Source organism: Juglans microcarpa x Juglans regia, chromosome 4S (assembly GCF_004785595.1).
Source record: "Juglans microcarpa x Juglans regia isolate MS1-56 chromosome 4S, Jm3101_v1.0, whole genome shotgun sequence".
Classification (NCBI taxonomy): Eukaryota; Viridiplantae; Streptophyta; class Magnoliopsida; order Fagales; family Juglandaceae; genus Juglans; species Juglans microcarpa x Juglans regia.
Window position 1 is genome coordinate 22423398 of NC_054601.1, and position 72089 is coordinate 22495486.

Here is a 72089-nt window from a genome sequence, read left to right on the forward strand (position 1 = left end):
ATGATCTCTATTTTAAAAATACGAGTCTTGCATCATCAGGCCACGTGCCCTTGGCAATAACCACCTCACTCTTAACTTGCAAATAGCTATTAGCCTCCTATAATCAAGAATATCTTAAGGAGCCTCAAGGATGTCTCTAAATTAAAAGTCATTAGTATTCACATTGATGCCGATTTTAATGTGCATAATCTTGTCAAATGGGCCGCATCCACGATTCATTACCATCTTTTGGACCCCAATTTCACATTTGAACCCCATATTGAGTGTCATGGATTCATTTCTTGAAATCAGAAATTGTTCTTTGGAAGATAATAGTTTTGTGTACTCTCTTTGAAAAAAAAATTACAGTTCATTATTAAAAAAATTATTTTTTTGAGAAATGATATTTATAGTCGCAGAATGTGTAAGCATCGCACAATCTCTTTGAAAAAAATTAGTAAAAATGAAACTCACATGAAAAAAAAATTTAATTTTTAAATAGTGAAAGCGATTGTGCAGCATTTGTGCACTCTACGACTGCATGTAGCATTACTCTATTTTTTTATATGAATCATATTTATCTACTTTTAATTGAACAGCCTAAGATTGCAAATATCATTTAAAAAGTGTTGGTAAAGCAATCCACCAGAGGAATACCGTTGCTTTTAGTGTTGGTAAAGCATTTGAAAAGTGTTGCAAATATCATTTGTGAACGCAAGAGAAACCCACAATATGAAAGTATGCGTTGCTCTTAGTTACGTTGAGGTGGCGGTTAAACACCTTCACTATCGCGTCCCCTACACTATCGAATAGGTGATCATAAAATTACGTCAATTATAGGCTGCTTCTTTTTTTTTTTTTTAATAGACGAGGTCACATGTCCAAGAGTGACTCCTTCCTAGTTTTATTAAAAAATCCTCACTTGTAACAGAGAAATACCGTGGAAACAAAACAAATAACACCTGAGAATTTACAAAAAAATAACCATAAGAACAAAACTCGCGTGGAGGGAAGGAATGAGATCTACTTTTCAAAGGAACGATAGGAGTCAAATGGTCACAAAAATAGAAGTCAGTGGAATGAGTGCCCACATGGCTGTTTTGTACTGAATTCATACTAAACTAGTATAAATTCTTTCCTGTTTACTGTACTGTGCAAGCCATTTTGCCCATAGGAATGTCGACTTGTGAGAATGCACGTGCCTCACACGACAGTGGAAATTGAGAGCGGTACGCAATATAAGTGGATGCATCTATTGTGGGAGATCTATGGATGATGGCAAATGTGACCCAATCACTCTAGATAATGCTTGCATTCTCGATATTACTGCAGTAGTTGATACAAAGTTACATGATACTTATTCTCTATATATTGTCGTTGCTGCTGCTGCTTCGGGAAAAGTTGATGACCCAAAGGCCTTCTACCTCCATGCAGGATTGCTCCATATCCAACGAAGCTAGGACAAAAAAATAAGAATTGAGGAGAAAAATGAAAGAATAGAAATAAAGAAAGGAGAGAGAAGAGACGGCAAGGGAGAGGGAAAGCTCCACAGATTTCACGAGAGGAAAATGGGTTGTTTTTCGAGGGGAGAACGTTTTCAAGAGTTTTATTCGAGTTAATTCATCAGTCACAAGGCGATTTGTCATTCCTCGCTTTTCCCCAACTCCCCTAGAGAGAAGACAACAAATGTGTATCGCCAAAAACGAAGAAAAACTTGCTTGCATCATGAGATTATTGTCTACATTGATCCTAAAACGGAACACAAATGTACTGTGTAATATCCTATATCCTTTGAGATGATGGCAAAGTCAATGACGCTCCTTGGCTGGGGAACTCATCCATTGAAATTATATGGTTTTGAGAGTACAGCCTCTGAGATGTTGGTGAAATATATAACCTCTCAGTCGTTGGAGGCATGCCCGGGTTTCTCTGAACTATTGGAGACATGTACAGTCTTTCAGGCGTGGGGGGAACAGCATCAGTCCGCTGAGAAGCCGGAGCCATGTTTTCATTCCTTTGAGATGTTACAGGCATGTATATCCTCTCTGAAGTCGGATGCAAAGCAATATCCGTCCTCCGAGATGTAGAACCCATATGGTCATTCAGGTGAGATGTGGTGGGCATGTATAGCCTCTCAGAAGTTGAAAACATGTTGGTGTTAGTCCTTTGGAAGGTTTGACCCATGCCATCATTCAAGCGAGAAGTTGCCAGCATGAATACCCTGTCAGAAGTTGGATGCACAGTAGTGTCAATCCGATGAGATGTTGGAGCCACACTGTCGTTCCTGCACGAAGTTGGACCCATATTGTCAAGCGCGTGAGATGAAGGACCATATACCCTTTCAGAAGTTAAGGCCATTGCAGCATCAGCTCTTTGAGATGCTGCATTCCTCTGGGATGTAGGCACATGAATCCCGTCTGATGTTGATGGAATAGTTTCACTCCTTTGAGAGGCTGGGGGTTGAGTTTCATTCCACTGAGACTGAGGTATATATATCCTTTCAGATGACTTGGGTGTCGATATTGACACTCCTTCACTTGGTAAATCCCTCTCTGTCGATGGAGGCATAGCTACAGACATTTTACGGTTTGATAAACCCCTGTCGGATGTTGGAGGTAAGACCATGGACACTTCCTGGCTTCGTAAATCTCTATCCGCTGTTGGAGACACAGATGACAGTTGAGGGTTTGGTAAATCCGCCTCAGATGTTGGAGGAATTGGCAATACTTCACAGGTTGGAGAATCACTCTCAGATGCTAGAGGCATTGCTGGTGACATTCTTTGGCTAGGTGAGTCTCTCTCAGAAGTGGCAGGAAATGCTGAAGATACTCCTCGGCTTGTTGTATCAGTCTCAGATGATGGAGGCGCAGCTAGAGACACTCTTAGGCTAGGTAAATCATTCCACTGTTGTGCCACTGTTTTGATCTGGGTGTAAAATTGCACACCCGCCTTCCCTGCAAAGTCAAGAATCAAAAGAAACTGAGAAACTGAAACTAGCATGTAACTCAATTGAGAGAGAGAGAGAAAGAGAGAGAGAGAGAGAGGACCAAATAAATTATACCACAAAAGTTTAGATCCCCGGCAAAAGATGCCTTCGATCCATTGAATGCAGAAAATGGCAATGGAACTGGAACAGGAACATTGACCCCAACCTGAGTCGTATTTAAATTCTTGTAAGAAAATGACATGCAAGTTAGAATAATAGATACATATCTGAAAGAAGAATGAGACCCCATGGCACCGCCTTGGCTGCTCACAAGGTATCCCCCTATCCCACCGCAGGTTCCACTAAACACGTTTTAATCATAAACTTAAATGCAACATTTGCAAATAATGGCCTCCTCAACTCTAAATAACGTGTGAGCCAATCACGTTTTTTATTCAGGTTTTGTACAACTAGCCGATAGACAGGCCCCCTGCATTCTAGCCAGGATTGGCTTAAACTGAGCAATAAGGCGGACTGAGATCCAATGGCCAGAAAGGGGTACCAAAATTTCTTGGTACCCATATGCCATACAGAACGGTTGACTTACCAGCACAGCCTCAACTTCATTCTGGAACTTCCTAGCAGCAACACCAGATGTCGTGAAAATGGAAGCTCCATTTCCATGCCTATAAAATAGGAATATAAAATAAGTAATGGTGAAATATCTCCAAAAAATTGTGAATTGTCAATGGGTACTTCGGATAGCATTTCAACACAATAGAAGAAAATGTCTCAGCATAGACCCTGGACTCTTATATACTCCAAACTCAAATTGCTATTTTTCTGACATGTTTAGATAGTTTATACAATTAGTTGCAGACCTGCACAATGGGCAGAAATAGTTGAAGGTATGCAGGAGCCACAAGGAAGACGAAATTAGCAAGTGTTCAACCATTAGAACATTTATAGATTCAGGATGGGAAAGATACATGAGAAGTCAGCAATTGAGGAGATGGAAAAGAAACGAACGGTCAGTAAGTTATGTAAAGATCAGGAGACAAATATCCAACATCATGGCCCACTGACATGGATGAAAAAGTGACGTGGATTAACAAAAGAAAAAATGCTAATTACACTCGAATGCTTCCATAATAAGATATTATACTAGATTCCTATATTTCGACAAGCAATTCATCCTAGAGTTTCAATAACATGACCAATTCACTCCCACTACTTGCCAAACTTGGTGTATATACACTGAAAAGAAAAAGCTTTGTGTACCTCATATATAATCCCATAGTCAATTTAAAACATGACACCTTGAAACACACATCATATAAAATTCACCTTGGAGCTAAGCGAGGAGTAACAGTACCTGTTTTTGTTCACAATGGTTATGGCCTCTTCTAGGCTGTCAGCCTGTGTCACCAAATAAACGAAATGTTGTCAAACAATCTCCAGCTCACACCACAGACAAAAACGAAAGAAACCTAATTATGCATACCTGCATACAAATAAGGACTGGTCCAAAAATTTCTTCCTGCTCAACACAAGATACAGTGCTGTCAAGAATATGCCAATGTCTTTGGTTCTAATCTTCTTCCACTGAGATCATAATTATCCAAATACATTCACTTTTGGAAACAAAAGTGGAACTGCAAGCATGAAGAAAAATACCTTGTAGCACTCCATATTGGTTGTAACATCACATAAGATGGTAGGGCCAACAAAATTTCCTTTCTCATATCCTCGTACCTACAAAGTTAAATTGGAAGATTTCACTGAACGTTTTTCAAAAGCAAGCTCTCGCAATATTTAAAAAATAAATTAACACAACTCCTCAGCAAATGACAAGCAAATGAATTCTCTGAAAACATCATGCATCAAAGAGAATACCAAACAGAAAGAACTTTCCAAGCCAGGGTCCCATGATCTCACTTAGTTCAGACCAATAAATCAATGTTTTCAGTCTTATATTGTTTAAAATTTTCAGCTGTGTTGAATGGAAAAGAACTGTGGTTCCCTGTTATGACAAAGAATGTCAAGGTTCATGTGATTTGGGTTGTGAAGATGTTGGGTGAGCGTCTGCTTGAGCCCTGTGTCAAGAATACAACCATGTTTATTTGTGCAATGGAAACAATTACTGGAAGCCCCAATTGTGAACAGTTCATATCAAATCTGGCTAACATACCCCAGCTCGTAAAACAAGGATTTTGCTTTCAAGCAATCTCTATAGAGTTTTCCTCTAACCGGGTCTTGCAAGAAAACAGGATTTTAAATTAATCCTAAAAAATGTGCTATTAGGATAGGATGGATCCAACCAGTCTCCCCACAAGAATCACACGTATAAGTTTCCTCTAAAAAATCTCTAAAAAAAGTGGACGTGCAATACCTTAAAAAGAATGGTCAAGATTGGAACTTCTCATAACCATTTATATGGTCCAAATCAACCAAGGTCACATCTAATGTACGACTCAGTTTACTTGTACGCAATTCCATCCACTAAAAAATCCCTGGCAAACTCTTGGACAACCCATATTGCCTTGCAATGCCCCTTAGACACGTGGCATTACTAAGCTGACTTATAATCCTCTGGGTCATTGCTATGATGTGGGATCACAAAGACATTTTGATTCTCATCCAAACCACTGTTTAACAGAGATAATAATGGTATTGTAAAGCATCCAAAAAGAAGATCCAATTAAACTCAAAACATCAATTAATTTTCATTAAAAAAAAGCAATGCAATCAAAATGGTTCACATGTCAAATGTCGGTCTTCAAATGTGAATTTTATAACTAAGGCTCCTTGGAGGGAAGCTGTTTTTGCTTGGACAGCAACTTTAGGTAAGACAATAACACTGGATAGTCTATGAAAGAGGCATTTGTAGTCTTGGAGTGTTGTATGTGTAAGCAGAGCGGAGACAGGTTTGACCATCTCATACTTCAGTTGGGGAAATATAGGTTTAGATTTCTAGTACCTTTGGGAATGTGTGGGTTATGCCCCAATGGGTCATGGAGTTGTTGCCTTTTCGGCTTTTTGGTAGAGCCCGTGAGAAGAAGATGAGACAGTTAAAAGCCTCAATATTTAAGATTTTTGTTGTTTATTATTCCTCATTAGTTGGATGCATTTTTTATGTACATGTGTACTAGGGTTCTACCTCTCAGTGCTTTCAATTACATGACATTATTGATAAAAAAATGAACACTATACACATAGCTGCATGACTATAAATTGTGAGCATTGAAGGAGCCTACAATTTGGACAACTAGAAAATCCATCATTTCCCTACATTGGAATGAAACTCCATTATGACCAAGAGCTGCCAACAACCAGTAAATTTGCAGAATCATCCTTCTTTAATCATGGTTGTGTAAAGAATGCAACTGCTGAAACCCATAAGACTTTAACCACAACCAAATCTCACAGTAAACGTTCAAGAATTTTTGCAATAGACTGAAATTGAGAAAAGTAGCATTATTGACACCAATAGGCCACATTTCTTTCTAACTCCAATAAAGAAAATTTGATGCAAGAGGATTCGCGCAACTGCAGTAAAGCTAAATTTGAAAAGGAGGTATTAAACAAGGTTTGGTATAGCAACAGTTAGCTTGTCTTGGAGAGCATAAAGAAATCCTACCACAACATGTCTCCCATCAAGCAGCACTCTAGCACCACTTTCGACACCAGATTGTACTAATCTGCATACGCAATCCTTTGCCTGCAAAATTTAACACACATCAAGAATGAAAAAGTAAAAGAAAAAATTGAGTATCTTACATAACTTAAAATGAACACAGTATGCACTAGCAACCAGCTAGGCAACAATAAGTGGCAACAATAAGTGCATTACTTTGATAAAAACCAAACTCAGAATGTAATAAATACATCTATATTGTAGATGGATGAGGAAACTTTTTGGGGGCTATGCTTGCACCTCTTTAGTAATAAGTGGACCAAGGTCCGCACTCGGATCTGCTCCTACATTTACTTTAAGTTCTTTGGCACGCTCCACAAGTTGTTCTTCCCTGTACAGACCCACAGACATCATTTTTGTAAGACAAAGATTTGCCAAACCCTATTAAGTGGACTGGAGAATTGGAAGAGACCCTTGGAAACTATTATAATTTCATAAATGAAAAAGACTGACTAATTTAGAACTATGACCACTTGAGTCTGAAGTCTGAAAATTGATGATGATTCTTTATGAAAGCAAGCACCCAATCGAAGCTTAAAACTTGGAAATGCCAAACCATAAAGAAAAGTTGAGGCAATTGAATCATAATACCATGGCCTTGAACCTCCGATAAAAACAGCTGTGCTGAGTGCCATGCCCCGCTGTCCTGCAGCACCGAAGCCAGCAGCCACAAGAGCATTCAACGTAGCATCCACGCTAGCATCAGGCATAATGATTGCGTGATTTTTGCCTCCTATATTGGACTAAAGAGTTAACACAACAATCAGTGACGTAGCCAAATGGTGGGTTTACAGTTTTCAACTGGGTCTAACCAAAGTTGAAAGAACCTGAGAGAGAGAGAGAGAGAGAGATGAAAAGGGGGTGTTCACCTGAACATGTTTTCCTCTAGCAGCTGCCCTGGCATATATGTGCATTCCAGCCTGAACAACAGGTGAACAAGCGAATAAATTTTTTTTTATCTGTAGGTGAACAAGCGAATAGATAATATATATGCATAAATATATCTCCACATGCTCTATATATGCGTGAATTTTAAAAACATGAGAGTCAACTAATCCTGCACTTGCTTTATGTGACAACATTTGAGGGTGTTTGCACAAACATATAATGGTTAAGACTGAAATGATGGGAAAAAACTGAAAAACACTACCAGGTATGATATCTCAGTAGAATAGTCTCTGGGGAAATGTAAGATCTTTTTTTTTTTTTATATAAGAAGTTTCATTGCTATGAATGAAAATAGGCATAGCCCATGTACATAGGGAGTATACAAAAGAAAACGCCTAAATACATTCTAAAAATGCTAAATTAGAGATAAGAAATCATGCACACTATTTCCATTTAAGGACAATGACTGAAAACCATAGGAGTAAAGTATGTAGAAAAAAAATTCTGAAGCTCCGTGCATTCCTTTTCATCCAAATACACCACATAATGCACAACAGGATCATCTTTTATGCTGGGACCACCTGGGAACAACCTTGGAGACCCTTCCAGCAAGCAAGCAGGTCAGCCACCTTTGCCGGCATAACCCAAGCAACATCCACTCAACTAAATATACCATTCCACAGCTCTCTTGTCACCTCACAATGCAGTAATAGATGGTCCACTGATTCTCCTGTTTTTTGCACAAATAACACCAATCCATCACAATGAGGCCCCCCCCTCTTCCTTAAGTTATCCGTGGTTAGAATATTCCCAAGGGCAGCAGTCCACACAAAGAAAGCCACTTTGGAAGGTGCGCGAGACCTCCAAATGCTTTTTTCACGAGAAAGATACATTACCTTGTGATGCCAATATTTTATAATATGTCTTGGCTGTGATCTTCTTGCTGCCACTGCACCTCCATTGTATCCTATCACCCTGTGCCATTAATCTTCTTGATGAGTATATCAAGCTGAAAAATTCTGAAACGGTAGACAATTCCCAATCATGGTTATCCCGAGTGAATAGAATATTCCACTGATGAGAGCCTTGGGCAAACACAAGCAGATCCACCACCGAAGCCTCCCTATTAGCCGCAATACTATAGAGAGTTGGGAAGGCCCTCTCCAGAGAGCGCTCTCGACACCAAACATCCTGCCAAAACCTAATTCTAGTGCCCTGTCCAACCACAAATCGGATATTGTTTTCGAAACATTGCCATCCCCACCTAATATATCTCCACAAACCCACACCATACCCCCCCCCCCCCCCCCCCCTCCCATTAGTGCACCAACCACCCCAAGCACCTCCATGTCTAGAGTCAACAACTTCCTTCCACAATGAAGAACAACTTCCTTCCACAATGAAGATACAAACGTTAATCCTGATCTCAATTTTACATCCTCTTTTATATAAGCAGACAAGCATTGCTCTTTATGTATAGAATATACACTAGAACCAATCAGGGTGTACAAACATCACTCATCAACTTCAAAGCAGAATTACAAGAAGACAATAGGATGGTATACTTACAACATGAACTTTCGCCAAAACTAATGCAATAAAATCCCCAAAGTTAATATATGCCCATTTCATATCCACAAAAACCAAACAGAGCAACAAACATCACTCATCAACTTCAAAGCAGATTACACAGGAGTCAATAGGACTGCATATGGAAAATTTTGCCAAAATAAATCCAATAAGATCCCCAAAATTTAACATGCGCATGTGTGGGTGTATAAAATGTCTACTCAAAATATCTTCAAGCATTGCATAAGCATGTGTATGTATTGGTAAAACTGTAGTACCCTTGAGGACAAACTTACTGCATTTGAACCAAAGAACGATACTGCTTTTATATCATCGTCGTCACATATTTGATTAACAATGTCCTGCTCCAGTTAAAAAAATAATAAAACGTCAGGGATAAATTAATGACCTAACTGGACCTTTAAATTGTAATTGAGTATACATCTTGACATAGAAAAGAAAAAGGGTACAGAGGAAAATGTAGAGAATATAAAAGTTTTTAAACTTGTCACATAATGTTATAATGTTATTTTGATTGGCACCGGGTGTCCAAGAACAGCATCCCAACTAATCCCTGGGGTGCACAGACTGTCAGCAAGGAGTTTTCCACAAGTGCAACTTAGGTAATTCAAGGGAAAAACCCCCCAGTCCGATGGCCCTTAGAGATTGTTTGCACCCAAGGAGATTTGAACCTTAGACCTGGGGAGAGCATAAACCAAAGCCCAAGGCCTTTACCATTTGAGCCAACCCCTAGGGGTTGTATATAATGTTACAATTGCATCAATATTCCAATACTTCTGAGGCACAAAAAAGACAAATCATGTGGAAAGAGAAATATCATGCCAAATTAATATAGAGATGATAGACAAATTCAAAAGAAAACACTAAATAAACAAATCACTCACATAAGACAACCTTATGTGGTTTCGCACAAAGGTTAATGTCAATGTGTAGAGAAAATAATGGAAAATTTCACAAATAAAAGGTGCAGTATCTGTGCAGTAAGATACATTCAAATTCTGGCCCTGAATACAACTAACTGAACCAGCTCTTGGAAGAAACTCCCTCATTCCTCTAAGCGGCTTCTTCTAACCATATAACTTCCCCCACAAGAGAAGAACACCATAGGCTGAAGGCACTAGTCGGGCTGAAAACCACAATTTTCCAAACCCCACTAACTTAAATCCCCAATTGCACTGAAGTCATTACCCTTAATTCTCTACTTATCACACCTCACAGAATTTGAGACAACTTATAATAAGGGGCATTTCAGAGATCAAGTCTGCAGGAACTAATAAACTGGTAGATGGGTTCAGGTGATCTCGTTGCTTTGAACAATTGAAGATGGGTGAGAAAGTCCCACAACAAACATGCACTTGATGGAAATGCATTTTACAAGATTTGTTTCTCATTATGAGGGTGAAGTGTTCACTGGCCACAATAGCCTCTACTACTAAATCATCCCCAAATTGGGAAGTGTCTTTAGTGAATTTATTCAATCAGACCAAGGGGAAGATAAGATTCTTTGGAACCCTTACAAGAGAGGAGAGCGTTCAATGTTTGCTCTTTTTATAATATTTCCATTTCTCGTGATAATAACCTATTTCCTTGGAGGAGCATTTGATGACTAATGTCCCGTTGAGAGCTGCTGTTTTGGCTTAAACAACAACTCTAGGAAAGATTCTTACTGTGGATAATTTAAGGAAAACCAATCGTTGTGATTGATTGGTGTTGCATGTGTAAGAGAAGTGGTGAGTCTGCTAATCATCATACTCCATTGCAAGAATGTTGGTGCATTTTGGAGTGACTTCTTCAATCCAGTTGGTTTGGCTGTGGAGCATGCCAAGAAGAATTGAGGACCTTTTTTTATTATTTCTGGAGAAGATTAGGCAGTAGCCCGCAAATTGCTGTTGCGTGAAAAATGGTTCCTACTTGCCTCATTCGGTGTATTTAGAAGGAAATGAATGACAGAATCTTTGATGAAAGCACAGACGAACAACTGACCCTGGGGGCGGGGGGAGCAAAAGAAAGGGGCTCAAAACTTTATTTATGTATACTAATTTCTTTGGAAAGTCTTAGAATTTCATATGATTTTAGAGTATCTTTTTCTCCTTCTAGATAGGTATCACTCTTGTATATATCCCGAGTGCTTGGTTCCTAATGAAGATTTATTAAAAAAATGCATATAACATGAATATAAAGCAGTTTTTTGTGTGAATGATAATGAAAAAGGGGTGAAGGATGAGGTCATGGGTTCAATGTCCTAGGGTGCAAGAGTCATGCCAATCAAAAAATTCATATAGAAGAGGTTTAAAGAGAAAAAGCTTACATGAGTGCCGTGAACAACATTCAAGACACCATCAGGCAAACCAGCCTCGATGGCTAGTGCAGCAAGCATCATTGCAGCCCCTGTAACGAAAATAATATTACAATAACAGTAAGAAGCGTTTTGAGAATGTACGGTGCTTTGAAGATAGAGATCGCACAATGGCGGAGCTTCAGAATTTTTTCATTCACACTTTACTCCTATGGTTTTCAGCCATTGTCCTTAATGGAAATAGTGTACATCAGTTCTCGTCTCTAATTTAGCGTTTTGAGAATGTATGTAGGTGTTTTCTATTGTATACTCCCTGTGTACATGGGTTATGCCTATTCTCATTCATATTACTTTTTACTGATTAAAAAAAAAAAAAGAAAGGATGCAGTAAAGTGCATCAGTAACAAAATAATATGGGAAACAGGAGGATGGCATTTAAGAATAGCACAAGACCAAATAACTATATAATACAAAACACTGGTCCCAACCAACATTATGACTGGAAATGTACTCTGCATAAATCATCAATACACAAAATATAAAAGTTAACTAAGTTTCAATTTCTGCTTTTTTTTCCTCACCACACTTGTTAAGAATCTTAGAATTGCCAAACTCCATTGCATCACTTACCAGTTAATCCAAGGTACAAGCAGTTGTACTGCCTACAGACATATGTCTATACACGCATGCATACCTAGTGAATAGCTCAATCATTCGCTGAAATAGAATACTAATTTACTCATCATACATAAATAACCAGCAGCTCAGCCAACTTTACAGTCTTTCTTAATACCATGTAACTTAGCAAATATTGACCTGAGAACAAAACTTATACCTAACCAATTAATAATATTGTATTGGACCATACAAAGTGACGCAACATGAACAAAATTCATTGTTAATGATGTTCCACAACAGCTGCAATTCAGAAACAACTGTTTAAAACTTTGAATCAACCTGAGATATAACCCCATTTTGTAATTCCTATCGGTCTAAGTGTGAGCCTTGTTACGAACCCAAACTTTTTAGACAGGCGGTAAAACAATGAACTGAATCCTAAAGAACATTGCTTACAATATAGCCCACACAACTTATCAAAAAAAATATATAGCACACACAAGTGCTTTCACAGATAACAGCGACTATTAATCCTATTAGGAATAGACATAATCAAGTTCATGTATAAACTGAATTAACTTCATCAAATAAAGGGTGGTTTCTCCAAAAATTTTAATTAACATAGAGAATCAAAGTAAGAGAAGACAAACAGAAAAATAAAATTGTTGACAATCACCTGGGTTTTTTTCACATGGTTTAAGGACAAAGGTATTGCCACAAGTGACTGCAATTGGGAACATCTGCAAACTCACTCAACACCTTTGAACATGAGTTTCTTTCCATTTTCTTTTCCCAGAACACAAACAAGAGTTATATGAAACCAGAGTAATCTTTCAGTATATTTATGTACATGCTAGTGATCTCTATTTAAGATACAAGAGAAATATCAAAGAAGGAAAGAATTTCCTAAAATAAGAGCAGGAAATCTGCCTAACTAATTGATAGAAAACCAGAAACATCCTAAAGAATATCTACCACAAATTAATTCACATTTATCTCAATATCTACCACTAATTACTCCATCTCCAGATTTATCGGGATTTCCACACTCCCCCTCAAGTTGGATTATAAATGTTGATCATATCCAACTTGCAGAGGAAATCATCAAAACTGTCTAGATAGCCCTTTGGTGAAGATGTCCGCTGTTTGCTCTTTTGTAGGAACATAAGTCATACAGATGGTTCCTTCTTCAACCTTTTCCTTGATAAAATGTCTATCCACTTCTACATGCTTGAACTGGATTGAGAGAGATGCTAATGGCTGCTTTGTTATCACAGTGGAGTTTGATAGGGAATTTTACTATGCCGTGTAGTTCTTCCAAGAGTTTCCATAACCACAGTCCTTCACACATCCCTTGTGCAACTGCTCTAAACTCAGCTTCAGCACTACTTCTGGCCACTACATTCTGTTTTTTGCTTCTCCAAGTTACCAAATTTCCCCATACAAAGGTGCAATACCCTGTGGTGGACCTTTTATCCTCTGCTGAACCTGCCCAATCAGCATCTATGAAGACTTCTACTTCCTTACTTTCACATTTTTTGAAGAATAGTCCTTTGCCCAGAGAACCCTTGAGATATCTGAGGATCTTGTGCACAGCTTCCAGGTGAGTTTCCTTTGGTGAATGCATGTGTTGGCTCACCACACTCACTGCGAATACAATGTCAGGTCAAGTATGTGATAGATTAGTTTGCCAACTAATCTCTCATATCTTTCTTTTTCAACATGTCTTCCAAATTCTCCTATTCTTTTTCCTACTTCGATGGGAGTGTCACTTGGTTTACAACCAAGCATGCCAGTTTCGGTTAGGAGATCAAGAACATACTTGCTCTAAGAGACAATCCCTTCTTTGATACAGTAACTTCCATTCCCAAGAAGTACCCCATTTGTCCCAGCTCTTTTACTTCAACCTCTCCATCTCCACTAGATTATCTCCAGTTAAAGTTATATCATCAACATATACAATCAGAATTGTTTTCTTTCCATCTATGGACTACTGGAAAAACATAGTATGATCTGATTGTCCCTACCGATATCCTTGACCCTTTGTCACCTTTGCAAATCTATCGAACCATGCACTTGGAGACTGCTTGAGTCCATACAGGGATTTCTTGAGTTTACATACTTTGTTTTCTTCACCCTTCTTACAAAAACCTGGTGGTACTATCATGAAAACTTCTTCTAATTCACCATTTAGAAATGCATTTTTAATGTCAAGTTGTTGATGTGGCCAATCCAAGTTAGCTACCAAAGATGAGTACCCGAATTGTATTTAACTTTGCCACAAGTGCAAACGTCTCGGAGTAGTCAATGCCATAGGTTTGTGTAAAGCCCTTTGCAACAAGATAGGCTTTGTACCGTTCTACTATCCCATCATCTCTATATTTCACAGTGAAAACCCATTTGCAAACCACTGGTTTCTTCCCTCTTGGCAAATTCATCACATCCCAAGTTTCATTTTTTTTTTCAAGGCCCGCATTTCTTCCATAACTGCCTCTCTCCATTTAGGAATCTCCAAGGCTTCCTGAATATTCTTTGGACTTTTTATACTATCAAGGTTAGAAGTAAAGGCACAACACCTTGTAGACAAAGTATTGTAAGACATGAATTTTGAAATAGGATAGAGAGTACATGACCGAGTTTGTGTCCTGAGAGCAATAGGTAAATCAATACCAGTAGGCTCAGATTTATTAGAGGAGAACTCATGACAATTTTGAGCTATTACTGGTCGGGATTGGAAAGAGACTCATGGTTGCTTGGATCTATCATCGGTTCCAACTCTCTTGGTGCCTCAAGTGTGAGATTCTCCTTGTACCTTAATTTTGGCTTCCTTGAATAAACAAGTATCTCCTTGTCATTTTGTTTTTTTGCATCTCCCCCTAAGTTTAAGTTTTATTCTGTAACTGGCAGCTTAGAAAGGAGTGGTTTAACAACATGTGGGACAGGCATGTTTGGGACAGATTCAGCAATAGAGAGATTGAAGTCCAGAAAATCCCAAGGCCGAGCTTCACTCAAATTCTCCCCCTGAAGAGAGGGCTTTTGGAAGTAAGGAGTGGTCTCAAAGAAAGTAACATCAAGGCTACCAAACATTTTTTTTGTGGCTGGATCATAGCATTTGTAGCCTTTTTGGGTAGGAGAATAGCCAATAAAAATGCACTTAAGAGCTCTAGGGTCTAGTTTATTCCGATGGTGATCATGAACATGGACAAAAGCAGTACAATCAAACACTTTGAGAGATACACTTGACTTGAGACGAGAGGTAGGGAAAAATTCTTGAAATTTTTTTTAGAGGTGTTGCAAAAGAAAAGGTGTTTCCAAGCCTCAAAATGCCTTTGTATGTGGCTGGCAAATTTTGGATTCAGTTTTGGTAGCGAACGAGTGCTTGGACAGCCGGTTGAGGGATAGTATTTCGGGAGTCTTATGCAAGTTGGATATGGAAAAGGCCTATGATCATGTGTGCTGGGATTTTCTGATTTATATGCTGAGGAGGTGTGGCTTTAGTGATAGGTGGTGTAGTCGGGTGAAACATTGTGTATCTACAGCTCAATTTTCTGTTTTAGTTAATGGCCAACCCTGTGGATTTTTTCAGAGTTCGAGGAGCTTGAGACAATGGGATCCGTTATCTCATTTTCTCTTTGTTTTCGCGATGGAGGCACTGAGTCGCATGTTGGAGGCGGCGGTAAGGGGAGGTTTTATTGCTGGTTTTTCAGTGGGTAATCCTAAAACAGGTGCGTTCTCCATTTCCCACTTGTTGTATGCGGATGACATCTTAATTTTTTGTGATGCTAACAGTGGACAGCTTCAAGCTTTAAGGGCTGTTCTTTTGTACTTTGAAGCCATTTCGGGGCTCAAGGTAAATTTGGGAAAGTCAAAATTGGTCCCATATGGGAGGTGGATAATATCAACCATCTAGCAGAGTTGTTGGGGTGCAAAGTGGCCTCTCTTCCTATGAAATACCTCGGATTACCTTTGGGAGCCTCTTTCAAAGCAAAAAATATTTGGGATGGTGTGGTAGAAAATGTAGAAAAAAAGATTGGCGGGTTGGAAGTGGCTCTATCTATCAAATGGGGGGAGACTAACTCTCATCAAAAGTACTCTCTCAAATCTTCCTATATACTTTCTCTCATTATTCCCTTTACCGGTGGGTGTGGCCAATCGGATCGAAAAACTATTTAGGGCCTTCTTGTGGGGTGGCATGGGAGAAGAGCAAAAATTCCACTTAGTGAGCTGGCAAAAAATGTGCTGCCCGAAGGAGATGGGAGGCTTGGGGGTGCGTAATTTATTCTTTTTTAAAGCTCTCCTTGGGAAGTGGCTATGGAGATTCCAATCGGAAGGGAAATCGCTATGGAGATTGGTTATTGATCGGAAGTATGGTTGTGATTGGGGGGGTTGGTGTTCCAAGGAGGGTAGGAGTACTTATGGGGTGAGCCTCTAGAAATTTATTAGAAAATTGTGGAAGGTGTTCGTAAAACACACTGATTTTGAGGTGGGAGAGGGTACAAGAATCAGCTTTTGTTTTGATGTCTGATGTGGTGAGAGAGCCTTATTTTTTGTTTTTCTTGGAGTATTCAGATTGGCGGCAAATCAGCAAGCCACTGTTTCGGATGTAATGAGTCGAGCTAACGGTAATGTACATTTTTTGATAGAGACTTAAACAAAAATAACGGTAATGTACATTGGAATATGATCTTATCCAGAAACGCATAGGATTGGGAGGTGGATGAAACAGCAGGTTTTTACAGCTTTCTTTATTCCAAGAAGATAGGAGAAAATGGGCGAGATAGAATGTTTTTTTTTTATAATTAAATGGGCGAGATAGAATGTTGTAGAAACACTCGAGGAGCAGAAAATTTTCAGTTAAATCTTTCTATAAAGTGTTGGCAGCACACCAGCCCAATGGCTTTCCTTGGAAGGGTATTTGGAGAGTCCCCGTACCCCCTAAAGTTGCCTTTTCTACTTGTACCACAATTTTAGGAAAGATTTTGATGGCTGATAATTTAAGGAAACGTGGTGTGATTGTGATGGAGTGGTGCTACATGTGTAAAAGCAATGGCGAATCGATTGAGCATATTTTTTTTGCATTGTGAGATGGCAAGGGAATTATGGGCAGGTATTTTCAGTCGACTGGGTTGTCTTGGATCATGCCCAAGAGTGTGGTGGATCTTCTAGCATTTTGGAATAGGAAGCATCATTGCTCCCAACTAGCAGCGACATGGAGGATGGTTCCTTTGTGTCTTTTGTGGTGCATTTGGATGGAGCGCAATGAAAGGTGCTTCAACAACAATGAGAGAACTATGGGGGAATTATGGAATTTTTTTGTATTTTCTTTAGTTCAATGGTTTGCTGTTATTGTATAAGAGGGAGGGAATGCCCATGAGTTCTCGCTTTCTTTTCAACTTTCTAGAATGTAATTAGGTGTCTCTTTTGTATACTTCTTGTATACATGGGCTGTGCCTAGTTTCATTCAATCAATAAAGTTTCTTACTTATCAAAAAAAGCAATTTGACATTGTTCGCTCACATTAGCCTCCTCAAAGTAGTAGAGCCCCTCACACTCCTTAGCACTACCAATCGTCTTCACCGATGATAGGTCCTGAAAGACACAATAAGAGGAAAGAAATTTAGCCGAGCAATTGGAATTTCTTGTCAACTGGCTAATGGATAAACAGATTGCATGATAAATTAGAGGACATGAAGAACAGATTCTAGTGTTATAGAGTCAGAGATTTGGAAACTCCCTTTGCCTACAACAGATAAGAGTGAGTCATCTGCAATTTTAACTTTCAGATTTCCAGCACAAGGTGAGTATAAGGAGAAAAGTTGATAAGAATCAGTCATATGATCAGAAGCACCAGAATCAATAATCCAAGGAGTTTTGTGCCGAAAGGTGGTACTTAAGGCTTTCAAAGAATTACCTTTGTGTGCCAAAGAACCAAAAGGGACACTCGTGGAGGACTAACCCGATGCATGAAGGGTAGAAATTATTTTATAGAGTTGCTCCAACTGTTCAACATTAAATGCACTGCTTGGAGTGGGATTTTTACTCTTTTCCCCTTGAGGTTGCTCGGCTTGATGATCAACAGCAGCTTGGCAACCACGGTTTCGGTTGTTATGCCTTGGTTTCCAATCAAATGGTTTCCTGTGTATCCCCCAACATGTGAGTTTTGTGTGTCCAAGTTTTCGGCAATGCTCACATCAAGGACGTCCCTTCTTTTGTCTTGAACCTGATCCAACAAGAGAGCCCCGAGACACCAAGGCAGACATCTCAAGTCCAGTACGTCCAACAAAGACAATCTCCTTCAGCATCAGCATCACCTTACACCTATTTTCTTCTCACCTCACCTCCGAGAAGACTTCGCATGTTGAAGGCAGGGGACGTCGGCTAAGAATTCTTCCGTGAACATCATCCAAGTCTCGGTTAAGACCTACAAGAAATTCAAAAACTCTTTCATTTTCAAGTCGCTTTTTGTATCGCACACTATCGGCAGAGGGTTGTCATCTCCATGTAATAATCTGTGACCTCCCTCTCCCCTTGCTTCATCTGTCATAGCTGAGTCTTAATCTCAAATATTTGGGAGGAGTTTTCAACATCAAAATATGTTTCACGGATAGCGTCCCAGACATCTTTTGCTGAAGGCAAGAATCGATAGGTCTTGCCGATGGAGGGCTTCGTGGAATTTACAAGCCGAGCAGTCACCATTGAATTTTCTGACTTCCATTTTTTTAGGGAGGAAGCGTCAGTTGAGACTAGCTTTTTGGTCTCACTGGTAAGGTATCCCAATTTTCCTTTGTCGTTGATTACGAGCTTAATTGATTGCTCCCATTCACGAAAATTCTTCCCATTCAGCTTCTCCACCATGAGTTGAAAGGATGAATTATCAAGTCCAGTTGAACCCATGGTGGAGATAGCTTCTGTTTCACTATCGTGAGTTTCATAGGTCATTGACCCTTTGCCGTTGATGGCAGTTTCCGTCATTGATAGCTAGGTTTAGAAAAAACCTAGCTCTGATACCATGAAATCAGAGTAATCTTTTAGTATATTTCTGTACATGCTAGTGATCTCTATTTAAGATACAAGAGAAATATCAAAGAAGGAAAACATTTACTAAAATAAGAGCAGGAAATCTGCCTAACTAATTGACAAAAACCAGATACTTCCTAAATAAAATCTACCATAAATTACTTCACATTTATCTCGATATCTACCACTAATTACTCCATCTCCATATTTATCCGGATTTCCACATTATATAACAAAAATCACTCAATCTAGAGTCCTATTTCCAAGTTCCGAGTTTTGCTGAAGTTAATTCAACTTCTATTCTCTCTCTTTTAGAACATACCATAAAATAAACAGTTCTAGTATTCAAAGAAGGGAGGGGCATGAATTAGTCACAGATATTTAATTATATCTCTAACCTACTTCAACCCCTTCCATTTCAATAGCAACATAGAGAAAAAGGTGGATATCAATGTTGTTCATTAATTAAACCAAAAAAGGACCAAATAAAAGAGCCCCGGATGAGTAGCAGGCATACCCACAAGGGAATCATTGCAGGGAAGTTAAAGGGACAGATCCCTGCACAAACACCAAGTGGTTCTCTAATGCAGTATGTATCAATACCATTAGATGCATTTGGAACAAACTCCCCCATTTGTAGAGTTGCCATCCCGCAAGCATGTTCAACCACCTCTACAAGCAAAAGAGAAAGGGAATGAGGTCATGAGCTCATCATGAGCATATGATCCGAGCTTAAATCATTGTTGCTAAATGAGGAAAGAAACTGCAAGACTTGTATGCAGTGACAAACCTAGGCCACGGAGCACATCACCTCGTGCACCCTTCAACGTCTTACCCTGTTCTATTGTAATATTCATAGCAAGCTTATCCTGAGAATAAGACATATCGTGTCAACCAAATTAAAATACACAAGTTCAAAAGTGTAAACAAACAAATCAACTTGCAATAAACTCACAATATCTCTATGGATGAGCTCCTGAAACTTGAACATTATCCGTTGGCGAGTGGCATTGGGCGTGTTTTTCCACGAAGGAAAAGCTTGCTCTGCTGCAGCAACAGCAGCTTTGAACTCTTCATTGGTAGTTAAAGGAACTTGAGAAACAACCTCTTGTGTTGCCTAATTAAGACACCTACGGTATTAAAACACCGCTCATGGAACCAACTATATCAATAAGAAAATAAAGGTTCGACTACAGAATTTTATGGGCTTACAGGATTTAAAACGTCAATCAGTGCACTCCCCTGTGAATCCACAAATTTTCCTCCAATAAAATTAGGAACCTTCAACTACATTTAAATTTCAGATGAGTTGAATTCTTCAATACATTCAATGGAAAGCAGAAAGAAACTGAGAGGAAATACAACTAGGAACCAGACACATACCTATAAAAAACTAGAAACCAGATACAGAAAAGGAAACCTATCCACATCACCATTTTCTTTTCACTTTGGAACTTACCGGCTTGTTGTTGTTTTGCTTTGAACCTCCGGCTGGAGCAGCATTTGAGTCCACAATCATAGATCTATTGGGTCTCCATGACTTAAAACATCTCTCTGCAAAACACTTTTTATCAACTAAATTTTATAAAACTACTGAATTGACAAAATTATTGGGGTGGACGAAAGGAGATATCCTCGGGATATTTTTCACTTCCTGTCTAGTCAAATATTTCACCCTAACTATACAAAATGCCAACTTTCAAGCCTACTAGTCATTTAAAATGCACATGCCTTTTAAGCATTCAAAGACACAGAGCCTAATATCTATAACCAATAATAGTGAAGCTCCAATCCCATGCTTGGTTTATGCAACCAAAATGAAGAAGATGAACCTTGGACCCTCCATAAAAAAGTCCCACCAGTGCGATCAATGTAGGCATTCGAAAAAAAATTAGCGTACTATGAATCATTTATCTAGCTTCACTGAACTTGCAAGTTACTCCCTTCAATTAAAAAAGAATATTGCCATTTAATTCCTAATCAATCCACACCTATCCCCCAACATCGATCATATTCATTAAACCTACAGTCATATTAAGGCACTAACCCCTAGGGATTGGTTCAAGTGGTAAAGGCCTTGGGCTTGGGGGTACAGGTCTAAGATTCAAATCCCCTTGGGTGCAAACAATCTCTACGGGTCATCGGACTGGGGGATTTTTTTCCTTCAATTATACGATGTGCACTTGTGAGAAACTCCTAGCCAAGGGCGGATTGACACTATTCCTGGACACTTGGTGCCGATAATAAAAAAAAAAAAAAAAGATTTGGGCACTACTTTCCAATCATGAGGCCATGATAGTACAGAACCTACAATTCAGCATGATGCATTCCACACAAATCTACAAATCCCAGCCTCTGCATGATCTATTTGATTTAAAAAGCTTAAGTAAATTTCTGACCTGACAGATTTCCTTGGCGGATCTTAGCTTTGAGATTGTACAAATGTCTTGGCGTTGACTGCAGCTCTGGATTACTTTGCTTGAGAGTCTTAAGCACTTGACGAGGTTTAATACCAGCTTCTGTCATAAGTTTGATTTGCCTGACTTCTTCCTCAGTAAAGCGACGACTATAAGGATGTTCTGACATGTCTTTTAATGGTTCATGGTTGTGTTCCCCATTTTTTATGGTTAGTACCCAGACGTCATCTTCCCTCTTACCTATGGCTTCAAAAGGACAATTTATAAGGCGTGAACTAGCTTTTCTCTTGCGTTTACTCTCATCAATCTTACGCCTATTACGATAAACACCTCCTCTATCACAACCAAGGATCACTCTTCTATCCTTCCTAGACTTTTTGATAGTAACCACATATCCTTGATTAGCTCCAAAGTCACGAACGTATTTAATAAGGTCTTCACGATCTTCAAAAGTTCCAGATGTGGGCGGAAGCATCTTTCTCTCCTCTGCTTCTTCTACCTGGCTTTGTGTTTCCATTACTGATGGATGACAAGATCCCCAATGGAAAATAAAATATCAAGTAATTAGATGACAGGAAGGAAAACAAACTTATTCTATTTTGACAAGTAGTTGTCCATCAAAAGTGCAACCAGGGTGCAAGACCATTATGTTTCCAAGGGATTCAACCACACAAAAAACCCTTAGAAAACAAATAATGGGCATCAAGACCATTTAGTTACAATATTAGAGGCAAAGTTCACTTTTACATCAGGATCCTCCAAATAGCACCATTACAATTTTTTACTAATTTTTATGAGTAAGCCTAATTCTATCATGTAGATTTCTTCAAATCTAAACCATTGCTTTTGAATTAAATAGTTGATATTTTACAACAAAAGTATTTATCAATTCTTTACTAGTAAGATAACAATTTATTCAATCAAAAGGGATATTACCCCAGTACGGAGGATCTATACAAGAGAAAAATATAACTAGAAAAAGTTAGGTTTAAAATGTGATAATCTGGTAAATACTAACCTGATAAATGTTGTAAAGGATGAATGATAATGTTGATATGACAAAATCTCAACCTTGGACTCCCAAATGGATTATTCTGGGGGCAGTGATTCCTTTAAAATCGTATGTTGAATATTTCACTAAAAAAGTTCTCCATCTCTCTCCCTCTTCACAAAAGTTCTCACTTCATCTCTCTCTCTCTCTCTACATAGATATATTTTTCAACCCCCAACAAAATCCATTCAGTTTTTTCAAAATAACCAAGAGTCACGACTCAATAATTTTGATCCAAACTCAGCAAATCACAAGCAAAATTTGCTCTAGCCATTACAGTTTGAGTTCACTTGGCAGTCAGAAATTTCCTTGCACTACATTTGAGTGAAGTCTACACTAAAATGCATTCTGATTTTTAATGGTTGTACAAATCCAATGTAACTTCTCACAATTATACATTACTAAAGGAAATGTTACCTGCTCCAAACCCTAACACAAAATGCTGCACAGAAAAACTTACCAGAATCGAAATGCAATGACAGCGCTAAAAATTGTCTTCATGAATTTTCTACGATCAAGCATGTGATTTAAATTAGAAAAGGTTGACTATTGTTGATAATTCAAGACAGGTTCAACTCAAGCTTGTTCTAATCTCAGTCAAGATTACTGCCTTAGCCCAGTCCTATCATCTATTTAATGGGGTTCATCTTTTCTCTTTTTTTTTTCCTTTTTGGCTAGATAAAAATGGGTAGGTGGGGCAACCAAAGATGGGGCTTCCCTACCTGGGCAAGACCATAGCTATACCCTACCCACTGGGAAATGGACAGGAGGAGCCTAGACAGCAGGAAGCCACAGGTGCTCCCTCAAGTCAGGTTTAAGCCATAGCTTAGACCTAATGGGGTTCGTCATTTATTAATGGATTTTTCTTTCGAAGAAAAAGATTAAAAGATTGAAATGATTGTTCAAAATTTTACCTGTACTTAGAAATTGTAAATTACAAGAAGAAAATCTGGTGACAGTTAGAAAGGTGACCTGCACACTTTTTTTTTTTTTTTTTTTTTTTGGGGGGGGGGGGGGGTGTTTAATGGTGTTGTACCGTCAAGTTTCCAAAAGACAAGTACGATCATAAGAAGCAACCTACACTACAAATCATGAAACAAAAGCATAGCCATATCGAGAAAAAGTTCTGTAACCTAGAAAAAAAAAAATGAAACAAAAGCACAGCCGCATGCACTCACAGTTGGGACAATTGGGGGTAAACACATGAAAAGTGAATGAAAGATTCTGGTTATAATATTTCCTAACAATAAGAAGTGAGCACTAATTCTCCATCCAAAAGTGCTTCAAACCAACTAAGCAATCACTGCCCTTTCTACTGTATTATAACTAAGCATTACTAAACAAGATTAGTATACAATGAAAAAGGACTAAACTGAACCCTCGTGTAGGACTGAACAAAAAAGCCGGCCGCTTTGTACTTCCGTTTTATCGACCCGACCCAAACCGAACCGAAATTACCCAACCCCGTATAGCTTCCGAATCGGAAATGGAAATTACCCGACTCGTTTAAAAAAATTCGGTTATTAGCCGATACCCGTTTAAAAACACTCAGTCATTAGCTCAGCACTGACAACTTTGTTGTTACAGTATGCTAGTAACTTGAACAAGAAAATAGGAAAAAACACTTCTGATCGTTCGAGGGATCAGAACCTCCAAGAAAGGAATTCTGTATAATGCTTCAGATACTTTTCCTCATAGCATTCCGTAGGTTTTTATACAAAAACTCATGTGAAAATGAGTTAGTTATTTCTGTTACAAGCAAGGGTAATATCGTAACTTCCAATTTGTAAGTAAGGCTAAAACAAACTTAACAACAATTAATGAACATGTGCACTTCATATGATTCTAAGTAACTCCTATTTCCAACTAACTTCTGCTTCCTCGATTAATCTCAGCACTATAATACATTCCCCTTCATAAGATGCCAATCCCCAACTCTCAATCAACATCCTAACATTTGCAGTCGATTGGATTCGATCCAAAGCGTTTCACATATTTCTTCTTCAAAATTATGTTGTCCTTTCCAACGGAGAGAGAGTTCCCAATTTCCCTTGCAATTCCCCCCCTCCTTTCCCATATGATAGCTTGAGCATCTCTCTGGCCTGGTTTCGAAAAATCGAGACAATAATAATGTCGGCGTTTTTGCAGCAAAGCATCCATACCTCCCAGGATTTTTATTTTTTATTTTCTTGTGAGAATTCAATGTCCAGGTTTGACTCAAATCAAGTCTTTTTGAGAATTAATTATGCCGGATAAACTAAAAAATTAAAAAAAAAAAACAAAAGAAACCATCACTTTCCATAGCCTTGGAAGGATAGGAACTAGGAACTAGGCCACGCTGCAGCACACGCCTCTTTCAAAAGAAAAAACAGTACAAATAAATTGATGAATATCTAATTTTTCTAGAAAATAAAAAATTATAAATTAAAAAAAAAAAAGGGTCTGAATACCCGTTGTCTGCCGAATCGGCTGTCAGGTCGGGTAATCGGCCAACGGTTAAACGGCTGAACGGAATGGGGGAGCTTCGGGTTTGGTCAGAACTAGTTCCTGGGCCGGGCCAGGTCGGGTCGGGTCGGCAAACGGGATATGAAATGCATAAACCATTTTGAAATCTTCCCCTCTCAGACATTCATTTAATTTGGCACAAGCATGAGTATATCAATATGCTCTACTGGTTCTCATAGAGAAACTGCACCAACTGAATTCTCAAACTTAACAACCAGAAGCCAAAACCTACTCGACTAGCACTTGTCAATTTTCTCAACCCATTTGGAATTTATAGTTTGACCAATTTTCCGCACCCCATCTATCCTGTTCACATTGTAGACTAAAAACATCTCAACACGTGCACCATACACACATAACCATCTAAACCCAGCAAACAAAACGAATTACAGATTAAAACGAATCACCAATGGAGATATGCTACAAGCATATTAATCACGTATTCAACACATAGAAAGCGATAATCATTCTCAAATACAATAAAATATGATTAAAAAGGAGAAAAAGCTGAGGATTTTACCTATGAAAAATCCCACTACAAAGTTCCCTCAGAAGTGAAAATAGGGCTTGCAGACCCTAACCTGCCCCCCCCCCCCCCCCCCCCCCCCCCCACATATAAACACCTGGAAATTACAAGCTACGAGAAGCACCAAAATACAGTTAATCAGAATCAAAAAAAAAAAAAAAATCAGCACAGATCAACTGTACTTAAATAGAACATAGTATCCAATGAACCATAAATTATTCAGTGAAATAAATACCATTTCAAAAAGAAAAAAAAATATATACCTTTTGTGTATAAATACTAGGCCTGTTTGGTCGCTGGGAAACGAAGTGAAACAAGAAACTAAATGAAGCGAAAAAAAAAAAAAAGAAAAAAAGAATGCAAAAGGCAAAAGAAAATCTTCTGAAAATTTGTGGGTTTTGGAGGAAAATGGATCGGGACGCCCACTAGTTTTGATAAACAAGCCCTCGTTAGTTTAAGACGAAAAATTCTAAGACAGAGTTCGAGACTTTCAGAGGCAGCCAGAACCACGCGTTAAGGTAACTCGTGTGGGAGTTTTTGGTTTGAGGAACCGACATGGCGGAAGTTGATTAGAGGGTGTCTTTGACGTGACTTTGTGGAATGTTAAGAAAAACATTTCCACCTCACATGTTCAGACGGGTGTCCCTTTTATCAAAAGAACGAGTGATCTGGCCATTTCATTTGGTTTCAGTCCAACAATTTCAAATGGACTTGAAACTGGATTCTTAAAATCGGGACACGTGTACTGTTCACTTGTCCCATAAAACGTCTATTTTGGAAAAATTAATGTTTCAAATTCTTTAAAATGATAAAAAAAATAATAATAATAATACTATTTTTCCTATTTTAGAGTAAATTTATTCTGCATGTAGTTTAGATTTTTCTTTCTTCACCTCAAAATAGCGAGAACGTTTTAGTTTTGTTGATTGAGATTTGTACGTGTATACGTACGTGATTATTACTATTTTATACATCCCTTTATTTTCATTAATCATGTTAAAATATTACCATTCTCATACTCTTCGAATATATTGTGCGTGGTAGTATGATTTATTATTTATCATATTTAATTTATTGTGTAAATTAATTAATATTATCGATTTATTATATTTTTATTCTTTCTCTAACCTTGTTCGTCTGTAAATAGATAAGAAAGATGTAAACTTCAAAGTCTTTATCCCTCATTCTCTCTTCTCCATATTTTTTTCTATTTTTCATTCTTTCTACCAAGTATTAGAGAATATCCGATCATGGTATCTCTCATTGAATCGGTTGTATCCGTGCTCAATATTTTTGTTAGTGGGCGTGTTTCTTCAATTTTCTATTTACATAGCACGCTACGTCTATTTTAACAGTCTTTTAGCACTTGACATGTACGATTTTTTAGACAACAGTTACATCATTTTTTCAATCTAGATTTTTTTCATATTAGACCACCAATCGACTATACGAGTTGTCATTGGCATTTTGGCATCAAAGTCACAATTTTTTTCCATTTGTGATAAGTCTTATATTCAACATGTTATTTGATTTATTTCGTTCACCACACGTTCTCCAGAAATTTCTTATGCACTTAACAAATCGCTACCCTCATTTTCATCATTAATCTCGTACATCAGTTTGCCAACACCAATTTTCTAGTGTCTTTCGCAACTTTTTTTTTATCTTTCATGATAAGTCACATACTCAATATGTTATTAGGTTTCTTTTTTCGTTCACCACATGTCCTCTAAAGGCCTCTTGCACACTTAACGGATCATTGCCCTCCTTGTTATCATCAATCTTGTACCTCGGTTTGCTCCCACATGCCACCTGAAGTTTTCTACCCATCGTCCACTTGCACCACACACCACAGAGACTCATTTTGTCAGCTCGCTAGTCGAATCCCTATCTCATCCACCTGACCTACAACGTGTTTTTATTTTCAAACTCAAGATAGAGTTTCCACATCATCATTAGGGGTGTAATCGGTTTAGTCCGATCGGTCCATAGGGGGATTTTTAGACCGGATAGAAAATTTTGGTCCACCCTTTTTTCTAGACCGACTATCCCTATAGATTAGACCAAACCGTTAGCTATCGATCCGACCAGTCCATCCAGTCCAATTTGGTCTGGACTAGTGTAAAATGGGCCAAATATATAATTATAAAAAATAAAAAAAAAAACCAACATTTTTACATTTTTTAATATTAACTATTTAATTTTATTTGCACATTTTGTACTTGAGAATGGCCTAAAAAATTTAGATAAATTATCAAAATTATCCATATCCATCCATGATAATTAGTAATCATCATAATAAAGTTAAAAACAAAAAATAGAGAAAATGAAATTGAAAAATGCAATACATCCAAACTCCAAATACATATGGTCATTAGTGATATGTTAGATGAAAATTACATAATTAACTTATACAACTACTATATAAAAAAATTATATATATACTTCGGTTGGTCTGGTCCAAAAAAACCATATCCCGGAACCGGACCTAAAATCGAAAGTCTAAGGTTATATGGACCAAAACCAACCAATATACTTATCGGTCTAGTTTTCTAGTCCAGACTGGTTAACTTACTCCCCTAATCATCAGCCTAGGTTTGAAGGGATGTTAGAATATTACCATACTTATGATATAATATATTCATAATATTCTACCTTATATATAGTAATATGACTTATTATCTATCATATTTAGTTTATTATGTAATAAATCAATCAGTATCCTTGATTTATTGTATTTACATCTTTTCTTTAGCCTCATTCACCTATAAATAAGAATATATGTTATATGTATTTAATAACAATTGAGAATAAGAAAGATGTAGTCCTCAAAGTCTCTCTCCTTACTTCTCTGATCTTCTCCATCTCTTTTTCTATTTCTCATACTTTCTATAAATCATTTTCAGGCAAAGTTTCACTTTGCACCCCTAAGCTATCACTCTTTTAGTTTAAATTGCTGTTAAAAGTATAAAAATCAATAATTTGATCGTCAAACTATAACGTTTTTTCAATTTAGGTTTCAAACTATCAAAATCCAAAATTCGCATCCTCAACAAGTACATTTTTTTCAATTATTTATGACTCATTTTTTCTAAAATGTCTTTGCTGAAATCTCAAAATATTAAGAAACAAAATGTTAAAAATCCCAAAATAAATTAAAAAATTACTAACAAATAATTCCAAAACAATAAGGAAAACAACATAAAGGATTGACCTGCTTAAACTAGGGGTGTCAATATATGACACAAGCTGTGAATTAACCAATAAGATCACGACACTAAATAAACAAATCTGGGTTTAAGATAAATGGATTTGAGTTTGATATAAATGGATTTGGATTTGGGTTTATTCTTAACAAGAAATGTGTAACACCTGTCTGGTATTATGTTGTGATGAATGTAACGATGAAGGGATTTTATAAGGGTGGAATGGGGTTACGGCAAAGAGATCATCTATCTCCGTATTTGTTTATTTTAGTGGAGGAGATGCTATCAAAACTTTTGAAGGAGAAGTTTCAGTCTGGGTCTATTGGGACGTTTTTGCATCTAAGGGGGGCGCTGCTAGTTTCTCACCTTTTATATGCAAATGATATGGTTATATTTGCAAATGGTGGAAAAAAAAATTTTAAAGTCAATCGTGGATTGTTTGAAGAAGTACGAGGTATGGTCGGGCCAAGTTGTAAATAAGAATAAGTCAGCGATTTATTTTTCTGATCGTATTACGAGGCTGCGAAGACGATCCATTTTACTTGCTACTGGGTTTGTGCAAGGTGCATTTCCTTTCAAATATTTAGGGGTTCCCATTGTTACCAGTAGATTGTTAAATAGACATTTGATGAATTTGTTGGAAATAATTAAGAGGAAAATTGAAGGGTGGAAGGCACGGATGTTGTCAAAAGGGGCGAGGCTCATCTTGTTAAGGCATGTCCTATCTAGTGTTTCGGTCCATTTGTTATTGGTCATTCCTATTCCAAAGTCGACAATTGAGTCATTGAATAGGACATTTAACTCTTTTTTCTGGGGAATGGAAAATGGGAAGCCAAAAAAAAAAAAAATGGTGGCTTGGGACAAAATTTGCAAACCGATTAAGGAGGGGGGAGTTGGCTTGAGGAAGTTATGTGAGGTTCAAAAAGAGTTAAATATGAAATTTGCGTGAAGAGTTATAGCTGAAAAGTCATTATGGGCTTCTTTTTTTTCGAGCTAAGTACATAAAAGGGAATCATATTTCCTTGATAAATCCTATGAAGGGCACTGGTTTTTTGCATATGGTGATGAGATGCATTCATGAGGTATTACAACATTCAAGATGGCGGGTTAAGGATGGGGACATGTTTTTGTGGTGGGATAAGTTGTCTCCTTTAGAGCCTCTGGGCCATACGTATGTAGATATTATTAGGCTTTTGTTGTCTCTAAAAGAATGCAAGTCGGAGATTGGCTGGAATAAGGATTTATATACAAGTTTATTGGGGAGGGAAAAGGCCCTGGAAGTGTTGATGGATCTGGGTAATAGTCGACAAGGTCCGAATAAATTGATATAGATGGGGAAAACGGATGAGGGTTTTTCTGTGAAAAATGCTTGGGAGAATACGAGAATGAGGGGATCGGAGTTACCTTAGACTAATTGGATCTAGAATCCTGGACTTCTTAAAATTATTTCTATGACTATGTGGCAGGCCTTTCATGGAGGTATTTCAGTGGATGACAAGTTGCATAAAGTGGGGTTGCCGATTGTCTCAAAATGTGTGTTATCACTTTGGAGCCTATGAAGATCTTGAGCACATTCTGGCCAAAGGAGACATGGCTCAGTATATTTGGAGGAAAATATCTACTCAGTTGGGTATGCATTTTGTTTCCTCCTCATCATGGAAATAGAGAATTTGTTTATGGTTTAACAGGGAGAAAAAATCATCCTCTTGTGGGATGCTGCTTAGTCTGATTACTTCTATTATTACCTGACAACTTTGGTTTTGGAGATGCAAAAAACAGATGGAGGGTGTTGCCGATTCGAAAGAGGCTTTTTGCCGGCATGTATTATACTGGATTTCTTGGATGGGTTTAAAGCTCAAGGCAACAGTGGCTTGTAATGAGTTTGATGATGTAGTATTGTCTGAATTAGAAGTGCCTATTAAGTGTAAGAAACGAAAAGAAGCTAGGCTGATTGTTTGGCAAAAACCGAGAGCTGGCTGGTGCAAACTTAACACGAATGGATGTAGCATGGGCAACCCCAGAAGATCAGGTGTTGGAGGTGTCATACGAGATGAGAAAAATGGCCCTCATTCTAGCTTATGCAGCTAAGATTGTAGACGACACCAATAATAGTACTGAATTAATGGTTTTAGTCCATAGTCTTCAGCATTGCAGGCTAGTGGGTATGTAGTATGTGGAACTGGAAATGGATTCCAAGATTTTAGTGAATTGGTTGCGTGAGGATAAATGTGGTCTTTGGTATCTTGAAGACTATTGGGAGGAGATCCTTTTAATGTTACATTCGATAACTTACACAGTGCATCATGTTATTAGAGAAAGGAATGCGATGGCTGACGGCTTGGCAAAGTTGGATGCCGAGGGAGTTTCTTGCCTTTGGATGGATTTTGTGGGGCTGCCAGCTCCTTTAAAAGGATTTTTTTGTGTTGATAAAGCGGGTTTGCCTTCTTTACGAGTTTAAAATGTTGTTTAGGAATTGTATATTTGAGGTTTTGTATTGTTTTGAGTTGTTGGTTAAAGTTTCATAATAAGCTTGGGAAGAATGTTCTTTTATTATTGGGATGTGATATTAATATTAGTATTTGACTACTTAATTTCTTAAATTATTAAACTTTTTTTTTGTTAATATATAATTTTATTTTAAGAAAATATTAATTTTATTTTTATATATTTTGGTTTGGATACTTATGATGAAATACTTTATCATGAACTGATGAGTTGTAATTGTGAATGATTTATATAGTTATTAGTGTATTATATATGAAATTATACCAATTGTGTTAAAATATAAATATAAATATATATGGTTCTATTCAACTCACTTATAAAGTTATATGAAATGGAAGCGGGTTAAATTGGTTGTGTCCAGGTTGTTAACCCAATAAAAGTTAATTATTAAAAGGGTTAAGCGAGTCGTGTCGTGTCATCCATTATTATATAGTTCGATTGTGTTAAGTTTTTAGAATCTAACCCGTTTAATTAAATATGTCAAGTTTGAATTGACCAATATAGTCTAATATATAGGGTGGCAAACACGGATTGCCACCCTAAGCTTATAACCAAGTTCCCATGCATTTCCATAAAGAAGAACATAAAGGAAATTAAGTGCCATAGCCATGTCGTCTCCACGGCACAAATCCTTCATGATTCATGTGTCATTTGAGATCAAACACTCCCTTGCATGCTAATCATACAATTTGAATGTACAATACGATATATGATGATAACAGTACATTTATATATGCCCATAATTGCAAATCGCTTGAACACTTTTGGCACCCTCAAATTACCCTCTTTTTGTAATGACTCCTCCAAATTAAGCTCAATCTGTGGTACTTTCACTGTCGCTAAACTTTCATTTCATATCACCACATAGTAGTTGCACATTCATTAAATGGACGAAAAGTTAAGAATTTGAAAAAGAAAATTAAAGTTAATAATTATAACCTCGTAAAGGGCACTTTTAGCCATTTAAAGGATTATAAATCTCTCAACAAAATGTTTCCTATCCTGGATTTGCTTTGCTAGGGTTACAACCTTTATTTCCTTCGTTTGGCTTTTTACGTAGGCTATATGGCAGCCGTCAATGGCTCACCATCCATCGTTGTCCATCCCTGGTCGTTTGCTGATCTCGTCTCTACAGTGCCGCAACCTCTGCTGGCAATGGAGGTTCCTTTCCATCAACCAAAAACAATAGATGGAGAGTGTTTCTTCTTGTTTATAGTGGATGAATTGGAGAAAACAGCTAAACTGTTTCAGTTTTCTATGGTATTGAAATTCCTCCGGCAGTGGCCTTCCTTGGACACCATCAGAGCTTTTATTCGTGGCCGTTGGGATATGTCTAGTATACTCATTATCTCTGTCATACAATGTCCTCGGCATGTCTTTGTTCACATGTTCAACAAAAACGATTTCAAAAAAGCGTTATCTCGAGAGTCCTGTGAAGTGAATGAGGGTGTTTTACCGTCCATTTGCTTGGAAACCTAGTTTTGATGAAGACTTCGAACCACCATGTGTGCCGATGTGGGTATTCTTGCCGGGTCTTCCACCGAATTTTTACTATTCCTTTGTTTTGAAGATGCTAACAGTGTCGATAGGGAACTATATTCGTCGAGATAATGCCACGGCCTGTGCAACTAGAACCGATGGGGCTAGGGTTTGTCTGGAAGTTGATTCTTCAAAGGAACCCATATCATCATTCTGGATTGGGATACCTGGATCACCACATAGTTGAAAATAGAGAGTCATTTTCAAGACTCTTCTTGCTTATTGCTTGCATTGTCGTTGTCAGGGTCATAATTCCAAAAATTGTAGGAAAGGTTCTGAGCAGCGAAATAAGGTAAAGTGAGACAAACTTGGGTGAAGAAAGTTGATAAAAATAGAAATTCTGCTGTTGAACATGGAACGGACTCACAGGCTACGGTTGCTCAAACTGAGAATGTCGTGGTGCAAGCTGAAGGTCCCGTGGTGGTGGAAGCGCATGCCTCTTCAATGTTGGTTTCTATTGAGCCTAAGGGACATGTAGAAAATCAAACATTGGCAATGGCTATTGTTAGTGCGTCGACGGAAGTAGGGGACGACAGTGGTCTTCGGGCCAACAATGAAGAATTTGAGTTTTATGAGAAGCCTGTGGACAATGAACTTGGCCAGGACCAGGGTCATGTGGTGGAGATTGGCCAAGACCAGGGTCATGTGGTGTAGGCCTTCATGCCGTATCAGGTAGCGGGTGAAGTTTTTGACTTGGGTTGTGGGGATATTGGGCCTAGTTCTACAGCTCAACTAAATCCAGTTATAATAGAAGAAATTGTTGATGATTTTGATGTGCTTAGTGTTCAAAATAATTGTATCGTTGGTGAGGTACCAGAATTGGCAATTGATATTCGTTCTAATTGTGAAATGGAGAGGAACCAGATGAAAGGTGATATGAGTAAAGATTATTGTACAGATTCAGAAAGACCTAATAATGCCGTCGATAATTTTCAAAAAATGAGTTCTACTAGGGTGATTTCTTGCCCTTCTAAATTGAACTTATGATTAGTCCGATTATTTTTTGGAACATCATGGGTGTTGGCACTTCTCAAGTGAGAATGAAGAAAATTATAAAAAAATTTAGGCCAAATATTGTTGCTTTGGCTAAGCCTTTTGTGCGAGATGATAAAATTCCTAATTTCCTTAGGAACTTCAATTGTGAGTTTTTTTTATCACTAATGAAGCACGGGATGGAAAGATTTGGTTGTTATGGAGTTCGGCTATCTCGATTACTTGGTTGGCTGGGTCCAACCAATATTTATCAGCTAAAGTTGAAGAAAATGGTCATGTTTTTGTTCTTACAATTGTGTATGCTAAATGTAATCAACTTGAAAGGAAGTTGCTATGGGAGGTTGGAGGCTTTGGGTTCTGGTAACCTTCCATGGATTATTTGTGGCGATTTTAACATTATAAAAGACGACTCTGAAAGAAGAGGTGATCGTCCTCTTCCATTCGCAACTATGGAAAATTTTAATTTGTGCATTCAAAGTTGTGGATGGTTAGATATGTGCTCTAAAGGCTCGACTATGACTTGGTGCAATAGCCAAGGCGGTTTGATTGGAAGTTGGGCAAGGTTAGACAAATACTTTATTGAATCTCTTTTTCTTAACTGTTTTCCTAATGTGTTTTTTTAGATTTTGCCTCTTACTACCTTTGATCATTCTCCGTTGGTGATTAGGATGGGGGACGATCCTTTCAGGTATAGTCCTAACCCTTTTCAATTTCAGTTTATGTGGACTGATCATGTAAATTTTCTTCATCTAGTAGAGAGTGTGTGAATATTGATGGGAATGGTTATGGGCTTTTCTCTCTTTCTATTAAACTGAAAAAGGTTAAGGTGGCATTAAGAGAGTGCAACCGTACTATATTTAGTAAGACTAATGATATCATCTATGAGCTTGAGCAATATGTTGTTTGTTTGGAAGATAGGCTTCAAACTTGTTTTAATTCTGAGGATGATTATAATCTATTGAAGTCTAAGTCGGATGTTTCTATTTGGATGGGTAGAGAGGACATCCGTCTCTTTCATATGGCCAAGAAAACCTGGCTGAAAGATGGAGATCAAAATTCGAAATTTTTCCATGCTTACCTGAATGCTAAAAATCATAAACGTGTTAATGAGATGCGTTTGGCTGATGGTACCATTTTAAAATCTCCAATTGATATTTTTTAGGGGTGAGTGGTTATAATGATTTGCCTATTTTAAGTGACTTGATTTCTCCAGTGGTTACTGTTGAAGAAAATCTGGGGATTTATAGAACTCATTCTCTTGCGGAAATTAAGGAAGCTCTCTTCAGTATCCCCGTTGAGAGTAGTCCCAGTCTAGATGGTTTTGGTTTTGGTTTTTACAGGGTTTGTTGGGATCTGGTTAAAAATGATTTGTTGGGTGCCATTTTAGAATTTTTTCAAATTCATTCTCTTTCCAGATTTTACACTGCTTCGTTTATTGTTCTGATTCCTAATATGGATAAGTCTTCAGGTTTTGATAAATTTAGGTCTATTAGTCTTTGTTCAGTGGTTTACAAGATCTGTTCTAAGATTATTGTCAACCGGTTGACGCATGTGCTTTGTAAAATTATTTCTCAAGAGCAGGGGTGTTTATCCCTAGACGGAGTATTTTTTAAAATATCAGTCTTACCCAAGAGATGGTTCATTCTATTCACAAAACTTCTAATGGGAAAATGTTTTGGTCAAGCTTGATATGTTAAAGGCCTATGATCATGTTGAATGAGATTTTCTTTTACATGTCGTAGGTGTTTTTGGTTTCTCTTCTCCAGTTTGTGATATGATTAAGTCTTGTATTACTTCCCTTGGTATTCCGTTATGATGAATGACACATCTTTAAGCTTTTTTTTAAAGGTGAACGTGGTTTGAGGCAAGAGGACCTGCTTTCTCCTTATTTATTTATTATGATGCAAGAGGTGTTTTCTCGTCTTCTCAATAAGTCCTTTAAGGATGGTACTATTGGTCAATTTGTGCAAGCTAGAGGTACTCCCCTTATTTCTCACCTCATGTACACGGATGATATTGTGATTTTTACTAATGGTGGGAAGAGATCCATAAGGGGTTTGATGAAGGTTTTGAACACTTATGAACATTGGACAGATCAGACTCTCAGTTAAGAAAAAAGTGCAATATTTTTTTCTAAAAGAATTTCTCTTTCTCGGAAGTCATCCATCCTTTTTATTATTGGTTTTTCTGAGGGTTCTTTTCGCTTTAAAGATTTGGGTGTTTCTATTGTGATTGGTAGACTTAAAGTTGGAGATTTTAGTGAGTTGCTTAGTAAGTTTAAAAAGAAGATTGCAGGTTGGAAAATGAAAATGCTCTCTGTTGGTAGTCGTACTATCTTGATTCGTCATGTCTTGTCAAGTAGGGCTACTCATCCTTTGGCTGTGTTACATGTCCCAAAAATTGTGATCAAGGTTTTGAATAAGCTCCTGAGCTCCTTCTTTTGAGGTGACTCGGAGGGTAATCATAAAATGAAATGGATTGCTTGGAGTACTATTTGCAGGCCTGTTGAGGAAGGTGGCTTGGGTATTCGAGACTTTGGTGATATTCAAAAGACTTTACATTTAAAACTTGCTTGGCACCTTATTACTGGCAAATCCTTATGGGCGGATTTTTTCAAGGGTAAGTATGTTAGGAGCAGTCACTTATCGCTTTTGGAGCCGAAAACGGGTACTTGGTTTTGGAAATCTCTTGTCAGGAGTATTCCTAATATTTTAAGTAATTCTAAGTGGAAGGTTCGAGAGGGTAATATTTCTTTTCGATATGATAAGTGGGTTGATGATGGTCCTCTTTGTGATTATCATCTAGTCATTGAGCAGCCTAAATTGAAGATTAAAGAGTGTTGTCTGGATAATGGGTGGGATATTCCTCTCCTGGAAAGACTTGTGGGTATTCAAAAAGTTTTAGAGTTGTGTCAGACTTTGGCTCGAAGGAAGGATGGACATGATATTTTAATTTGGTTAAAGGACACGGATAGTAATTTTACTACTAAAAGTACTTGGATTGTATTAGGATTAGGGCGTCTCTTGTACCTTGTGCCATTTGGATTTGGCATAATACTCTTCCTAAAAAAAAATCTTTGTCATGATGTGGAAGGCGTTCCATAACTGCTTGAGTGTTGATGAGAATATTAGAACCGTTGGGATCCCCATGGTTTCTAAATGTTTTTGTTGTTCTAAGGGTAATATTGAAGACTTGAATCATGTGCTCTGTACTAGGGACTTTGCTTGTCAAATATGGAGACTGACTGCTATTTAGTTAGGTGTGGGTATTTTTCATACCAAGCAAGATCAAGTTAATTTCTAGTTCTGTCGTGCGGGTAAGATTTCCCAAGTTAGGATTATCTTTGGTATCCTCCCTTCCATTATTTCTTAGAAAATTTGGGATTGGCGGTGCAAAGCTAAGTATAAGGATAATGTTGAAAATGTTGATTCTGTTTGGCATGTTATTAAATTTTAGTTTCGTAGGATTATGCAACTGAGCATGAAAGTTTCTAAAATTTCTTCTCAGGATGTTGCTATCTTGAATAGATTGGATATTCCAATCCTAGTTCCTAAGCCTAAGAAGGTGTGTGTTGTGCGTTGGTCTAGGCCTTAGTATGGTTGGGTGAAACTTAACACTGACGGTAATAATTTGGGTAATCCGGGGTAGACAAGTGCAAGGGGTGTTATTTGTGATAATTGTGGCAAGCTGTGTCTGGCTTATTATGTGCCTTTGGATCATGGGTCTAATAATTTTGTTGAGTTAAGTCAGTTAAGAGGTCTTCTTCGTTTTGGACAAGATTGGTCTTCCTCGCCTGCGTATCTCGTAGGTTTGTTCTTGGTAAGTTTGTCTTTTGATTATTTATTTCATAACTTCATGTCTATGTGTGGTCTTTGTTGCAAGTTGCAGGTTTTATTTAGTTATTCAGGGTTGCTTTTGGTTTGTTTAGGCTTGTAATTTTTTGAACAGTAGTGAGTTATTAGGGATGGTTTGTGGGTTTTTGATTCCTGAGTTTTTATTTTTTGCTCCATTGTGTATTCCAGGAGTCTTGATGTAACCACGGTTTTCCTCCGCCACAATTGAGGGCTATCAATACACTTGGGGTACCGTTCTCTTCCTAAAAAAAAATCTCTCAATGAATTATGAAGATGCGGAAATGTTATAATTAGGCTTAATTATTAGAGAGCTCCTAATTAATCTCTATGCCTTAATTAGTACATACTACTCTTAATTTTAAGCCTAACTTAGATACTTATAATAAATCATCTCATCTATCGGCCTTCTTTCCTAACATGAATTAATGTTTACATATATGTAATTAATGAGTAGTACTAATTGAGGACTCTTTTTGAATAAATTAATGTAAAAGAACATGAAGAGGATAAGAGAGAGTGCCCCTTACGTATACGTACCCAGAATTTGGCACATCATTTTGCATGGGCGACTCACGATCAAAATATTTCTATTTTTATATAAAATTGAAATCGATCTACAAACTGGTGGAAGGTGTGGAGTCCTGAAATGAAACGTTGAATACTAAAGACTAAAGAAGAGGACGAAAAGGGTGCATGATGATGATGGGCATGCATTATGCATGGCTTTTTTCTTGTTTTAACAAGCTGGTGAGGCACATGTCTTAACATATACATGTACATAATCAATGAAACTCTAATCAATGAAACTAACAGAAAGTCCGTTTTATACTCTCTCGAACATGAAAAGCTCTCCCCGAAAGCTCTCGAACTCGTCTCCCTCAAAGCTCTCATTACTGTTCTAGCTCGGGGGGGTGGGAGCTTCAGCTCCTCCCCCCTCTCTCCTTCTCTTCCCACCCCCGTCCCCTCTGTGTAGAGCTCTATTTTTATTTTTGTGTTTTGCAGGCTAAATAAGGGAGAATCGCGGATCTGGTACTTCCGACGACCATAGATCAGCACGCGCCTCTCCATGGCGCTGCCCAGCCGCCGATCTTCAAGTCTTTCGAAGGCGACGCCAAACGGAGGGGCGAGTTGCTCGCATGCGCGGCCAAAAGAATCGGAGGCGTTTGGCGAATGGCTTCCTAGTGCCATCGGGAGGCCCTCTACTGGCACCACGCGCGCGCCGCTAGGGTCTGTGAGTCCAGAACTTCCTAGATCGGTCGTCGGTTTTCTCCCAGGGTGGCGCGTGTACTACACGCGCCTCCGCATCCGCTTGAAGCTTTGTCTTTTTCTGTTGTTACAGTTGTTTTCTTTTGTAATTTTTGTGTCCTGTTAAAAAAAAAAATTCATAAATTTTGTTCCTTCGGACCTTGGTCCGATAGGTGTGATCCCCCCTTCTCCACTTAGGCGGTGTTTGGGGTTGGTGCACCCTACTTCGCGTAGTTGGGGTATGGATTCTGTCACCTAGTTATTGTTTACTCTGTCGGGGACAGAGATATGCATGACGGATCTCTTAGACTTAGGTCTTTAGAGTTCTGTCGTCTGGGCTAGACCATGTCAGCCATGAAAGTGTGCTGGAGAGCTATTAACGTATGTAACTGACTTGTTTAAATCAAAGTTATATGTCCTCTTTTATGAATGAAATGTGATCCCTTATTATAAAAATATATATATATATATCCTACTAACATAAATGTTTCTTTTTAATGATGAGGTGGAGAACCGGATGTTCGAATCCCTATCTTGTTCTCTAGAAATAATGAGTTGCATTTGGGGTATTGAGGTGATTTCAAATATTCTGTAAATAATAATAAGAAAATAATAAAAAATTAATAATATAATATTGAATATAGTACTGAATAGTAGTAAAAAATATATAAAAAATAATAATAAAATAATGTATAACCACTACCCAAACTAGCCCAGATCTTCACATTAGATGGATGACAATTATTATATAATTAACATTAAATTTCATTTTGACTTTTCCGTAGAAAAAGTTAGAATTTTTAACGAATATTCAATAATATGAAATTTTGTAATAATTTTATATTAATGAGCTCGATCAAATTGTGAAAATGACATGTTTTTTCGAAATATAAACCTAGACACGAATGAAATATGAAAAATTTTAGATATAAGTTTCATATCTTATATATCTACTTAAAAATATATTATTTTATCTTTTTATTCACGTAATGAAAATCATTCCAAATATATGTATAAGTAAAATAAAATAAAAAAGTAAAATATTATATTTTTAAATGAATTAAGAAGTTTATAGGTAGCACAGCTCATGAAATATATATAGAGTATAATTGCATATATGGATGAATATCGATGTGGCAAATTAATTAGAAAGGTCGACGGTAAGTGGGGCCAGGCCGCCAAGATACGAACGAGGTAGAAGCTAGCTAGAGATCGAGGATGCATGCAGGATGATGGGGGGTGGAAGAAAGATGAGGAGCACCTCAGCTTAGAGCTGCAATGCCCCATTAGATCACGAGCTTCTTGCATGCAGTTGTACATGTAAGCTGTAAATTAATGATGACAGTTGACACAAACACAACTACATGGGCATGACAAAAAGCTTACTCCCACTCAGTCTATCACGTTAATCATGACATGACTACCTCCGATCCTCCTCATGCATGCATGCTCGGTTCTTTGAGATCTCTCTCTCTCTCTCTCTCTCTCTCTCCAACAAAAAAGATAATTAATTATAATATAATAATAAGGATAACTCGATGCTAAGTACATGTTCATGATGACCATTTTTTTACAGTGTAACCAAGTTTTGCGTGTATCAAGATTTTCCTACAGAAAAATCTCGAAATGTGTGAAAGAGAAAAAAGATAAGAAAAAGCACCAGAAAGAAGCTAAGGGCCTGGCATATTATAAGGCCGTACTGATAGTTGTTATCGTCTCTGCTAACCACAAAAATTGGTGTCGTGGAAGGTGGAAGCGGCATGGAAACTCAGAATAGGTCACTGTATAGAATGTCAACTTTCTGCCATAATGTTGGCCAAAGAGAAGGCAAAGGGAGAGAGGTTGGCCTTGTTACAAGCTGTGATCTCTCAGTTACAGGCAATATATAGTAGTGAAAGACTGGAAGTCCTAAGGTGCTCAGAAGATAGAAAAAAGAGATCATGTTTATAACTTTATATTTTGGGTAAGTGAGAAAGTGATTATCTTGCTGGAAGAATTGATCAGATATTGAAGATCGAACTTTTTTGTGGCATTTGTGGACGTACAATAAGAAATCATGTGGTACTGAAGCTAATTCAGGGGATAAAGCAGAAATCAAGCCATCTAATTTTACATGCATTCCGAGAAGCTGAATGTAGAAGCATTCCTAAGATTAGTGGAGCCCAGAAAGCTTAAATCATTCATATGAAAGTTCATTTCCCTCGTCACACTTATAAGCCAAAGCAATATGGTCTTAAATAATTGAGGGAATTGCATGGACATCCTTCATGTTTATCTCTAGATAGTACAGTAGGAGCTGGCTTAATGCTAATCACTTTTCATGACTGTGAGCATCTAGGTCTCTCACTGGTCATGAAACAGATCAATCACAGTCGAGAGATGCTCAGTAGTAATTAGTCGGGAAGGGCTCACTCTCCAAGACACAAAAAAAGCTAGGCAACAAATTGCAGGCCTAGTGAGTGCCCTATGGGCACAGAGAGATAGAGAGAGAGAGAGAGAGAGAGAGAGGTGCTAAACACTGCAGCCTAGTAAGAGGCTGATCAGCAGAAAAGCCCTTTCCAGCCATTGCTGCTGTGGTGCTTCACATATATAGGGACATTGTGTCTGTTGCTGAGCAGCCTGAGACTCAGTTTCTCGATAGAGATAGACAGTGACGCAGATAGACAGTGAGAGTTCTAGATACAGACTGAACATAAAACAGATCAAAGATATTCTATTAAAATAGCAGTCGAAAGCCAGCACAGATCCCAAATAGATTTTGTAGATGATAGAAGAGCATAATCAATTCTTCAAGAAAGTAGTGAGGCTAGAAATTATAGAGCATCAAAACCACCGAAAAGACTGAAGAGTTAAATCATGTCGATGGAAGATATTTTTCAAATCAAACCTCAGAATTAAACAAATTCAACTGCGTACAGAAGAAATTGTATTCACTAGTTAGAGAGATCCAACAGTACCCAATTGCTTTCACTTTCATCGAAAACTAGTATTTATTTGCTGACATAACCAACATGGTCCTGCATTTACATGCAAAAGAAATGGAGAGCACTACAATCAACAGCATCAATATTAGCAAACAAAAGAACTGAGACTAGTACTGATCATCAGCAACGATCCTAACACATAAAATAATGAAATATAAGCTTAAACTTTGGAACAAAACACTATCTTTTTTTCCCCCGAATTTCACACGTTAATCTGCATTCACAAAAGAACAACAGACAAACACATACCTAAATCATGAGTTTAGTTTAGATTGTATGTCGACATTTTCCCTATTTTCAACATCGATCCTTTGAGGCCTACCTCTTGATGCTCGATCATCATCTAGGGCAAAGTACTATATTGTTGCAAGTCACCCCATGTTTGAATTCCGTTCCAACTGTTCTCGTTACCGTGGCCGCCGTTGCCTCCGCTGTTGGCCGGAGTAGGGGTCACCGGCCCATAAGAGTTCCTAAAAAACCACTCGGTCGCTATCTGATCTCTGGTACTACTTGTACCTTCTTTTCTTGAATTACCAACGCTGCAAGCCTCTGATGATTTGGGAATCTCCAGATTCTGGAACACAATGGGTTGGGGTTTCTGCGTATGGTTTTCAAGAGGAACCGAGGAAACGCTATTGTCATTCTGATTTTCTCCACCAAATAGCATGGCCAGCCTCTGCTGCTGAAGCTTCCAGTGCAGGTCTTGGTTGATAGTACTCAGAGACTCGATAGAAGATGCAAGACCGCTGTGAACGTTCATGGAGCTGCTTGTGTTCTGGACTGCAGCAGCACTAAAACCACCACCACCACCATTTGTAGAAGAAAGCGGATAATTAAAACTCATCAGAGAATTATTAGAGTTTCCAGAGGGATCGAGGGTAAAAGGAGTGGTTACAGTTCCAGAAGCAGCCGGAAAATTACCCGAAACGTCTCCAAATGAAGAAAACTGGTTGTAAATAGCTGTTGTTGGAGGGTGAAGCCTGGGGAATGGTAGCCCACCAAGCTGAAAATCCATGGCTGGGGATAGACCATGGAAGAACTTCAACCCTCCGATCTCCGAAGATGAGCTCGAGTCTTTGGAGTCTTCAGAGAGCCTCGAAGATGACTTCACCTTCTTGTTTTTCCGGCAGCCACCGCCGATGGGAACGCTGCGCAAAGCCCCACCTTTTGTCCAGTACCTTCTACAAGTCTTGCAGAAATGCCTTGGCTGCGTGAGGCTGTAGTTGTTGTAGTAGCAGAATTTGGTGTTAGGCGAGTCACATCGTGGGCACTTTAGGCCGTGCTCTGGTGGCCTTGCCGTCGCAGTTTTTCTGCTGCCTGAGCCTTGGTTGTCATCCTCCGTAACCGGCTTTGCCGGAATGTTATCCGGCGACATCATTGCTACCGAGAGAGAGAGAGAGAGAGAGAGAGAGAGAGAGAGAGAGAGAGAGAGAGAGAGAGAGAGATGTGGGGGCAATAAGAAGTGGGTGTTGTGGGAGATGGTCAGTTTCCTTTTGCAGAGGCAAAGATACTCAATTAATCAATGGTTTCATGCACGGGGTTGAGAAATGGAGGGAGAGATGTTGATGGATGGGTACCTGTGATCTTCATCAAAGAGATCGAGGGGAGTGGGATTCTACAAAAGTAATCTTTATATAGCAGGAGGGTTAATATAGAGTTGAGACTACTCCTGGTGGAATTAATCAAAGTAATAGCTAGTATATGAAATGAAATGAAAGGGTGAGAGAGAGAGAGAGAGAGAGAGAGAGAGAGAGCAGAGGCAGAGGTGCAGATGTTACCAGAAAAAAAGTCCAAATATACAATAACGACAGAGAGTGAGCTAGGGAGAGAAGCTTGACCATCTGAAACTGAAGCACTGGCAGGAACGAGAGATCCACAACTACAAGCAAACGATTGGATAGAAATAGTTGATTAGTTGTTCATGCTCGATGATGATCAGAAATGTTGGTGATGAGTACTGTTAAATCTTTCCTGAGAGCGGAATGCTGGCATATATATGGCTACCCAATTAAGTTCTAACCTCTATATATAGGAATTTCAGATTAGATTTTTCTTCATTAGTACTATAATTTCAACCAATTCTTCATTTAATTATGCATTGAATGTTTATATGCTTAGAGAAACAAAAAATCTATAAAATTGAAGAAATAGGCAGCTAATTAGCGATCATCCGCCTTTTAATTAAAAGAAATGATAGTTGCAGTCATGAGTACGTAAGTGTTAAAAAATCATTTTGAAAAAAGTGAAACAATATGAAACCCACATGAAAAAAATAATTTTTTAATTGTAGATCTCACTCTTTTTCAAAACGATTACACAGCTCTTGTGTACTCCACCACTGCATATACCATTACTCTTTAATTAATTATAGTTCATATATAGGATAACCCTTTTGCTAATGAACAATTTAGAGGTAGAAATTCGATTATTAAATCCCTTTATTTTACAAATGATTATATATATAGGAATAAATATTATTAAGGAAAACAAGAAGCCATTTAACTTAAAAATGATTACTAAAATTAATATTCAATGACTCGTGAATCAAATATTGGCTACTCTAAAAAGTCTTAAAAAATATATGAAAAATGTTATTTGTACTTAAGAAAAATTTACAAAAGATTTACTTCTCCATGTATTAGTTATTGATATGCTGAAAATTATGAAATTTGAAATTCAAAAATTGAATTTCAAGATAAAACTGACAAAATGAGTCTTATAAGTAAAAATATAAGTAAAAATTGTAAGTATATGTAGTACTACTTAAGATATATATATATATATATATATATATCTATATATATGCTTCTTCAATTAATGTTTATGCTCATGCATTAATCAAGATTAAATCATGCATGATTAATGCCACAAGACATAAACATTGATGAATAATGTATATATATATATATATATATATATATATGAAAAAAAAAATTCTAATGTTTTTTTTGAAATTGAGTATTTTAAGTGGGAGAGAAAATCACACAAGAAATAAGATTTACGACATTGATTGCCACCTGTATAAATGTTTATACTGACAATAATGAATGTTATAACTATTATAACTAGAGAAATGATTTGTGCAAGTCCCAAATAGACAAGCCCCATATAAGCCTTTGTAAAAAAGCGGACCCCACTTTAAAAAAGTGTAAACAAAACTATTATTTATTAGTGGGACCTATTGTTTTATAAAAGACTTATATGAAGCTTATCTATTTGAGACTTGTATTTAGCATTACTCTTATAACTAGGACCTAGTACGTACTTTTATGTGTCGCCTTCTCTTCCAATTGAGACTCCTAATATATATATATATATATATATATATATTTATTTATTGCTAAAAGATATAAGTGATTTAATGTGAGAGTATAAAGGTATAAGTGCCATCAGAGAGCAGCAATGACAAAAGCACTTGGAGCAGGGACTAGTAAGCTGGTTCATTAGCTTAAAGTTAGCGAGACAGCAGCATATATGCATGCAGCACCGCGACAGTGGGCCTCTGCCACTCCTTGCAGCTTTGTCCCTCCCTTCCCATGTAATGTCCTTCTCACTCTTACAATTAGTCCACTGTATCTAATTAACAGCTTATATATAATCATCTAATAACCCATAATTAAGGACAATGAATCAACATGAGCTTCATTCTGGGGGCACTACTCAATTATAATATATATATATGTATGTATGTATGTATATATACTTTATGCATACATATTATATTAATTATGATAATATAAATAAGGGCCTAAACAACATCATATATAGTATTAGGAACATTAAGGCTTAGTTTGGATCATCAACTCCTTTCAACTCATCTTAATTCATCATTACAGCCTTTTTCAAATTCCAACACAAAATATAATAAACAATTCAATTTTTTCAAATTCTAAAATAATAATAATATTAAAAAATAATATTTTAACAATATTTTATCATCTCAACTCAATTCAACTCAACTCATTTTAACATCTAAATATTCTTTTTATTTTTTAAATACTTTCACACATTCTCATTAATGTAATATTAAAAGTAATGATATATCACTAGAAGAAAAATAGGTATTTGTGACCAATTATTTGAAACGAGAATAACTATTTACTATGAAAACAGACTTATTTTAGCAAGAAATAATTATTTTGTTAGAAATAACTAGTCACAAACAAGTAATTTTTTTTAGTATAGATATATATATATATTATATATATAACAAATAATAAATTAATACGAAGTTATTCACATTTATACTGAAGTATAAAAGACGAGTCTCGTTGAGTTTTATGAGTAATATCGATCATTAGATAATTGATCATGCTTTTATGTTTGCAAATGTCTCATTGAATGAACGAAGTAAGTTAAACTCTACTAATTTTATTAATGCGATCTTGACCGGCTTATCAAATAGTCTTATTTATTTATAGTACCATTTGGCCTAATGTGAGCCGGAGAATACATTGATATCAAGAAGAGTTTTGGTCCACCGATGTGCCTGAATACATATGATCAACCAATTATACCAACCAATTAAGCTATGAAGTACAACTCAAATTTTGTGAAATTAGAACTTTTGATGAGACTTTTGGGAAGCAGTTCCCTAAAAATTCAAAATATTTATATATTTGTAGCTTATGAATTTAGATCGATACCCATATTTGAATTAATCGATCTTAACGTAGGTGGTAGTGAGAATTTGATGTAGGAGGATATAAGTAAGATGATATTGAGTTGTTAGATTGCACGTTGACTATGGTGAAATACCTAGAGGTGGCAAATCAGCGCAAAGAGAGTAGGAAATCGTGATCTTTCCTTGATTGAGGCAATTTTGACCATAACTTTGGCTACGGGTATCATAATCTCACATATGACCCCAATTCGGAAAGCTTTTTTTGGCGCGCACGTCATGGGCACCCAGCTATGCTCGGTGTGCATCATTTTCGAAGTCAAATTTCACTATTTTCCCCTCTGATTCCCTATTTTTAGTTATTTGTTTCCTTTTATGGTAATATTTCATTTACTGTTTTGGAATTGATTCTAAACTCGATTTGGGCCAGATTTTTTATTTACGTATTTAATTTTGGCATGATTATTGAGATTTTGCTATTTTTGGTAAAATTCCAATACTGTCGATTTTCAGCTATTACAGACTGGCTTGTGGGTTGATTTGGTCGCTCTTAAATATTCATAATTGAATTGAACATCAGAGACGTTTTCTCTTTGTTTTTAGGTGATTCACTTTTTTTTTTTCCTATAAATTATCTGTTGAAACTAACTTGCAGAATAATTGTTATATATAATGGTAAGACTAACTTACGTATATATAATGGTACGTAATACACAACAAGGTCTCGTTTATTTTCAGAAATTAGCTAAACTCATCTCATCTAATTATTACAAATTTCTCAAACTTCTGAATAAAATATAATAAACAATTCAACTTCTTAAATTCTAAAATAAAAATATGATTACAAAATTATATTCTAATAATATTTAACTTTATAATATTTTTATTCAACTTTCTTCTCAACTCATCTCATCTCAACTCACTATCCAAACCAGGCGTAAATCTAAATACTGGATAATCAATAAAGGAATACTGATAGATATAAACTTTCATTGCAAGCAAATGACACAACATCCAGAGGTGATTAATGAACTTTCTAACATTGTTGTGACTTTCATCTTCCAATACTATGAATGCTTAGACCATGTTTAGTTATACTAATTTTTTGCGAATATTTGAAATTTTTTTAGATGTATTGTTTATTGGGTTTTGGAAAATGTAGAGAATATTTTGAACAAGTTTTTACAGTAGATTAGTTTTGTATTGGGATTTGTGAAAGTGAATATATATGTAGAGTTAAATGTTGGAATATAATTTTGTAAGAATAGCTTTTGTTTTGGTATTTGTAAAAGCAGTTTCGCTATGGGCAGGGAAGTTAGCGTAGGGATTGCGCACACTTGCCACGTCAACCGTAATTAAAAAGAAAAGAAAATGGAAGATGAAAGTCAACAAACTCAACACGAACAAAAGGCTAGTTGCAAAAGTTCAAAACACGACCAGAGTAGTTGGCTATTCCGTTCATCATTCCTCCACACATTCATGTTCGTCGTTCTTTCGTATCCAAAACATTGATTTTTGCAACTCATTTCGCACCACATCAGAGATGGAGGTAGATGGATTTTTGTTCGTCGTTCCTCCATTTTCACAACCCATTTTCGACCTCATTCACGTTCGTCTCCCTCATTCACGTTCTTTGTTCCTTTGTCTTCAAAACATTGATTTTTACAACTCATTTCGCACTGCATCAGAGATGGAGGGAGGGAGGGAGGGAGATGGAACGCACTGATTTTTGCACCACCTCAGAGATGGAGGGAGGGAGATGAAAAACACCGATTTTCGCACCGCATCAGAGATGGAGGGAGGGAGATGAAATGCACCGCATCATTTTCCACCTAATCCTTTCGTGCGCAATCCCTGTGCCAAGTCTCGTGCATTCACTACAAAAAAATTACTTATTTACGATCAGTTATTTATAGTGAAATGACTATTTTCAGCTAAAATGAATATGTTTTCGTCACAAATGATCTCTTTTGTCGCAAAAAAATGGTTACAAATACTTATTTTTCTTATAGTGATCCATTATTTTCCTTGTAAAAGTGGGTTTTATCTTTGTGTCCAGGTAACGATTCTAAGGCTAAGCATAGACTTTGTTGGAGTCGGTATCTAGGAAATCTGCTTTTGACTTCGATTTAGTCAGAGTTCGAATTCAAATTCTGACTTGCTCAGAACCCGATCCAACTCCATTAAAACGGACTAGAGTTGGTGCAGAGTTAGACTTGGGCTTTTTTCTGGGCCACAAATTTTTAACCCACATTTTTAAACTTGTGTTGGGCTCCATATTTAGCCAATTTTTAAACAAGACTTTACATATTAATAGATTATTTTTTGTAGGCAAGTCTCCAGTGTACTAATTTTTTTAAAAAAAAAACAAATTTTAGATATGCAAAAATAACCAATATAACTAAAAATATTTTATATATATGCTATGCAAACCTGAAAAATCAAAAAAAGAAATTTAAATATACTACCATATTAGAATCTAGATAATAGATTCATAATCTTACAATATGTATGGTACATGACTTAGTCTTGGGTAGTCAAGTTTTATCTACCCTAACATATGTAATATATATAATAGTGATACTGTGATGTGTAGTGTGTACATATACTAGATTTAGTCTATTAATATTATTTTTAAATAATTATCACATATTGGTAGAGTATTCAATGTAACTATATAAGTTATATATACACTTGAGTATATATGATATATCACTATATAATATACATATATTTATAATTTATTTATGCTAATTTTGGAGTCGGCAGTATATATAGGTCGGAGGCAGATTTCAAAATGGATTCGAAGTATCAAGTCGGAGTCGGTCAGGAATTAGCTTCGACTCCGATTTGATTGATACTGAAATCTACAAGTCCAACTCTATTTTCTAGAAGCTCCGACTCCGGCGATGCAAAGTTGGTGTTAGAGTTAGATAATCTGGTTTTTGCACGAGCCCTCTTCAATTGAATAAAAAGTTGAAATTGTGTATTTAATTTGTATCTTTGTGTTTGGTTTGAGATTTTGAAATTAATTTATTGAAAATGAGGACAAAATTTTAGAAAGATATTGTAACGAAACATGGCCGTTTTGCAGAGCCATGAAAAATGCGTATTTCGAGTTAGATCATGCATGTATCTGAGTATCATAATCATCACTACATTCAGCAACCGAAGCCTACTCAGATCGAATGCCGCCTACGGCCCAAACAAGGCATGCAGGTACTACTGATCACCGAATACGTTCATGAGCGCCATAAAATTGCCATTTTTGCGCTAAGTACAGCTTGTTGATCCGGCCAGATAATATGATCCATATCACACTTGAGATTGAGAGAGAGAGAGAGAGAGAGAGAGAGAGAGAGAGAGAGAGGTGCTGGATTTTACTTCTGGCCAGTGATCAGAGGTTGCAAAGGTAAAACGAAACCCATAGTGACATTAAAACCAATGCTTCTACCAAGCGTTACAACTCACGGGCCTCCCCCACGTCAGTCTGTACTCTAGTACTGCATCTTCCTTTTTGACCTTATTTTTACTAAGCTGGCCTCTCTGATGCCGATAATTAGTCAAAATCTTGCTTGGAAAGTTTGACCGGGTGTGTACTGGCTGAACTAGCTTTTTTTTTTTTTTTTTTTTTTTTTTTTTTTTTTTTAAATTTATTTATTATTTTATACTATCACGTACACGTTTAATTACGTAAAATAAAAAGAATATATAAAATTATAAAAACATAACTATAAAAAAAATTAGATCTCAATAATTAGTTACATATGCTTAATTAGAAATAATACTCTAAAACAAAACTTAATATATGTAACAGATTTATGACAATAATATTTCATAGAAAAATATGTATTTATTATTATTTTTATATTGAAATATTTAGAATTTATTTTCTTTATAAAAACTATTAAGTGATCTTTTAGAAAACCATTTATCATTCTAGCATGCAGTGGCTAAACCAGAAATTGACTTTGGGGGGGGCTGTATTGATCTATTCGATCGATGACGACTATGCTTCATGTATAGATGCACATGTTTATGTGTGTGTATATATATTATACACTTTGTTGTTTATAATTATAAAAAATACATTATAGATGTAATTTCATTTCATATTCTTTCAATTTATAATAAACATTTTTTTTTTTTTTATCGAACTTGATAACTGGTCATTAAAATCTTTAATTCCAGTAAAATAAGGCTGAATCCGACGGTGTATTTTTGTTCATGTATTTTTCATTAAGTAAAAGATCGATTGAAGAAATTTAAGAGATGATATGCAAACGTTTAAAGGTTTAAAAAGATGCTTTAATTTTTAATTTTTGTTTTTTAGATGAATGACTTTTGGACTTTATAAAAGAAATATATATAATGAACGCGTATAGATATATAAATTCATAATTTAGCAACCAAATTGATCTGGATTTTCTTAAACTCAAATATTCAAGGTTTTAAATTTTTGGAGGTATGTTTTTGGATTTATTAGGTATATAAACTCACTTATATATTTTGTAGGCTAAATTTATGGACTTAAAAAGAAAATATAGAAACTGTTTCTTTGATAACTTTTAAGAAGATTTAAGAAATTTACATGGAGGTATAGTTAAATTCAATATTAATATAGTTAGATTCAATAATACACTAGTATGAGCTAATTATTATAAAATAATATAATTATACCATAGAAAAATAGACTAATAATAATTTAGTTATACTATAGTAGATAAATAAGTCTAATATAATAAGTTAATAACACATAATACTATAATATGATAACATGTAATTAGAACTATAGTACTACAGGTCTAATATAAAAATAGTTAGATATTAGTATAGAAGTAAATTAACAGATGTAGTTTTAGTTTTTAATTTTCTAGAAAAATTAAAATTTGAAAATGCACAAAAAATTCTTTTTCTAAAAATAAGCTAAACATGAAGCTAAAAAAATTTAAAAAAATCCAAATCCAACTATGCTCTGACAAATCAAAGTCTAAGTCAAATCAGAGCCTACATAAGTCAGAGTCGGAGTTGGATTCAGAATTCATGTGAATCCCAAAATTTTTGTGTGCGCTTTTTCTTTAAGAGAAAAATTAAGCGTGTAGTTTTATTTATCTATTGCTGAGTGTTGGCCGAATTTTAGGCTTGAGAGAGACAGAGATTTCGGGCCCAGCCCCTCCCCCACTTGAAACGATGCCGTTTTGGAGCCTAAGGGTAAAAACCCTCATTTCGTTCGTCCCTTCCTCTGCACCGCATGACCCCCTTCCCTTTCATTTTTTCCTTCTTCTTCCTCCCACCTGCTGACCTGTGAGCCCTATGCCTTCCCCATGACCTGCAGCGCCACTCCCCACCACCACCACCTCGGCTCCATGTGTTTGCCTATCAGAACACCTCCCCTTCGTCTGCCTCCACAGTGCGCCTTGCCCAACCCACACCCTTCGATACCTGCAACACGTGAGTGTTGCCCACCACTCGTGCGACACTCGTGAAGCCCATACCGTCCCCCACCACCAATCGCAGCCATAGCTGTGAACTCTGACCCCAACCCTCGGCCTATAAATAAGCCATGCCTCTCCACCCTAAATCATCCCTCAAGCATCCTCTCCTCCTCTCAAATCATGTTCCATCGCCTCCCTCACCTCTAGATCTACCCTTCGTAGCTTTTATGAGTGATTTTTCCCTAGCGCCGCCATGCTCCACCGCACCCCGCCGTGAAAATCCCTTCCTTCACCCACTAGCATGTCAAATCTGCCACCCCTTTTAAAAGAACCCCATTTTAGGCCCCTGTTCTACACAATTTCACCACTGTTGCCGTCGTGCTCTGCCCCGCCAGACGCCACAACTCGACATACGCACACGCTCGATCGCAAGACACTTTAAGCCATAATGCTCAATCATCCAGAATTTTGCCTTCTGAAGAGTAAGTAAATCGACCCTTGATTTTCTAAAGTGGAATTATTGCTAACTTTGTTGCAATCTGGTTGTGATTAAGAAGTGGCCTGGGCCCTATAAAGCGTTGGGATATTAATGACATAGTTGTTGTTGGAAATATGGGCCGAGGACCGGATGGAGACACGTGTAGTTGGAATTTGTGAAATTGTGAAATTGTGGAATTGTGACTTTTGTGTTGTTGTATGGTTGATTGTTTTGTGTTATGCCATGCTATCTAATAATTGCTTTTCATTCATCTGCATATTAATTGTTATTAATATCTACCATGATTTATTCAACCGTGCTATGTTCTATGCTATGCTGCGTAATCTAAAAACTGAGTTTTTTGGTGTCATCAGAAATATATTTTGTGTGGGTGCGTGCATGTCATGACCCTAAGTCGAGATGGGGTGTTATCTCATTGGAGCTCCTCTGGTCACTCGAGAGCATGTAAAACTGAGTGGCGTCTCCTGAGATATCGCCGGGCGACAGCAGGCTCGACCAAAACTATAATGCTTTTGGTACGACTCTGGAGCCCCTGGGGCTAGAGGATGTCTGGTTATGTTATGCGCCAGGCGCGGAGTTGCACAAAGGCTATCCAAAGTGCATGAGGGTGTCGCGTAATAATTAGGAATAAATTTCTAAATCGTCTCCTCAGGGAAAGTTACTCGAAATTAAACTCGTTTAAAATAGTGAAAATATTCACAAAGAGAAAAAAAAATAATGGTATGTGCAATGAATGGAAGAGTGCAACAAAAATGAAAAGGGCACTAGTCATGTACTAGATTCATATTTTTAGATTTTTGAGTGTCGAAATGAAATGTAAAAGACTAACAAATTGAAATTAACAATCAAAGAATCAACTAAACTAAACAATCTTAATTAATCTGAAAATTAAACAATAAAACAGAAATTATTTAAGTCTCAATTAAGGTTTAATTAATCTAATATGCAATGGAACTAAGAGATTAATAAAACTAATCTAAGAATTAAACTAGATTAGAAAGTAATTGAAAAAAATACGAATTGAGAATTAAAAAGTCCCAAAATCAAGATTCTAGGATTCATCCTTGTCTTTAAATCACAAATTCTCAAAATTAATCCATAGCAATTGTAATCACTGTTAAATGAAAGTTTAAAGAAGCGAGAAAAATAAATAACACGAAATAAATAAACAGTAAATAAATTGCCCAAACTTCTAAACCAAAAATCTCAAAAATATTTCATAAACTTTAAACTGAAATTAAATAAAAAGTAGGAAATGAAAAGAGTAAGTCAAATAAATAGAGATGGAAGTGGTAGGCAGTGGAGGAAGGCTGGGCAGCAGCTTCGTTCCGAGAAAAAAAACCCAGCACGTCGTCGTGTTATTTTTCTTCTCCCTGAATAACTGCGGCGCTACTCTGCAAAAAGTCCCGAAAAGAAAAATATATATATCACTCCCTCGTTTGCGTCCATCAAGACTCATGTCGCATGTAACTCTCTTTAAATTCAGCTGCTCCGTGTTGCGTGCATAAAGAATCCTTCAGCTTTCAACTCCCAGCTTGCATGTAAAACCAAAAGCGTGTTGCATGGGTCAATTGAAGTTGGTCAACGACCCAAAGACACATCTCCAAAATGTGAGAATCCCACGTCTAAAAGAAAAGAGCCCACTTGCTGCACACGTGTTAATTGAAGTTGGGCCCATGTGAATAAATATTGTCAAATTAAATCACAAGTTATAAAATTAAGTATAAATTATACTATTAACCAATTTAAATCATAACTCGGATTTATTCATCTTAACTATTTTTTCATCTAAAACCAATAATAACATAATGAAATAAATAAAATATATTGGTTCTAAATGTATAAAATATGCAATAATTCAGCTCAATCACTGGACATCGCTCATAACGAAGTGACACTAGCGGTGATTACCCGTGGTGTGACGAAGGGAACCAGGGTGTACAGGTGGTCTCATGGGGAGACCATGGTGTACACTGTAATAAATGACTGTGTTTTGGGTACAAATGAGATTTTTGGAGTGAGTTGCTATAATTAAATGATTTTTGTGAAGCTTGTAAAAATAGATATTTTTCGGTAGTTGCTTTCATGACTGCTGAATACGTTTACTTGTATAATTTCATGTTTGAATCTCTTGGTTGTTGTTCTGTTAATTTATCTACTGAGATTGCGAAATCTCATTGTGGTATTCCTACATACAGTTCTGTTTTAGTAGACTTTGATGTAGAGGATGAGTATGAGTAGGGGTGTCAAATCGTGTTAACGGGTCGTGTTTGTGTCGTGTCAAGACATGTATATTATACTATATAAGTCAACCCTAACCCGACCCGTTAAACTTATCGTGTCAAGATCTCAAATCCTAACACGACCCATTAACATAACGGGTCGTGTCGTGTCAACCCGTTTTGACCCGTTTATGTAAATAGATTGAACAGACCCAAAATTAACCCCATTGATCTAGTTAAGTTTAGCATGATTTTATATAAATGTTAAAATCACTATATCTATAAAAAATATAAAACTAACTACAAGTCCAAAATTACAATCCAAACAATAAAAATATCGAAATTAAAATCTCAAAAATTTTATTTTTTAGGTATAAGGGTATAATTGTAACTTTAACTTTCGTAACGAGTCATAACGGGTTATAACGGGTTGACCCGTTATCAACTCATTAAGCTATCATGTCTTAACGGGTCAACCCGTTTTGACCCAAACCCGTTAAGGCTAAACCCTAACCCGCTTTCATCGTGTCATGTTCGTGTTCGGTTAACGGGTCGTGTCACATATTGCCACTCCTAGGTATGAGCAGGAAGGACTGACTCCACCTCAGGAGTGATGGCTTGGACTTTACCCGTCATTGTTGCTGGATCTTTTTATTTCTTTTCTTTGATACCACTGGATGACTGTATTAACCTCTTGGAGGAACTTTTGTTGGGTTGTATTTGCTTAAACTTTTCTAGCATTTATTTTTAGATTGCTTTATTTTTTTTCGCTGCGTTATATATTGCACACACTTGCGCTTGGAGATGGGGTGGTTATCACCCTAGTGTCATGACTCCCACTGAATCACACGTGGGGGTCGAGGGCGCTACAGTTCGGATTTAAAATCTAAGTCGGTGCTTACCTCCAGTATTGGGTACTACACCAAAACAAAAAATTCCAACCATTTCGGCCAAAAAGGAACATAATTCAAAATTATGATTGTATATATGAAAACAACCAACTATAATTATTTTTTGGAAAATGATAAAAATATAGTCCCTTTTAGAATTAATTTAAAACTCTATAAAAAATGAAGTGTGCTTTATTAAAATAATTCTACCATTTTATACAAATGCCATCTATTTTAAATAGAATTATTAAAAGATTTGATATATGTATTAATATCTTTTTTTCTCTCTCTAAAGGCCTATTTTTTTTATATAAAAGGGTGAGGGGTTTCGAACCTAGGTTTTTTATTTGAAGAACCGGGTCATATGCCATCATGCTCTTGGCCTCTCTAAAGGCCCATTTATGTGTAACAGTTTATACCTAGGCTAAGGGTAGCATTGTTCACCAGGGTTTGATCTTTTTTTGGCCTGGTCTGGAATTCAAATTTTGAGCCAATAACTAGATTACCCACCTGTCGATATTTAGGGTGGATATGGGTATATGAGATGGGTATCGAGTTTTAAATTCGGTACCTGGAATCCGGGTTTATTTTTTAAAAAATTAAGTAATGTTTAACTTGAGTACCCATATTTAAAAACTAAAAAAAAGTAGGATTTTTACAAAATTTGGTCTCCTCGGATACCTAAATTTCGGATTTCAAAAACTGTAGTTCTTCCAAGTACCAGTCTGGGTTAACCCTAGTGGATAACTAAGCTGCATTGCGCGTCCAAATCTGAATCCGGATATAGCCAGATACTCAAGTCTATACTTGAATGAACAACATTAGCTAAGGGTGTTTGAATGATAAGATTTTTTCCCGAATACTATAAAAATGTTTATAGATACTGGTAAAAACTTGTTACAGTAAATTTTTATAGGATTTGTAAAAGTGGCGGTACTATTAAAAATATATTTGGATATAAAAGTATTTAGAAAAGCATTTAATTTAAGATGATATAATGCATAAATAAATAAATTAATTAAAATTTAAAAATGAAAAAGTTAACAGCAAAATTGTTACCATGGGTAACGAGCTTGGCTAGTACTACGAGTAGCCCCCATATCGAGCCACCACAGTCCTAGCTACCAAGAGTTAGGGTGAGAATATGTAACACGATCTGTAATCTAACATGAATACGACACGAGATTAACAGGTTTAAGTTTGATATAAATGAGTTTGGATCAAACCAGCTTGACTCGTTAAGATATGATTAATATATGGACCAATAACGGCTAACACACTTAACCCAAAATCAACCCACAATAACCTTTTTAAATTTTATTTCAAAATTATAATTTTATTATTATTAAGTTTTAATATTGATATTTTCCAATATGCTTATGTTTTATTGTTGAGATTGTAATTCTGGACCTATGCTCATATTTGTTATTATTAAGTTTATAGTATTGATTTTATTATAGGTTAAAATTTGAAAATATTGATATTTGTGTTTGTATGTTGGAGATATTGTGTCTGCTAATAAATATAAGTTTTAACTTTTATATAAAATTATGTTAATCATGTGAAATGGGTTATAGGGTTAGTTCAACCCATTTACATGAAACTAGTTTAAATAAATTGTGTTATGTCAACCAATTTCTAATTAATTATTAAACGAGTCAAAACGGGTGATACGACATTATCTGTTACTTAAATGGGTCATGTTAGGGTTTGAATGTCTGCTCATTTAGCTTAACAAGTCAGTTTAGATTGATTCGTATAGTCGAGTATTCATGACTTGACAAAAACATGATCTACAAATGCGAATTTTCACCCCTATCACAAGCCTTACCTTTCAAGAATGGCACCCTGGTACCTTTCAAGAACTCCCGCTATATACCTCTTAATGTTTTGGGTGCAAATCCATGTCTCACTCTTAGAGATGATGATGACCAACCAAAATGCTGATAAAGATAGATAAAGTCTTGGGGAATCTCATTCAAGTTTGAAATCAATGTTGACAAACCTGGTTTTGCTCTCTCATGTCGACACCATGCTACTACTTGGATTCTCAGGGTTTTCTCACTACTAATACTACTGTGGATGCTTTGGCCATATCCAATCGTCATGTCCAATTCTCATTATTCCACTAGAAAATCCTTCCTGCAGGCCATGGTTGGGAGCTGAGATCACAATCAACCAACATCATCCTTAGCAATGAAAATTACTTTTTTTGTGACAAAAAAATTGATTCAATAAAGGCAATTTTTTTTTTTGTAATTCGTAATCAGACTCGAATTTAGCTTGATTTATTTATTAAATGAGCCGTTCGTAAAATAAAATTATGATCGGCTATTAAACAATATAACTTATATGAAAAATTATACTTACCATCCCCTACTCCATAAACCAATATGTGATTTGTCCAGCGGGTCTTTTTTTGCTCTAGGAAAGTCTCGTCTCCTAGTTCACACTGAGGAGGATTTGCAGTTTTCTTTATTTTCTTCTTTGGCTTGTCTTTTTACGTGGCAAGAGATCCCACCTATAGAGGTGAAGTAACCGAGAGAATGGCAGATGAAATCCTAGACAAGTGGTTCGACTGACAGAGGCTGAACAACATGAAATACAGAGAAATTTCACAGAAGAGAATCTGGTTGCTAGACATGTGAAGTTATGTCTGATTGGTCTTATAGTATCTAAAAAGACCAGTAACAGAGAAGCTTTCAAGGCAACAATGCAGACAATATGGAAGCCAAAAGGAAGAGTTTTGTTTAAAGAAGTAGGTGACAACCTGTTTATCATTGAGTTTAAAAAAGAACAAGACATCCAGGAGGTGAAACAAGGTAGATCATGGACTTTTGATCATAATTTTGATGGATTGTCCACTCCAAAAGACATAATTTTCAACAAGGAACCAATATGGTTACAACTACATAACATTCCTTTGGGGGGGGGGGGGATGACAAGGGATATTGGTGCACATATAGGAAGCAAAATTGGTGAGGTAAAGGAGGTGGAGGTTGATGAGGATGGGATTGGATGGCACCTTTATCTTAGAGTTAAAACTGATGTTGACATCACCAAGCCAATTATGAGAAGAATCCTTTTAAGTTTCCAAGGCATCAAGTTCTGGATTTCTTTTAAATATGAAAGATTGACAGACTTTTGTTTCAATTGTGGTACTATTAAGTATGGTGCCAATGGATGTGGAAAAGTCTCCTTCAATAGAACAATGCATAACAGCACACAGAGTCAATATGGGGCATGGTTTCTTGCACCTATACAAAGAGTAGTGCCAAAGAATTACAAAAAAGATAATGGTGGTAAGGAACAACTTGCCTCACAATTCTCAGAGCCACAGGATGAAGATGAAGCTAAAGACGGAAATAAAAATTGTTATGGAAAGTCTCCAAGGCCATTAGAATAGGAGGCTGAATTCCAAGAAAACCTCAGAGGTGAGGATCGGGTTAGGAAAGTTCCCCTTCCTAAATATGGGGAGTTGATGAAGGGTCAAACATTGATTATGGATATCAGGGCCATTTTAAAGGCTCAATCTCTAAAATCTGCAGGCACTATTTTAGGAAGGAAAGAGTATATTGAAGATAATTTTGGAAAGTCAGCTGCCAATGATGAAAATAGAGTTGGGAAAACTTCTTAGAATCATATTGTTAATGTTCAAGATCTTGAGGTCCCCACAGCTATAGAGGAAGCTCCACCTATTATTATTTCACTCTTGGAGACATTGAAGGTTCTTAATGACTCCCAGATAATGAATGTGGACTTAGCTAATAATGCTGAAAATGAAGTCATGAACCCATTTGAACAAACAAGTAAGGGTGGCACTCTTCCTAAAGGAGAAAAAGTGGAAAAGAAGAAGAAATAAGCTGAGCAATGCTATGGAGGTTCATAATGTAAGTAGTGGCCAGCAGAAAAGGAAGATGTCTCTCACTATTGAGCACATACAGTCTGAGCCAAAGGTGGTAGATGATGATAGATGTATTTCTAAGAGGAGCATAATGCTTGTAGAAAGGGAAGAGCAGCAACCATTATTATTGGTAGAGGCTGGTCACTAGCCCTACCATTCCCAATGAGTCTCTTAAGTTGGAATTATCGAGAGCTTGGAATCTCTCGGATAGTTGGAGTCCTTAGTCTGTTAACTAAGGAAAAGTTCCCAAACTGGTGTTTCTTACGGAAACCAGATGCAATAAGGATAAGATGGAAGAAATCAGGATCAAGATGAAGTTTGATTGCTGTTTAACTGTGGATAGCCAAGGTAGTAGTGGAGGACTGACCCTCTTATGGATGAATGAGTGGATGTCCAAACAAGCAGTTACACTAGATGGCACATCAGTGCAATTATCAAAGAGAAATACAATGTTTCCCCTTGGATGTCTACTGGTTTTTATGACCATCCAGAGACTTCAAAGATGGAGAACGACTAGAAGCTACTTAAGATTCTGAAAGAAAATACATCTTTATCGTTGTTATGCATGTGAGACTTTAATGAGATCACATGCCAAAGTGAAAAGGTGGGAGCTGCATCTAGACCCTATAAGCAGATGAAAGCTTTTGGGGAGCTGTGGAATTTTGTTCTCTAAATGACCTTCGTACAATGGGACAAAAATTTACCTGGTCAAACAACAAACATGGCCCAAAGTTCACTAAAGAAAGACTTGATCGAGCTATGGCTACCCCAGAGTGGTAGGATATCTTTCCAGATTACATCTGTACTGCTATGCCTGCTGTAAAATCTAACCACTCTCCTTTTAACATTGATTAGCAACAACATAATAAGCAGAAAGAAACAACACATCTTCAAATATGAAGCATCATGGCCTTTAAGATCATACTGGATGGATAATGTCAAAGGAGCATGGAGTAAGATAGTAGTTGGGGACTCAGCAGACGAACTGATAAGGAACAAGCTGCTCAACTGCAAGAAGGAACTTTAAAGGTGGAATGTTGAACAATATAGAAAGAGCCCTGCCTATATCAAGAGGAAGCTGGGGAAAATAGTTGAGCTACAGAATACTTGCACTGGAGACCATCTGAGTAACGCCAAACAACTCCAGGAGGAAGTGAAACAACATTTTCCAAAAGAGGAGCTTAAATGGAAGTAGCGTGCAAAACAGTGTTGACTGCAACATGGTGATAAAAACACAAAGTTTTATCCCATGTTTGCATCCCAAAAGAAGAAAACCAACAATATCAATCAGATTCATGGTCAACAAGGAAATGTGCTCAACTAAACATGACCTGATATGTGATTGTTTTACTGGTTCTTTTCTCATATTTATTTACCTCTTCTAATCCATCTATTATTGAAAGTTGTGTCTTTGGCATGGAAACAAAAGTTACAGATGAAATGAATTCTAAGCTCTTGCTTACCTTTTCTGAACTTGAGGTGAAAGATGTTGTATTCCAAATGACTCTATTAAGCTCTCTACGACCTAATGGATTCCTTACTCACTTTTATCAATCAAATTGGGAGATCATTGGCCAGGATGTGTGCAAGTTTGTGCTTCGAGTCCTCAAGCAGGGTGGGACTTTGAAAGGTGTCAATGACACCTTTATCACTCTCATTCCTAAGATAAAGGAGCCCAAAAAAGTATTTGACTTTAGACCTATTAGTCTTTGTAATGTCATTTATAAAATTGTTGCTAAGGTGCTTACTAATAGACTAAAATCTGTACTTCCTGACATAATATCCATAAATCAAAGTGATTTTGTTCTAGGCAGGTTAATCACTGATAATATTCTTGTTGTCTATGAAACTCTTCATGTTTTGAACTCACGGATGAAAGGTAAATCTGGTACATAGCCCTCAAACTCGATATGAGCAAGGCTTATGATCGTGTTGAGTGGAGATTTCTTGAAGCTGTCATGAGTAGAATGGTTTTCAGCCAGAGATGGACTTCCCTTATTGCAGAATGTATCTCCTCAGTTTCTTATTCCATACTGATCGATGGAGATCCTCATAGACCCTTTATCCCCTCAAGAGGATTGAGGGAGGAAGATCCCTCTCTCCCTATTTGTTCATTATCTATGCAGAAACATTGACATCCTTACTCAACAAAGCAGAAGCAAGTGGCAAAATCTCTAGTGTCCCTATTGGTAAAGGCCTAAAAGCATCAATCATCTTTTCTTTGCAAATGACAATCTACTGTTTTGCAAAGCTAATTCTTTGGAGTGGAGTTGTATCATCCAGATCTTAGAGACTTATGAGAGTGCCTCTGGTCAGATGCTGAACAAAGAGAAGACATCAATTTTTTTCAGTAAGAACACTCCTGATGATACTTAAAGAACTATTTTGGATGCTGCTAGGGTTAAATCTACTGGATCCTATGAGAAATACTTGGGCTTACCAGTAGTTGTGGGAAGAACTAAGGTGGCTGCTTTCCACACCCTGATTGATAAAACTTGGGCTCGAATCTCTAATTGGAAAACCAAGTTTCTATCAGCTGCAGGCAAAGAAATACTCGTAAAAGCTATCATTCAAGCCATACCAACTTATACCATGGGGTGTTCCTCCTCCCCCAGTCAATAACTCAGAGGCTAAACAAGCTTTTAAAAAAGTTTTGGTAGGGTTATAATGAGGATCACTAAAAAAATCCAATGGATCAAATGGAGCCAGCTGGGACAAGCTAAAAAGAAAGGTAGGTTGGCATTCAGAGATTTTAGAAACTTCAATCTTGCCATGTTAGCCAAGCAAGACTGGCGGATTATTAAACATCTAGACTCTCTCCTAGCTCAAGTTTTCAAAAAAGTACTTCTTCCCACATGGAGATTTTCTTGAAGCTAAGTTGAGTTACATGCATTCCTTTGCTTGAAGAAGCGTACTTGCAGGGACACAACTCTTAAAGGAAGGTTTGGTGTGAAGAATTGGTAATGGATAGAATGTTAGGATTTGGGAAGATAAGTGGCTCCCAGGGCCCCACTCTCCTATGCTTCAACATCGAGGGCAAGATAATGAAGATTATATCAAGGTGGCCAATCTTATTGACCCTGATCTCAAGAGATGTTGGGAAGACTTGCTTCAAAATATATGCTCTCCATCAGAGGTTGAGAAGATAAAGTCTATTCCAATAAGTCTTGGTGGTAGAGATGATCAAATGGTGTGGCATACACCAACAATGGAGTTTTCTCAATAAAGAGTGCATACCATTTACACAAACAACTTGAAGCTAATCAAGTTGGAGAATATTCAGGAGGAGGGACACAATCTGAGTGTTGGAAGTCGATTTGGAAGTTACATGTTCCAAATGCTATCAAAATGTTCATTTGGAGAGCTTGTAAAGATGCCTTAACCTACTCTCCAAAGGAAAGTAGTGGAGGAAGTTGCTTGTCCATATGCAAAATTTGCCCCGAAACTATGGAACATGTCCTATGGGAATGTGAGGCATCCAAAGATATTTGGAGCCAAGGATGCAAAAGAATCCAAAAGATGTTAGAGCAGGGCAATTCCTTTATAGAGATTTGGAGTTAGCTAGCAAAAAACTGAAACAAGAGGAGCTGGATGAGGCTGCTGTGATTACTCGTATGATTTGGCATAGAAGGAATGATCTTATCTATGGGAAAGGCTCATTGACTCTAAACTCAATTATTAATAGAGCACATATGGAGGTACAAACTTATAGGAACAATAACAAGCACCCTCAACCTAATGCTGTCACCATGGAAGCACTAATTTGTTCTTGGAAAAAGCCACTAGAAGGAGTGTTCAAAGTGAACTGGGATGCTACCACAAGCACTGTTGATGGAAAAATTGGGACAAGTGCAATTATCAGGGATTCTCTAGGGCAGACTATTGGCACTCTCAGAGCTTCACGTTCCTTATCAACCACTCCTTTCACTGCAGAATCCTATGCTTGTATGATAACATTAATTTTTTGCTGAGACATGGGTATAAATGAGCTTATTATGGAGGTGTTGCTCTCCAATTGGTGAATATTTTAAAGAAGAACAATACTGACTAGAGTCATATTGGGGGTCTGTTGATTACTGATGTAAAAAACATGCTCAATTCGTTTGCTAGATGGTCTGCTCAACATATCAAGAGAGATATATGCTAATAAAGCTGCTCTTGGTCTAGCTTAAGATGCTCTTCATTTAGAGGAAGACTTGTATGATTTGGAAGAAATTCTTCTTGTATTCATTCCACTGTCTTAAGTGAAATGATGTAAGTCTTCAGTAAGTAATAAAATATCTTTCTATCAAAAAGAAATATGTGATTTTTTATTTTTACTCTTCTATTTAAACATACACATATTAATGTGTAAATATGTATGTTTAAATAGAAGGACTAAAATGACAAGTCATGATATAGTGGTGTGTGATGTAGAGATGATAAATAACATTTCTCAACTTATATAAAGTTCAAATTCATTCCAATAATCTTGCAAAAATTCAAATAACATCATATTTATAAATATTATAATATTCGTTTACTTAAAAAGATAAAGAGGAAATCATATTCTCAATGCCGTGCTATGCATGTAGAATCCTTACGAAAGTTAATGATATGATATAAATAATTTATTATGTAAAATTGAAAAACTCATGAACAAATTTGAAATCGTTAAAAAATATTAACTTATGAACATAAAATGAAACTCGAATATAAACTCAAGCTTTACTCGTATTTGAAAAGATATTAATGAAGATTGAAAAGATACTAAGTACTTATTTGGATAGTGAGATGAGATGAGATGGTTTTAGATGATGTGAATAAAATATTGTTAAAATATTATTTTTTAATATTATTATTGTTAAAATATTATTTTTTAATATTATTATTGTTTTGAGATTTGAAAAACTTGAATTGTTTATTATATTTTGTATGGAAATTTGAAAAAGTTGTAATGATAAGATAAGATGAGTTGAAAATTGTATCCAAACGAGGCCTTATTCTAACTAGATCATTTACATCCCTATCATCAATTTAATGTAGCTTTTAACTATAAAAAGTAGGGAAATACTCTAACCACAAAAGGATTATACAAAAACAATTTCACAAACTGATGTGTCTTGACATGGTTCATTAGATTGTAAAATTACTTTTATTATAAAGTGAATTTAATAAATAAGATGAAATCATGTCATTTTATGAGATTATTTTAATAATTCTTTTATAAATGTAACATTATTCTTCTTAGAAAATATGATTCTCTTTATCTTTCTCTATGTAAAATCCTTGCCCACAAATATATATACATATATATATATATATAGAGGTAGTGCTAGTGTGCTGTCTAGTTTTGACCGCTGAACGTTCTCATTAGTATATTTTTTAATATATTTAAATATTTCTAAAAAATAAAAAAAAGATATCAATACACTAATAGTCTCTTTTTTAATCACTAAGTAAAAGAAAAAAATTAAATACTATCAAAATGAGAGATAAAATGAGGCAGCATAGTATTATTATTATCTATATACTAGGTCAGGAGCAACGTGCTTTCACGTTGCCTAGTCGAGTGAAACAATTTTTTTTTTTATAAAAATAATATGGTTTAAAAAAAATGATTAATGAATAATTAAAATGAATAATTTTTTTTTTGAGCAAATATAGGAATAAAAGTATAATAACTAAAGAGAAGGGGCTAGTAGATCAATACTGCTCAATGCTGCCATTTTTAAAGTTGACGGAGACATAAAAAGAGAAAAATCACTTTTACCCCATATCACATAATATCTTATCATCATTCATGGAATTATTAGGTCATATATATATATATATATATACATGTGTGATATTATTTATTGTAGGTTATCTGGGTGAGTCTCTTAATTAAATCGTATTAGATATTTCTTAAAATTGGATAATGATCAGCAAATATTATAATCCTCAAATATCATAATCTTCTCATTATCTTATGATGTGATATTTGATGATTGTAAGTAAACTATTTATTATATTTTACTTATAAATCTATCATTTAATGTAAAATTGGCAATGAATAGATTTTTTTTATATATAATTATATATATATATATATATATATTGAATTCCTTATTAATAAAAAATTAGTTCTTAACAAAAAAAAATTAAATATAAACTAAACAAACGTGTATTGCACGTTGCTTTCACCTAGTGTGTGTGTATATATATATATACATATATATGAAGAATATGGTTAATTTGCAATAATATATAACCTAGCTCTTTAAATAATTGTTGATGTGGTCACCTGTTTTATGTGAAAATGATTATTTTCTATTAAAATTAGTTTATTTTTATCTCAAATAGTCATTATCGTTATAAATAATCTGTCATAAATGTTCATTTTTTTTTTAGTAAATTAATTACAAGAAAAACCACCAAAAGCAATAACACCCAACGTTCACAATGAAATACATATACTTTATTGAAGTAGGAAGCAAATTTAAAACATGTTAATGGCCACCCTTGATTTCAATTTGATTTGCTTAACCTGGCGGCGGGAAAATAAATAAAAGCCCAGATAATTGTAAAAATCTCAAGCAATATTTACAATTTTTAGTTTTATTAAAAAAAGAAAAGAAAAAAAAAGCTCCAGCCTCCAAAAGTGACTTGAAAAATAAAGTTCACCATGCCCACGCGTGTCAAAAGGCGCGTGGTATCGTCAAAGAATCCCATTCCACTTTTCCTCCCGCTCGCCCCTCGTAGGGCCCTCCAGGCTCCCACCCCATCGTAAAAATATCTTAATCCAACGGATGGAGTTCAATTGCGTACGTGCACCGGGGAAATACAGGACTTATCTCAATCTTAGTTCGCCTTCGGACAAGAACCTGACGCCAAACCTGAGGTGCGGAGACTAACCTAGAGCAGCGTTTTTTTCGTTGAAAAATGAATATATGTATTTATTTTTAGAGAAATGCTGGGCATAAGTCGGAAGCCGCAGCACACCCTTAAGAATTTTTTTTTTTTTTTTTTTCAACCCAGCACGTTAGGTGTGTTGGCGCTTCTACCAACAGTAGAGTGTGAAGAAGATTTTTTCTTATTTTTAATTTCATCGTTACTGTTTCGATCGCTTTATCTTCGGCTCTGGTCCAAAAATCAGAACTTTCTCACTCTTCAGCAAGTCCTAGAGAGAGTGCCAGGGAGAGGGAGAGTGGGAGAAGGAGAGAACTTAAGGAGGTAGTCATTTGTATATTTTTCTTGGAGCTTAAGAACTATAAATTTAAGCTTCACAAAGCCGCGGTTTTGATTGTTTTGATTAGCTCCTATAAAAGTACCATCAGCAGCGACGCCGTAAGTTCCTTCCGTTGAAGAACCCTAATTCTCTTGGCTTAGATTAGACTCGGAGCACCAAGTGAACCTCTTCCTCCATTTCTTTGTCCTTCTGGGCCTTTCAGTAATTTTACTTCCCCATCTTATTTTACTTCCGGGCCTTTCAGTGGCAGTGCGGAAAGAAAAAAGAGTGATAGCCTTCCTCATTCTGTGTCTTTTTTCTCCTTTCTTTGAGTTTTTGTTGAATTAGCTCGGAATAGTAATGCTTGTGCATGGGTAATTTGTTATCTGGATGAAAGTTGCGTTCTTTAACGCGAATTTAACAAAAAATGCGGATTTAACAGAAAATGTAACACCCCGTATTTCAGTGTATTTTTACTGAAGGATTATTTTTGATTGTTCAAAAATTTATCCTCTTATTTTAAATTGGTTGGATTTTTAGTAAGTTTATTTCTATGATTTTAATTTGGTGAAAATTATTTTTTATGTGCTTTCCAAATATTTATTTATTGTTATGCATTTAAATTGCTTTTAATATTTAAATTAATTACCGTGGGATTTAATTATTTCAATTTGACTTTACCATTACGTTTAAATTATTTTATTTAACTTGTGGTTTTAAAATCGTCTCCGTTGGATCTTTTTTGTGACCCAAGTTATGAGGATTGGACCTCATTTCTTTTCCCTCCATTTTTCTTTCCTTCCTTTTTCTTTTCTTTCTTTTCTTTTTCTTCCTTATTTTCTCTCCTCTCCCGCGCGATCTCTCTCTCTCTTCTCCTCCGCCCGTTTCCATCGTCTCCTCCCAGCGCCGCCGTCGCGCCGCCGTGCGCGACACCGCCCAGCCGACCAGCTCCCCCTCCCTCCGGCGACCTCACCTCCCAAATCTCAGCCCCTACCTCGCCGCCGGTAGCCCACACGCCCCCCACGAAGCCGCGGGCCACCTTCACGCCAGCGCCGCCGTGAGCCGGCGGTGGCCCTCACCGCCCAGCCCATTAGCTTCCCCAGCCGCCGGCGACCTCACCCCACCAACCTCATCTCCATCCGTGCCGCCGTTAATCACCAGTAGCTCTTCGAAGCCGCGGCACTCTTTCCGCCGTTGCGCCGCCGTCGCACCACCATTGGCCACCATCTTCCTACCACTTCATCCCCGACCTCTTGGCAACCCATTGGACCCAACCCCACCTCCGATCCGTCACCGGTGAAGCTCCACCAACTACATTTCTGATTTGGGCATTTTGGTCTTCTACCGCCCATTCCGCCGCCACCCACGGCAAACCACCGCCACCATTGGCTTCACCGACCTCCCTAGGCCCTACCCTATCAATCTTGGGTCTTCGTTTGTCCTCGTTGAAAAGTGGGTATCTGTGACCCACGGCCACAGTGTATTTTACACTGTGGTGTTGCTCAGAAATCACCACTTGCAACTTCGAGATCCTCCGGAAATTATTATATTGCACTGTAAGTATTTTCCTTAAAGAACTTTCGTGATTTAAATATATTTTTGCACTAACACATATTATCTGTGAATTGGTTTGTTTTGCCGGACTGAGTCCGAGGAGTTTCGGGGGTCGGATGGATTGTGGACGGAGTTGTGTGTTTGTTTGCATTATGAATTGTGGTTGTTGGTTGTTGGTTATGACTTGTTCACGTACATCGCATATTGCATGCATGATCATGTTTGTAAAGAAAACTGGGTTTTCGCATGATTGCATACATGTTCATGTGTTTATTGGAAATTGGATTTTCATATGAGTAAAAGGAAAAGAGACTGTAGGGATGGTGGTAAGCAGGGATGGTGGTTGTGTCCCGCCTGTGATTCCCGCCTACAGTGCTCTGTTAAGTATTCATTGTGTGTAAAGGAACTGTAGGGATGGTGGTAAGCAGGGATGGTGGTAGAGTCCCGCCTGTGATTCCCGCCTACGGTGCACGCGTTAGGGATGGTGGTAAGCAGGGATGGTGGTTGTGTCCCGCCTGTGATTCCCGCCTACGGTGCACGCAGTAGGGATGGTGGTAAGCAGGGACGGTGGTAGAGTCCCGCCTGCGATTCCCGCCTACAGTGTCCGATAAATGGATTGTTTGTGTGAATCATTTTATGAGAAAATGTTTTACGGTTATTTTGGGCCAAAATGGAATTTTTGGCGTGTGTTGGAAATAATCATTTTTCTGGGAAAAAATGATATTTTATGGCTAAATGTATTTTGCTATATTGTTGGTTGCATTAATGTATTTTTATCCCGAGAGTTGTTTGGTTTATACTTACCTGTGGTGCCATTTTATGGTATCGCAGATTTTGATGCAGATGATGATGACGAGCCTTAGCTTGGCTCCGTTGGAGGAGTGATCTGGGATTGCTCCTGTTTAGTGAGTTATGTGTTTTTATCAATTTATGTATTTACCTTTTGTATTATATTTGGGATGACTGTATATTTATTTTTTTAAAGATAAATTGTGTTAAATATTTGTATTTAAATTCTGGTACTTATTTGACTATCCGCTGCGTTATTTTATTTGTACACTGTTGCATGTACACACACTGGCACTTCGTTGGGATGTGTGACCGTGTTGTCACCATCCTGACGTCACGATTCCCTTGTTTTTTTTGTACGTGGGAGTCGGGGCGTCACAGGTGGTATCAGAGCAGTTCAGCTCTGGGTAAAACCACATGTCCCATAGGTGTAGTACCAGAAAATTTTAAAATTTTGATTTGAAATTATTTTGTTGGGAGTACATTATTTTAATTTAATTTATTTATTTTAATTGTACGTTAATTGTTTGTTATTTATCTTATTTTTGTTATTTTCGTTTATTTAGTTATTTTATTATATGGCAGGTAATTTTACTTGTTTCAATTATTTTCTTGTGTACTATTTCATTTGTTTTATTCCTTTTGTCTTATGATATTTTATTTTGTTGGTTTTATTTTATTTTATTTTATGTGATATGGTTGTATTTTAATTTATTTTACTATAATTATATTTTTTTTAGTTTGTTTTAAACTGATAGTGGGGTTAAGGGTTACGCTATGGCAGGAAAATGGTACGACCAAGAAGGCAAGCTAATGAGCCCGAGGATGAATTACCGAGGGGTGATGGAAATTATGCCATGGCGAGGGCGTTGAATAGGATGACGGAGTTTCTTCAGCAGAATTTTCGTCCACAGCAAGGAGAGCAGTACAGGGCGATGCAGGCCGGGTGCACCTATGAGCGCTTCTTTGCGCATAGGACCCCTGCTTTTTCTGGTGAAGAGGATCCATTACGGGCTAGAAGGTGGATTCAAGATCTGGAAAGAACGTTTGAAATCTGTGGATGCACTGAGGCCCAGAGGGTATTATATGGGAGTTATATGCTGCAAGGTGAAGCGGCAAATTGGTGGGAGACCAAGCGGTCACTTTTAGAGATGGAGTTGGGATCCTTGGCTGCTGTGTCTTGGCAGCGTTTTAAGAAAGAATTTGATGATCGATTCTTTCCTGTTTCGGTGAGACGGCAAATGGCTCGGGATTTCAATAATTTGGTTCAAGGAGACATGACTGTCGAGCAGTATGCAAGGAAATTTATGGAGCTTGGGCGGTTTGCTCCTCACCTCATTGCTACGGAAGAGATGCGGGCTGAACGTTTCCAAGAAGGGTTGCGCCCTCAAATCCGCAGGCAGGTCGCATGTTTGGAAATCCAGAACTTTCAGAGGTTGGTCAATGTGGCCTCAATTGCTGAGCGAGAGCGAGGTGCTGTGGTAGGTTCCCCTCCGGGTAAGAAGCGACTGAACGTTGATGGTGAAGGGAGCAGCTCCGGGTCGCCACAGAAGTTTGTGCAAAGGATCGGGGCCAGAGCGCAGGCAGCTTCCGGTATACGTATTGGGGGCCGAGCTCCAGTTTGTGGTAGATGTAATAGAGCCCACGAGGGCGAGTGTCGTCAGGGTTGGAACCAGTGCTTTGAGTGTGGTCAGACAGGACACTTTGCTCGTGAGTGCCCTAATTGGACCCAAGGGAATCAGGGTGGTCATCGCGGTGGTAGGACTAATCAGAGGCAACTAGTTCAGGCTCGGGTGTATGCGGTGACTCCTGGTAGTGCTGGCGACGAGATTCCAGGGACTCAGGACGCTGGAGTTACGGCAGGTATGGGTCTAATCTTACCTTTCGTAATGGATGCCATGTGTGGTTTATTCTTGGGTTTTGGAAAGTTATGCAAGCTGTATCCATGCCCGTTGGGTGTTGGAGGTTGTGTGATTTTCTTAAGAGTGTTCTGGTTGTATTTGGTATCCTGCTTTAGAGTGATGATTGGCCCTACAAATTTCGAGGACGAAATTTTATTTTAAGGGGGGGAGGATGTAACACCCCGTATTTCAGTGTATTTTTACTGAAGGATTATTTTTGATTGTTCAAAAATTTATCCTCTTATTTTAAAATTGGTTGGATTTTTAGTAAGTTTATTTCTATGATTTTAATTTGGTGAAAATTATTTTTTATGTGCTTTCCAAATATTTATTTATTATTATGCATTTAAATTGCTTTTAATATTTAAATTAATTACCGTGGGATTTAATTATTTCAATTTGACTTTACCATTACGTTTAAATTATTTTATTTAACTTGTGGTTTTAAAATCGTCTCCGTTGGATCTTTTTTGTGACCCAAGTTATGAGGATTGGACCTCATTTCTTTTCCCTCCATTTTTCTTTCCTTCCTTTTTCTTTTCTTTCTTTTCTTTTTCTTCCTTATTTTCTCTCCTCTCCCGCGCGATCTCTCTCTCTCTCCTCTCCTCCGCCCGTTTCCATCGTCTCCTCCCAGCGCCGCCGTCGCGCCGCCGTGCGCGACACCGCCCAGCCGACCAGCTCCCCCTCCCTCCGGCGACCTCACCTCCCAAATCTCAGCCCCTACCTCGCCGCCGGTAGCCCACACGCCCCCCACGAAGCCGCGGGCCACCTTCACGCCAGCGCCGCCGTGAGCCGGCGGTGGCCCTCACCGCCCAGCCCATTAGCTTCCCCAGCCGCCGGCGACCTCACCCCACCAACCTCACCTCCATCCGTGCCGCCGTTAACCACCAGTAGCTCTTCGAAGCCGCGGCACTCTTTCCGCCGTTGCGCCGCCGTCGCACCACCATTGGCCATCATCTTCCTACCACTTCATCCCCGACCTCTTGGCAACCCATTGGACCTAACCCCACCTCCGATCCGTCACCGGTGAAGCTCTACCAACTACATTTTCGATTTGGGCATTTTGGTCTTCTACCGCCCATTCCGCCGCCACCCACGGCAAACCACCGCCACCATTGGTTTCACCGACCTCCCTAGGCCCTACCCTATCAATCTTGGGTCTTCGTTTGTCCTCGTTGAAAAGTGGGTATCTGTGACCCACGGCCACAGTGTATTTTACACTGTGGTGTTGCTCAGAAATCACCACTTG

At 37.2% G+C, this 72089-nt stretch overlaps 2 protein-coding genes across 4 annotated transcripts; both read right to left on the reverse strand.

Moving 5' to 3' along the window:
• Positions 1 to 1532: 1532 nt before the first annotated feature.
• On the reverse strand, positions 1533 to 26133 carry LOC121262332. 2 transcript variants are annotated; one of them, XM_041164769.1, is made up of 21 exons: positions 25774 to 26133; positions 25505 to 25574; positions 21411 to 21947; positions 20471 to 20565; positions 20224 to 20298; positions 19967 to 20128; positions 19802 to 19880; positions 19529 to 19683; positions 12671 to 12734; positions 11389 to 11468; positions 9356 to 9421; positions 7472 to 7522; positions 7194 to 7345; positions 6843 to 6933; positions 6546 to 6626; positions 4583 to 4660; positions 4410 to 4445; positions 4281 to 4324; positions 3513 to 3591; positions 3041 to 3131; positions 1533 to 2933 (listed from the first exon to the last, which is right to left on the reverse strand). In XM_041164769.1, exons 3-21 carry the CDS (start codon positions 21943 to 21945, stop codon positions 1762 to 1764), a joined length of 3186 nt encoding a protein of 1061 aa, XP_041020703.1. In that variant the 5' UTR covers positions 21946 to 21947; positions 25505 to 25574; positions 25774 to 26133; the 3' UTR covers positions 1533 to 1761. The 2 variants fall into 2 exon arrangements, with proteins under 2 accessions (XP_041020703.1, XP_041020702.1); XM_041164768.1 differs by having other exon boundaries at positions 25505 to 25621.
• A 15406-nt stretch (positions 26134 to 41539) lies between these two features.
• On the reverse strand, positions 41540 to 43719 carry LOC121261967 (dof zinc finger protein DOF5.7-like). 2 transcript variants are annotated; one of them, XR_005940029.1, is made up of 2 exons: positions 42086 to 43717; positions 41540 to 41869 (listed from the first exon to the last, which is right to left on the reverse strand). XR_005940029.1 is itself a non-coding variant. In XM_041164415.1 (2 exons), exon 1 carries the CDS (start codon positions 43212 to 43214, stop codon positions 42180 to 42182), a length of 1035 nt encoding a protein of 344 aa, XP_041020349.1. In that variant the 5' UTR covers positions 43215 to 43719; the 3' UTR covers positions 41540 to 41869; positions 42159 to 42179. The 2 variants fall into 2 exon arrangements, 1 of the variants encoding a protein (XP_041020349.1); XM_041164415.1 differs by having other exon boundaries at positions 42159 to 43719.
• Positions 43720 to 72089: the final 28370 nt, after the last annotated feature.

Bases quoted from the DNA above. Each gene is read 5' to 3' on its own strand.
- LOC121262332 (XM_041164769.1), bottom strand. From the start codon at position 21,945: ATGGAAACACAAAGCCAGGTAGAAGAAGCAGAGGAGAGAAAGATGCTT. The intron at 7,346-7,471 runs GTGAACACCCCC...TTAACTCTTTAG, and splicing joins CTAGAGGAAAACATGTTCAG to TCCAATATAGGAGGCAAAAA. The intron at 2,934-3,040 runs GTATAATTTATT...TTGACTTTGCAG, and splicing joins CGGGGATCTAAACTTTTGTG to GGAAGGCGGGTGTGCAATTT.
- LOC121261967 (XM_041164415.1), bottom strand. From the start codon at position 43,214: ATGATGTCGCCGGATAACATTCCGGCAAAGCCGGTTACGGAGGATGAC.